General features: G+C 46.7%; 1 long non-coding RNA gene and 1 other non-coding gene across 2 annotated transcripts; one reads left to right on the top strand and one right to left on the bottom strand.

Moving 5' to 3' along the window:
* Positions 1-33,113: 33,113 nt before the first annotated feature.
* LOC141147648 (uncharacterized) lies at positions 33,114-38,540 on the top strand. Its single transcript, XR_012245078.1, has 3 exons — positions 33,114-33,554; positions 35,602-35,757; positions 38,446-38,540. It is a non-coding gene; the product is annotated as an uncharacterized lncRNA (long non-coding RNA).
* A 1,156-nt stretch (positions 38,541-39,696) lies between these two features.
* Positions 39,697-39,768, bottom strand: TRNAE-UUC (transfer RNA glutamic acid (anticodon UUC)). The gene has a single exon. It is a non-coding gene; the product is annotated as a tRNA-Glu (tRNA).
* Positions 39,769-72,089: the final 32,321 nt, after the last annotated feature.

The following is a 72,089-nucleotide window of genomic DNA, read 5'->3' as shown; positions in this document are numbered from 1 at the left end:
CTGATGCTTTCCCACTTCTTCACTGTCCCCGGCTGGCAAGAAGTCTGCTCTGGTACTGGCCTCAGCTTACTCATAATGGTCTCCGGTAGCAAAGTGGATGATCCCTTAGTGGCGACTCTCTACCTCTGACCATGACTGGTTCCCCGGCCGGTGTAACCGTTACTTCTCTTTGGACTATAAGCCTGCAATCCCAACTCTGCGCTACTTCTGGATAGGCTCTCAGACAGCCTAGCAGCCAGATGTCCCGGGATAGGCCTTAGGTTTCTGGCCTAGCAGCCTGGGGCAATACGACACAGTCCACCCAGACAGCCGTCCAGATGGCACAGAACCCCGATTACCTGACTCTACCCAAATAAATAGACTCTCCCAGCAGGCCAAGGGACCCAAGAAAATCCCTGCCTATTGGCTGAGATACCCCATTCATTCATAATCTGTCCTTGCTATGCCCTTGTCTTATCCAATGTCACCAGATACCTGGCCTCCTAGTGACAGAAGAGAGAAGTGCAGCAATTCCAGAATAAGGGGGAAATCAATTGATCTCCTAACAATTGACCAAGGCAACTATTGCCTAGCAACTAAATTTAATAGCAGCCCTGCCTAAACATCAGGGTGTTACAATGAGATTGAAATGTTTGCAATTTGAATTTCTCTTAAGCCCATGGCCATCCAGATTGACACTAAAGCCTCATGCACAATGAGGGGCATCCAGTGTTTGTGTCCATGCACACATAGCCTTTCAGCAGAGTTCAGTGGCAAGGGCTTTTAAAAAAGCACTGCTAGTGTGTCCAGGAGCAGCAGAGATTTAGCAGAAAAAACGCTTAATGCCTTGTAAATGCGTGTAAATACGTATAAACGATAGGCCCATTTTGCCCAATGAAATGAATTAACAGCCAAGCGCTTGACGCCTGTAAATGCCCCTAAACATCTCTAAAAGCGCTAGACACTTTTACAGGCGCCAGGCTTTTTTTTCTGCCATAACACAGCTGCCAGGAGAAAAGCTTCTAGGAGAGTTTGCAAAAAGTCCTGTGTGCATGAGGCCTAACAATTTCAAGAGAACATTCTATGTTTACATTTAACTAACCTACAACCAGCACAGAAGCTAAAGACAAGGCGAGAGAACAAATAAGACATTATCTCCACATAGTTTTTTCAATGACTTCCAGGAGCCAGTATTGATGTTTATGCTGCACTGCATTTATGTAGGCACTGAAGATCACAAACTGCTAGATGTAGCTGGCCCCTGTATAAGCTTAGCTGCAGTGTAGAAAGCATTTCCACACCAGGACCGAATGCAAGGAAAGCAGTAGGAATCCCTATAGATATGCATTCTGTTTCCACAGTTTCCTGTCTGGATTCACATGGGATAGATAGGGCTTAGCTAAACTCATGCAGAGGTTGTCTGCTTCAAGCAGTTTGTAATCTCCAGTGTTTGCATAAGTGCATTTCATAATAAAAAACATAATTTATTGCTCCTGGCAGTGAAGAGTTTGAATTAAATATCTACGCACATCAGATACCATCCTTTTTTTTAAATACTTGTGTGCAGTTGTGGGTAGGTCCACTAGCAACTGAATTGCTGAACACACTACTAGGGGGTCTGCTATACAACAGGGTTGTCCCAGGGCCTAACTCATCTGCCCACAGACAGATCACAGCCCACACCAAACAGACATCTTCTGCCACTTGTATATGAATGGAGGGTTTTAAACGCTCACTCACCATTTTCCTGGCCACTCATGGTAACAACCCGCATGTGGTTTGGAGTCCTCACTTTGCACTGTCCTGTGTATTCAATGTGGTTCCAGGCCAGGACTCTGACAGTCCATCCGAACACCTGGTGCCCATTTAACACGGGGGGGGGGGGGGGCAGGTGACCTGACGCGTGTTCAGTCGGGGATCGCTCTGCTGATCCCCACTCAGCAGGCAGATGACAGGTCCGTGTCTGCTCCGCTGTGCAGAGCAGACACAGTCCTGCTCTCCTCTATGGGAAAATCAAATGGAAACGGACCGCCTGTCTGTTTCCATCTGATGCCATCTGACCAAAATATGGAAAATAGGACCACCATCCATTTGTTTTTTGCAGGCAACATCGGATCGGATGGCGGCGGGTTGTCCGGGTTGTCCGCTGACATCCGCCGCTCCATAGATGAGACTGGAGGGTCCGATCAGGTCCCCCTGAAAAACTAACTTACTACGTACTGGCCTATCTTAGACTCTTTCACACAGGTGTCAGGCATCCTCTTGATTTACACCACTTCAGCCAGAGGGAAAGTCCATGCCTTTTATTTAGGCTGTGAAGATAACACTTTAGTAGAACATTCTTTCTTCACAGGCAAACAAATCGACAACAAATGTAACATCCTGTGTCCATCTTCAATGGTAAAACATAAAGACCTTCTCCCATGGTCAGGGGTGTTCCTCAGTCCTAGACCCAAGTTCAAGGATACCCATCAAGGGGAAAGAGGAAAGTAAACCACTGTTCTATCGTTCCATCATTTGGTTCCTCTTATCATGGTTTAGCCAGCAGTTTCCTGCCTGTGAAACTCTTACCTCATTGCTGCAGTGGTTCCTGTTTGCCTAGTATTACTTGTGTAGCACTACCGCCGAAGGAGCCACTGATAGATTTAGGTCCTCTGTTTTTCCTTGGCCCTAAACGGAGCCCCACCCCTGCTGATTCCACCAGAATACCTTGGCTGGGGAGTCTCCCAGTAGTCACTCAAGAAGGATACACACAGCTAGGAAAAAATAAATGGGTTATATTAGTAGCAATACTGTACAGTCAAATACCCTTTGTGTGTGGCCACCTATGTCCTGCAGGACAGCGATCATAAAAAATAGCCCAAAGACAAGGATATTGCTTCCGAAGTGAGATGTATAAGGATAGCAAGGAAATAGGCTAGCTCACTTGTACGCCCTCAGACAGGAGAGTCTAGGTTTAAGCCTGAAAATCTGTTAGACTTCCTGCACACTAGTATTACTAAATGAATAGACCCAGAGTATGATAACAATCTGACGATTGAGGCTTCTGCCGGCCTCGTCGGGGCCCATTTGTTGGTACACGATGTATGATGCTGTCCCTTTAAGATGTTTAGCTAAATGGACAATTTCCTTTAAGATTGAAAGTTACTGGCATAGGTCCCTTTTGGAGATGAAGATGTTGGCACTGTTTGCTTTAAGATATGATTTTGTTGGCCAGGGTCACTTTAACCACTGCAGCCCTGGAAGGTTTACCCCCCTTAATGACCAGGCAATTTTTTGCGATACGGCACTGCGTTACTTTAATTGACAATTGTACCCAAATAAAATATTTTTTACTTTCTGCTATAAAACATATCCAATAAAAAATTGAAAAAATCTAATTTCTTCATCAATTTAGGTCAATATGTATTCAGCTACATATTTTTGGTAAAAAAAATCCCAATAAACATATATTGATTGGTTTGCGCAAAAGTTATAATGTCTACAAGTGATGGGTTATTTTTATGGAATTTTTATTTATTTATTTTTTTTACTAGTAATGGCAACGATCAGCCATTTTAATGGGACTGCGACATTGCGGCGGACAAATTGGACACCTAACTGACACTTTTTTGGGGACCAGTGGCACTAATACAGTGATCAGTGCTAAAAATATGCACTGTTACTGTACTAACGAGACTGGCAGGAAAGGGTTTAACATCAGGGGCGATCAAAAGTGTGCCTAGGGGGTGCTTGCTAACTGTGTGGGGGATGCTCTGACTGGGTGAAGACAGAGATCGGTGTTCCTGCTTAGCAGGAACACAAGATCTCCATCTTCTCCCCTGTCAGGAAGCAAAGGTTCAGCAGTTCAGCAACATGCGGGCAGTGGCCACGATAGCAAATGGCAGTTTGCAGCAAAGATAAACTTAAAGCAAAAAAGACTTAATATAACTGGTAGCTATGATGTGTGGGTCAGTGACACGGTCGTTCTGCAACAACTCAGTGAAGAGACGGTCATCCGGGAGTGGGGGCCCCCTTTAACTGACGATGCGGCCGTGGTGTCTCCACGCAGCGTTCGGCTTAACAGTCTCCTTCTCAGCTTTCCCAGCTGTACTGTACCCTCTGGAACAATCCGGCTTGGTCCGGAACAGCACAGCTTAGCACAAACTGTCACACACTCCTTCCCTCTGCAAAATTTCTCTCCAACTTCCCCTGCATCTTCCTGGGCTTTCTCTTTTTACAATATATCTTCCAGCCCCTTGGCAACTGCTCATGGGCTCTGTAGTTCAACTTTAGCTTTACTTTGAGGAAAGTTATGCTTTCAGACTACAACTCCCAGAAGTCTCTGAACACCTGTATAAAGGCTATGGCAAGTCAAAGTACTGAATGCTGCCATCTTGTGGATATATAAAGTTCTGCATTCTCAGTAGCAATACATAGTGTTACACTTGTATTCAGTGTCTGACTTCCCGTGCGCTGACCCCGGTTTTGTCTACATTTTTTGCTTGTCTGCTGCCCACCCTGACCTCCGCTCATTTCTCAGATCCTCATCTGCCTCCTGCTGTCTGTACTTTGCATATGTGCGTGGTCCCTGTATCGTCAGCTGGACATACCTGGGGGCCACGACCTGGTTCCAGCTTGCTGTATGTCCCCACATCCGCAAAGCCACCAGAAACCTCACATAGCCACCAGAGACCCCAAATAGCCAACAGAGACCCCACATAGCCAACAGAGACCCCGCATAGCCACAGTAAATCCCACATCCGCATAGCCACCAGAAACCCCACATAGCCACCAGAGACCCCACATAGCCACCAGAGATCCAGCATAGCCACAGGAAACCCCACATCCATATAGCCACCAGAAACCCCACATAGCCACCAGAGACCCCACATAGCCACCAGAGACCCCGCACAGCCTCCAGAGACCCCACATAGCCACCAGAGACCCCACATCCACATAGTCACCAGAAAACCCACATAGCCACCAGAGACCCCACATAGCCAACAGAGACCCCCCACAGCCACCAAAGACCCCGCATAGCCACCAGAAACTCCACATAGCCACCAGAGATCCTACATAGCCACCAGAGACCGCACATAGCCACCAGAGACCCCACATAGCCACCAGAGACCCAGCACAGCCACAGGAAACCCCACATCTGCATAGCCACCAGAAACCCCACATAGCCACCAGAGACCCCACAAAGCCACCAGAGACCCAGCATAGCCACAGGAAACCCCACATCCATATAGCCACCAGAAACCCCACATAGCCACCAGAGACCCCGCATAGCCACCAGAGACCCCGCATAGTCACAGGAAATCCACATCCACATAGCCACCAGAAAACCCATATAGCCAACAGAGACCCCACACAGCCACCAAAGACCCCGCCTAGCCACCAGAAACTCTACATAGCCACCAGAGATCCTAGATAGCCATCAGAGACCACACACAGTCACCAGAGACCCCACATAGCAACCAGAGACCCCACATAGCCACCGGGGACCCCGACTAGCCACTTGAGAAGGAAGGGGTGGTTCAAATTTAGATAGGGGGGTGCCTGGTTTTAGTCTTGCCTAGGGCAGCACAAAACCAAAACACACCACTGGCTCCACCCCATATATTTATGTAATCCTGCCCAGTGGGGGAGTCAATGACCTCACTTTCTGGATAATTGTCAACCCCTGCCTACACAGTTATTGTGCAGACTGCATATAAGTTGAATGTAAACAGAATGACATTTACTCTGACCAGGAGCTATGGTGATGCCTCTCAATGCACAGAGAAAGAAAATCAGAGGTAGGGGGGGTTATATCTACAAGATTGCTAGTTATCCCTAATCATGTATTAAAAAGGTATTTTAAGGCCAATTATCTTCTAAATACACAAGGATCCATTACCTGAAGGAAGGCACAGATCTCTAGGCTACACTTACACAACTTATTTCTACATTTCTTTTGTAACCAATTGTTGGCGGTGATATAAGGCTCAATACATAATCTTCTCTGCTGCTGATGTCAACTAGCCACAAATAGTTTGTGGAGAAGAAAGGTTTTACATTATCAGAGATATTGTTTCATAATGCAGTAGAGACTATAACCAGGGGAATATCATATTCAACTCTCCTCTCCTCATCCCCGATGGAACAAGACAGGTCCTCAGCACATCCTGAGTCATATAAGCCTTATGTAATGACTGCTTCAATTACAGGCCCCATCCTCATAAAGGAGGATTAATCCCAAGGCTAGTTTGGATATGGAAACACTATAAGCTTATGTTTATTCATCTTCTCTCTCACCGGAGCGTACTGCTAAATCCGTATTGGAAAATGTGTCTAATCTATGATGGAAATTGCTTATTGGTTATTTAACAAAAGAGACATAGTCATTTTTTTTCTTTAAAAAGCGCAACTCCGGGCAGATATTAACACACACATTAATGCAACTCTATAGACATTGATATATATTTAAATTTTCAATATGTAACGCATCCCCTAAGTAGCTGCTATTTTAATGGGCTCTCTGAACTAGTTTCCTTCTCAGGTTATGGTGGGGACGGAAAATATTCAGACCCCCTTACATTTTTCACTCTTTGTTATATTGCAGCCATTTGCTAAAATCATTTAAGTTCATTTTTTTCCTCATTAATGTACACACAGCACCCCATATTTTTGCAGATTTATTAAAAAAGAAAAACCTAAATATCACATGGTCCTAAGTATTCAGACCCTTTGCTCAGTATTTAGTAGAATCACCCTTTTGATCTAATACAGCCATGAGTCTTTTTGGGAAAGTTGCAACAAGTTTTTCACACCTGGATTTTGGGGATCCTCTGCCATTCCTCCTTGCAGATCCTCTCCAGTTCTGTCAGGTTGGATGGTAAACGTTGGTGGACAGTCATTTTTAGGTCTCTCCAGAGATGCTCAATTGGGTTTAAGTCAGGGCTCTGGCTGGGCCATTCAAGAACAGTCACGGAGTTGTTGTGAAGCCACTCCTTCGTTATTTTAACTGTGTGCTTAGGGTCATTGTCTTGTTGGAGGGTAAACCTTCGGCCCAGTCTGAGGTCCTGAGCACTCTGGAGAAGGTTTTCGTCCAGGAAATCCCTGTACTTGGCCGCATTCATCTTTCCCTCGATTGCAACCAGTCGTCCTGTCCCTGCAGCTGAAAAACACCCCCACAGCATGATGCTGCCACCACCATGCTTCACTGTTGGGACTGTATTGGACAGGTGATGAGCAGTGCCTGGTTTTCTCCACACATACCACTTAGAATTAAGGCCAAAAAGTTCTATCTTGGTCTCATCAGACCAAAGAATCTTATTTCTCACCATCTTGGAGTCTTTCAGGTGTTTTTTTAGCAAACTCCATGGGGGCTTTCATGTGTCTTGCACTGAGAAGAGGCTTCCGTCGGGCCACTCTGCCATAAAGCCCCGACTGGTAGAGGGCTGCAGTGATGGTTGACTTTCTACAACTTTCTCCCATCTCCCGACTGCATCTCTGGAGCTCAGCCACAGGGAATTTTGGGTTCTTCTTTACCTCTCTCACCAAGGCTCTTCTCCCCCGATAGCTCAGTTTGGCCAGATGGCCAGCTCTAGGAAGGGTTCTGGTCATCCCAAACGTCTTCCATTTAAGGATTATGGAGGCCACTAGGCTCTTAGTGCAGCAGAAATTTTTTTTGTAACCTTGGCCAGATCTGTGCCTTGCCACAATTCTGTCTCTGAGCTCTTCAGGCAGTTCCTTTGACCTCATGATTCTCATTTGCTCTGACATGCACTGTGGGCTGTAAGGTCTTATATAGACAGGTGTTCGGCTTTCCTAATCAAGTCCAATCAGTATAATCAAACACAGCTGGACTCAAATGAAGGTGTAGAACCATCTCAAGGATGATCAAAAGAAAAGGACAGCACCTGAGTTAAATATGAGTGTCACAGCAAAGGGTCTGAATACTTAGGACCATGTGATATTTCAGTTTTTCTTTTTTAATAAATCTGCAAAAATGTCAACAATTCTGTGTTTTTCTGTCAATATGGGGTGCTATGTGTACATTAATGAGAAAAAAAATGAACTTAAATGATTTTAGCAAATGGCTGCAATATAACAAAGAGTAAAAAAATTAAGGGGGTCTGAATACTTTCCATCCCCACTATAGTTGGGCTACAGCCCTTACCACTCTGACACTCCCCCACTCAATAGAAATTACAACACCAGATTAGATGAACACTGTGTGTATTAGAAATTATAAATCCAACCCACACCGGGCAGCTTCTGTGGCCGCCCCGATGCGGAAGGAGTGTGGAGCAAATTGCAGGCAATCAAACCCCGCCGTTCGAAAGGGACTTCCGCAAAAACTGCCACGAACTGGAACCTGGATAAGTAAGACCCATCCTCATGCAAAAAGAACGGCCCACCCTTATTCGGACAAACTCCCAGGAAAGCCCTCACCCCACTCACCGGGCAAACTCTTGAACCAGACAGGGGAAACAGCTCAACCCGCATCTCTTGTCCCCTCTGATCCGTTTTAGACTTACGCAACCATAATGCCACGTACACACGACCGGACTTTACGGCATACTTTGCCCGGCGGACTTTTCGACGGACTTTACGACGGACTTTCCGAATGAACTGACTTGCCTACACACGATCAACCAAAGTCCGACGGATTTGTACTTGATGACGTACGACCAGACTAAAACAAGGAAGTTCATAGCCAGTAGCCAATAGCTGCCCTAGGTTTTTGTCCGTCGGACTAGCATACAGACGAGCAGACTTTTCGACCGGACTCGAGTCCGTCGGATAGATTTGAAACATGTTTCAAATCTAAGTCTGCCAAACTTTTGATAAAACAAAGTTCGCTGGAGCCCACACACGATCGAATTGTCCGACGAAATCCGGTACGCTGGACCAAGTATGCCGTAAAGTCCGATCGTGTGTACGCGGCATAACACCACCCTGTCTTCCGCAGCTCCCACATCCTGGAACCTAAAACCCCCTGCTACCCGTTTAGATGGGCTCACCAGCTCACTCACCTGAAATGCCCCAAAAAATGCATACCTTGGAGTAAGCCGCCCAAGTCGACAAACTTACCGTCCTCCTGATCCATCCCACGGCGACTGCAAGGCAATCTCCCAAAGCCATCCCGGGCAAGAAACCCCTTCCTTCTCTGCAGACGGAGCCAGTTCCCTGAACCTGTCCCACTGAAACCGAGACAGGGAGTCAGCTAGCGTGTTATCAATGCCCGGGATATGTACAGCATACAGAAAAATATTCAACTGTAAACAACGCAGCACTAAGTGATGCAACAACCGTATCACCCGCTGTGATGACGCGGAGATCCGACTGATGACTTGAACCACCCCCATGTTGTCACAGTTCAGCCTAATCTTCAAATTCCTGCATGCTTTTTTTTTTTTTCTCCCCTATGATGCTGGCCATGATGGCGAACGCCTGCAGCCAATTTACGAATGTCCTTGAAATTAAACGGTACCTCCTCTTCTCCTCATCCTCCTTCTTTGAGTCATTGGGCTTAACCCTATTCAAGTTAAATTTTTCGAAGGGGAGCACTGAGAAGATTTCCACTTACTCACCCTTAACGATCTTGTCCTGTACCTCTTGTTTCAAGTGAGCCCCCAATGGCCCTTCGAAACAAACGTACACTTTACATTTTGCGGCATCTGCAATTCTTACCACGTCAGTTCTGACGGAAGCCCCTGGCACCCCACTCTTGTCCCCCCCCTGCCGTACTCGCCGTCACCACTCCTGGCGAACCCGCCGGGCTGTCCGCCAGAGCCGCAGGGGTCCCTCCGTCCCCAGCCTTTTCTTTACTCTTTACTCATGCCAACCCATGGCGCTACCTGTGCCTTCTCTTTACTCCCGCCAACCTATGGCCCTAACTGTGACGGCACTCCTTGCCCGTCTGAAAAGCGTTGTACCAGGTCCTGTAACCCCTTCACTAGATCCTGCAGCTGCCCAGCTGAACCAGAGGCGGCGGGCGGACCACCCGACACCCGCGGGCCAGTCCCCTCCCCCCCATAGCCCTCTGTACAGCTACCCCCAACACCATGGACCCCCACCCCCCACGCCTAACAACTGGCACAGAGCATCAGATACATCTACATTTGCTAAGGAGGCACACTTTTACGCAGCTGATCGGGCAAGTCCCCCGCAGCCGTTGCACATGCAACTCCAGGTGGCGTACGATCCCGCTGTTCTTCTTCCTCAGATCCTGAGACTTCTCCTACAGATCGAATCTCCGGGGTAGGTGTCATAGGTGTCATCAGCCCCGCGGCGAAGCAGGCCTGGAGGCCGTGGATTCTCTCATATTTGTAAAGTGCCGCCTCGAGCCTGTCCCAGCCCCATCTGTGGTGCTGCTCCCTCCGGCGCACATGGCTCCCCTGGTAGGCCTCACCAGCTGTCCTCCGCCCTCACGTGTCCCCCTGCCGCTCAGTTGTGCCCCCGAACCGCGTTAGTGGGCGGCCCGACAGGTGTACCGCTGCTCCTCCCCGCCGGATCTCCCCCCTGGATGGGATAGGTGAAGTGGGGGGGGATCGTGCCCTCTACAGTCTCCCGACGTACGGGCGAGGAACGAGCGCCATTGCGGCCCGTAGCCCCACTCTCGAGCTCCGCCAGTGACGAGGATTCCATCCAGACCTCCTGCCCCAATCGAAGCCGGTGTTCGTTTCGCTGGCGGGGCCGACGGGTCCACTAGTGGGCTCCTGGGATGGCGCTGAGCCCATCAGCGCTCAGGAGGCCGCGACCTCCGCGCACGTGGGGAAGCCTCACCTCCGGTGGACGACCCCTACGCCTGGTCCTGGATTAATGTGGCCACTTGGCTCTGTAGCCAGTCCGACCCCTGAGTAGCTACCGCTGCCCTCAGGTGTGCTAGGATGAGGTCCACGTCCGCCATGACAGGTGAGCAGCGTGAAAAAACTGCCTCCTTCTGTCTCACCCGACTGAACTGCTCCCGGAAGTCCCCGCCTCCCCTTTTATATAGCTCCTCCCCTTCACAAACATTTCCACATCCTGCCACCTCCCATGCACTGCTCATCTACCTTAACCCCTTGTTGCCTCATTTTCCACCTTGTCATGCCCGGCCCTCCACTACTTGTTTCTACTACTTTTGTTCTTTTCCGTTCTGGGCCTCACTTCGTGATTGTAACATTCTATCACTGAAGGCACTCCTCAGACTGAGTGGAGTGGGTGGGAGGAGTTGTCCAAAGCTGAATGTACCTTAGACAACATTCTCCTCTCTAACACTTTTGTTAACCACTTCCGGACCGCCGCATGCTGATATATGTCCTAACTTTGAAGAGGGATATCTCTGTTATGGCAGCAACTAGCTATCCTCTTCTTCGGCTGACGGTCCCGTTTCGGATAATAGTGGTCTCTGCGGCGGATTCGCCGCAAGATCACTTTTATCAACAGCGGTAGAGGGCCCCTCCCACCGCACTCCGGTGCCCTCCGCCGCTTACCAGAGCCTTCGGCAGCGGTGGGCGATCGGGTCCTGCTGCTGGCTGGGTATGGAGACGAGTGAGGGGAAGATGGCCCCCACCTGTATCCATACCATTGCAGGGCGGAAGCGACATCAAAACGTCACTTCCACCCATAGCTCTTAAAGGGCCATTTTTATTTTTTTATTGCATTTTATTGTAAATATGAGATCTTTTTGACCCCAGAGCTCATATTTAAGAGGTCCTGTCATGCTTTTTTTACATTCCTTGTAATAGGAATAAAAGTGATACATTTTTTTTTTAAAAGAACAGTGTAAAAATAAAAAATAAAAGGTAAAATAAATAGGTAAAATAAAAAATAAAAGGTAATTTTTTTTTTTAAACGCGCCCCATCCCACCGAGCTCGCGTGCAGAAACGAACACATACGTGAGTAGCGCCCGCATATGAAAATGGTGTTCAAACCACACGTGCGAGGTATCACCACGATCAGTAGAGTGAGAGCAATAATTCTAGCCCTAGACCTGCTCTGCAACTCAAAACATGCAACCTGTAGATTTTTTAAACGTCGCCTATGGAGATTTTTTAAGGGTAAAAGTCTGTCGTCATTCCACGAGCGGGCGCAATTTTGAAGCGTGACATTTTGGGTATCAATTTACTCTGCGTAACATTATCTTTTACAATATAAAAAAAAATTGGGCTAACTTTACTGTTTTTTTATTTTTTAATTCAAAAAAAGTGTATTTTTTCCAAAAAACGCGCGCTTGTAAGACCTCTGCGCAAATACGGTGTGACAGAAAGTTTTGCAACGACCTCCATTTTATTCTCTAGGGTGTTAGAAAAAAAAATGTATAATGTTTGGGGGTTCTAAGTAATTTTCTAGCAAAAAATTTTTTTAACTTGTAAACAACAAATCTCAGAAAGAGGCTCGGTCCTTAAGTGCTTACTCCAACTCCAATCCAACAACATGACTAGACTTGGGAATCTTCTTTTTGAGTCTGTTGATGTTGGCCCTCTAAGTCTGCTTCCCCAGCATGCAACCGCTTACAGGAGAGCACTGGCCACCACAGACTCATAAAACATTGTCAGCATCGTCTGACAGATGTTAAAAGACCACAGGCTCCTCAAAAATCCCTTCCTAGAGAACTTCAGTTTTCTTGCTCCAGTCCAGTTTATTATCTACAGTATGTGCACCTCCAAATACTCTACTATATCTGCTCCTTCCTCCTTCTTAAATCCACAACCAGCTCCTTTTTCTTCGTCACGCTACTACCCCCGCAGGAGCCGCTGGTATTTACCCGGGTCTTCCCCACTTTTTCTCCGCAGCCAGGTACAAGGTAGATTCACACAGCCAGGTGCACACACACTTCCGCTCGTTGTCTTCAATGATCAGTCTAGGAGGAGTTTTGTTTTGTTGTTTTATTTTTGGAGAATTTGGATAGGAAATGAACGGTATCATTAGCAGTAATCAACATGGATTCATGAAGAATCGTTCTTGCCAAACCAATCTATTAACCTTCTATGAGGAGGTGAGTTGCCATCTAGATAAAAGAAGGCCCGTAGACGTGGTGTATCTGGATTTTGCAAAAGCATTTGACACAGTTCCCCATAAACGTTTACTGTACAAAATAAGCTCCGTTGGCATGGACCATATGGTGAGTACATGGATTGAAAACTGGCTACAAGGGCGAGTTCAGAGGGTGGTGATAAATGGGGAGTACTCGGAATAGTCAGGGGTGGGTAGTGGGGTCCCACAGGGTTCTGTGCTGGGACCAATCCTATTTAATTTATTCATAAACGACCTGGAGAATGGGATAAACAGTTCAATCTCTGTATTTGCGGACGATACTAAGCTAAGCAGGGCAATGATTTCTCCACAGGATGTGGAAACCTTGCAAGAAGATCTGAACAAATTAATGGGGTGGGCAACTACCTGGCAAATGAGGTTTAACCACTTGCCGCCCGCCATATAGCAAAATGACAGCGGCAAAGTGGTTTCAATATCCTGACCGGACGTCATATGACGTGATCAGGATATTAAGCCGCTGCGCGCCCCCGGGGGCGCGCATCGCGGCAATCGTTGTTGTGGTGTGTCAATCTGACACACCGCAACTCCGATCTAGGTAAAGAGTCTCTGACAGAGACTCTTTACCATGTGATCAGCCGTGTCCAATCACGGCTGATCATGATGTAACTAGGAAGAGCCGGTGATCGGCTTTTCCTCACTCGCGTCTGACAGACGCGAGTAGAGGAGAGCCGATTGGCTGCTCTCCTGACAGGGGGGGGTCTGTGCTGATTGTTTATCAGCACAGCCCCCCCTCGGATCCCACCCAGGACCACCAGGGAAGCCGCCCAGGGCCACCAGGGAAGCCACCCACACTGGACCACCAGGTATGCCCCCTAGACCCCCAGGGAAATACCAATCTGTGCCCAGGCGGCTGCCAATCAATGCCCAGGCAGCTGCCAATCAGTGCCCACTCCAATGCCTACCACTGCCAGTGCCACCAGGGATGCCTATCAGTGCCTCATATCAGTGCCACGTATCATTGCCGCCTATCAGTGCCGCCTATCTATGCCCATCTGTGCCGCCTATCATTGCCACTCATAAGAACCCATCTTTGCAGCCTTTCAGTGCCCATCAGTGTCGCCTATCAGTGCCCATCAGTGCCCACCAGTGCCACCCATGAGTGCCCATCAGTGCCACCTATCAATGCCCATCAGTGCTGCATATCAGTGCCACCCATCCGTGCCGCCTACCAGTGCCCATCAGTGCCCATCGTCAGTGCTCGCTCATTGGTGCCACCTCATCGGTGCCGCCTTATCAGTGCCTGTCAGTGCCGCCTTATCAGTGCCCATCAGTGAAAGAGAAAACTTGCTTATTTACCAATTTTATTTAACAGAAACAAAAGCAAAACTTTTATTTTTTTCAAAATTTGTTTAGCAAAAAATAAAAACCGCAGAGGTGATCAAATACCACCAAAAGAAAGCTCAATTTGTGGGAACAAAATGATAAAAATTTAGTTTGGGTACAGTGCAGCATGACCGCGCAATTGTCATTCAAACTGCGACAGCGCTGAAAGCTGAAAATTGGTCTGGGCAGGAAGGTGTATAAGTGCCCTGTATTGAAGTGGTTAATGTAGAAAAAAATTAGAGTAATGCAATTGGGTGGCAAAAATATGAATGCAATCTATACACTGGGGGGAGAACCTCTGGGGGAATCTAGGATAGAAAAGGACCGGGGGGTCTTAGTAGATGATAGGCTAACAAAGCAAACAAAATATTGGCATGCATTAAATAAAGGGATTAACTCCAGAGATAAAACGATAATTCTCCCGCTCTACAAGACTCTGGTCCGGCTGCACCTGGAGTATGCTGTGCAGTTCTGGGCACCAGAAGTTGTGACTATAGTCGTGATCTCAGGAATTTTCCTCACTTTGGAAAGATTTACCTTACTTCCTGTTGCAGGTATGGGACAGGAAGTGAAAGGAAAAAACTGACAGGAATTATAACCCTCCTGAACCCTATTAAAAATGGAAAAAAAAAAAAAAAAAAAAGGGTATGCCTTCAGTTCTACATAAGGTTAAAAAGCCTTTCCGCTTGAACGACGTGTGTTTTTATAACTGTACTTTGTACCACGAGTGGGAAAAACCTGATGTAACATCGTGACTTAAATGTTTCCTGAATCACCATAACAAATACGTTGTAGAGATCCCATTAATCTTAACCTAATTCATCATTTTTATCAGCTGGCCCCCGGTCGGGGCGACTCCTGGCCTTGCGTCTCCAGGTTGTTATAAAGGCCTAGATAACATTCACCTCACATTAGGCTTCATATATATGTCAGCTAAAACGCACCCACGAGCGCCGTAGCTAGCAACCGTAATCCAGATGAAAACAAGAACACAATTCAAGTTACGCTGATTTGTTGTGATTTTTTTTTTTTGTTTTGTTATTGTTTTTGCTAGGTGACTGAAATGCGATTGCCTAAGAACATGTCGGATTTCACAATATGAACATTTATAGGAGTTCTGTCACTGTTCTGGTTCAGCTCCCTCAGGTAGGTGAACAATATGGCCCTTTGATGAGAGAACACAGCAAACTCCTGTCATTGGAGTGGGCAGGAGATTTATTTCGCTACCACACGCTAAGCAGACAAAGATTACCACACAATGGCTGTTGTGATTTGTGGTTGGCAGGTTGTGAAAATATTGGAAATGGCAGAAATGTTAGGTCAGCGGAGTGCAGGAACAGCCCGAGGTGAAGGAAAATGGAGGCACCTGCCTCGGCAGTTACACTGAAGATAGATAGTCGTGTGCCTTTAACTAAGCGGCAAGGCTCATTGGCACTGCAAATGTTTAAAATCGTGTGAGTCAGTACAGAGGAATGTAAAAGTATTTAGGGCTTTCAAAGTTAAGGCACTGCTGCAAACTCGGCGAGTTCTCCTCGGCAGTGGCGGCCAGTCCACAAGGGGTACAGGTGCACTGCCCCCCAGCTCACACCATCTGTGTGGCCACACACTGTACGGGGCACTGGACCAATAGGTTTCTACCAGGTCTGTTACCCACTCACAGGCACGTGACCACATTCCGAGGCCCCAATTGGCCAGTTTTATATTGTCCTCTAGGTGCGAGCCCTCCCACACTGCGATGCCAGTGAATTGGCATCGGCTTCCAAAGAAGACCAGGTGAAGATGGAAGCTGTGGAAAGAAGACCAGGTGAAGATGGAAGCTGTGGCATCAGACAGTCCAGGGGATCTCCGATGTAGGGTGAGTGCGGACCTGGAGGGGGCCGCCCGCACCCCCGCCCCCCAAAATCCTCCAGCACCAGCCGCCACTGCTCTTCGGTCACCATTGGAAGCACAGCAGATACCGGCCAATAGAAGCCTGCCAGCGCTCTATTTTCTGTATAGAAACAAAAGGGTGGCCGCAGATCAATGGCGTTGCTTGTGGTAAATCTTTGGGGAGGCAGTAAAAACATGTAGGTAGTTGGCGCTCTTATGCAGCAGCACTGCAGTCAGGAGGAACATTCTTGGGTCACTGGGGAATCTATCCCATTGGATGCCATCTTGGGTCAGGCAGAGCATTTTTAAGGCCCTTGCTCATAGATTTAGGGGTATTTGCTAATAGGTAGAGTAGGGACAGGTACCCCGCCTAGTAGAGACAGAACTAGAGGCAGGGAAAGGTTCCTGACGAGGAGGGAAAGCTTAGGGCTCGCAACTTCCCTAGACATCTGCCAGTTTGGGCACAAGACAGGCTGGCCACATTCTTCCCCTCTCTATAGATGCTGTCAGTTCGGCTGCTTTTGGAACCGTGAAGTGATCAGGGTTGGGTTGCCTTCCCACAGGTTAGTTGCCATGTTTATTACTTTTAGGCAAAAAAAACAAGACTTTAGCATTACTTTAAATCTTTCCTTTACCCTGACCTGGAAAATCTTCAGTAGCCGCCAGGTGGGCTGGTAGTTCCTGAGGTCAGTGGAACTAGGATTAATGCCTACAGTAGAGTGATGCCCCGTACACACGGTCGGACTTTGTTCGGACATTCCGACAACAAAATCCTAGGATTTTTTCCGACGGATGTTGGCTCAAACTTGTCTTGCATACACACGGTCACACAAAGTTGTCGGAAAATCCGATCGTTCTGAACGCGGTGACGTAAAACACGTACGTCGGGACTATAAACGGGGCAGTGGCTAATAGCTTTCATCTCTTTATTTATTCTGAGCATGCGTGGCACTTTGTCCGTCCGATTTGTGTACACACGATCGGAATTTCCGACAACGGATTTTGTTGTCGGAAAATTTTATAGCCTGCTCTCAAACTTTGTGTGTCGGAAAATCCGAAGGAAAATGTGTGATGGAGCCTACACACGGTCGGAATTTCCGACAACGAGGTCCTATCACACATTTTCCGTCGGAAAATCCAACCGTGTGTACGGGGCGTTAGAGATACTCATGTATGCAACCTACAACATTGACTGGGGTGCTGACATTCCAGGACAGGTAAGTGTCCTAATATTAAAAGTCATCAGCTACAGTATGTGTAGCTGCTGGCTTTTTATTTTTTGCTGGGGGGGGGACTCCGCTTTAAGAGGCTTTTGTCTATCTATCAGTGTTCAGGAAGAAAGACAGTTCTGGAAGCGTGTACAGTGCCTTGAAAAAGTATTCACACCCCTTGAAATTTTCCACATTTTGTCATGTTAAAACCAAAGTACGTGAATGTATGTTATTGGGATTTTTTTTTTGATAGACCAACACAAAGTGGCAGATAATTGTGAAGTGATAGAAAAATAATAAATAGTTTTAAATTTTTGTTTACAAATAAATATCTAAAAGTGTGGCGTGCATTTGTATTCAGTTCCCTTTACTCTGATACCCCTAACTAAAATTTAGTTGAACCAATTGCCTTCAGAAGTCACATAATTAGTAAATAGAGTGTTCCTGTGTTTAATTTAATCTCAGTATAAATACAGCTGTTCTGTGAAGCCCTCAGAGGTTTGTTAGAGAACCTTAGTGAACAAACAGCATCATGAAGGCCAAGGAATACATCAGACAGGTCAGGGATACAGTGGTGGAGAAGTTTAAAGCAGGGTTAGGTTATAAAAAAATATCCCAAGCTTTGAACATCTCACATAGCTCTGTTCAATCCATCATTCAAAAATGGAAAGAGTATGACACAACTACAAGCCTACCAAGACATGGCTGTCCACCTAAACTGACAGGCCAGGCAAGGAGAGCATTAATCAGAGAAGCAGCCAAGAGGCCCATGGTAACTCTGGAGGAGCTGCAGAGATCCACAGCTCAGGTGGGAGAATCTGTCCACAGGACAACTATTAGTCGTGCTCTCCACATATCTGGCCAGAGTGACCAGAAGAAAACCATTGTGAAGAAAGCCATAAGAAGTCCCGTTTGCAGTTTGCGAGAAGCCATGTGGGGACACAGCAAACATGTGGAAGAAGGTGCTCTGGTCAGATGAGACCAAAATTTAACTTTTTGGCCTAAAAGATAACGCTATGTGTGGCAGGAAAATGACCACTGTACATCACCCTCAACACCATCCTCACCGTGAAACATGGTGGTGGCAGCATCATGTTGTGGGGATGCTTTTCTTCAGGCAGGGACAGGGAAGCTGGTCAGAGTTGATGGGAATGTGGATGGAGCCAAATACAGGGCAATCTTAGAAGAAAACCTGTAAGAATCTGCAAAAGACTTGAGACTGGGGTGGAGTTTCCCTTCCAGCAGGACAACGACCCTAAACATACAGCCAGAGCTACAATGGAATGGTTTAGATCAGGCATGTCCAAAGTCCGGCCCGCGGGCCAATGGCGGCCCGCGGTCCGGTTTCGGACGGCCCGCCTGGTAATTTTGACATATATATCTTTTGTGGCCCCCAACGAATCCCCGAGCGCCGGGGGCCATAAAAGATAGATATGCTGGCTGCCTTGGAGGGGGCGGGACAAGCGCCGTACAGGATACAGGAGAATTTCCTGTTTACACGGCGTCCTGTGTAAAAGGAAGTCCCGTCTCCTGCGCTGCCATTGGACAATTGTTTTGTCCATCATAGGAGGCGGGACTTTCAATTAAAGAGGCCGCCGTGTAAACAGGAATTTCTCCTGTATATCTGTTGGCGCTCGTCCCGCCCCCTCCCTGTCTCCTCCAAGGCTGCAGATGGACATGAATCAGGCTGCACTGACAGCAATGGTGAGTCTGCATTCATGTCAATGTGGTGGGGGCTGCCGTATTTATGTCAATGTGGTGGGGGCTGCATTCATGTCAATGTGGGGGCTGCATTCATGTGAATGTGGTGGGGGCTGCATTCATGTCAATACGGTGGGGGCTGCATTCATGTCAATACGGTGGGGGCTGCATTCATGTCAATACGGTGGGGGCTGCATTCATGTCAATACGGTGGGGGCTGCATTCATGTGAATGTGGTGGGGGCTGCATTCATGTCAATACGGTGGGGGCTGCATTCATGTCAATACGGTGGGGGCTGCATTCATGTCAATACGGTGGGGGCTGCATTCATGTGAATGTGGTGGGGGCTGCATTCATGTCAATACGGTGGGGGCTGCATTCATGTCAATACGGTGGGGGCTGCATTCATGTCAATACGGTGGGGGCTGCATTCATGTCAATACGGTGGGGGCTGCATTCATGTCAATACGGTGGGGGCTGCATTCATGTCAATACGGTGGGGGCTGCATTCATGTCAATACGGTGGGGGCTGCATTCATGTCAATACGGTGGGGGCTGCATTCATGTCAATACGGTGGGGGCTGCATTCATGTCAATGTGGTGGGGGCTGCATTCATGTCAATACGGTGGGGGCTGCATTCATGTCAATACGGTGGGGGCTGCATTCATGTCAATACGGTGGGGGCTGCATTCATGTCAATACGGTGGGGGCTGCATTCATGTCAATACGGTGGGGGCTGCATTCATGTCAATACGGTGGGGGCTGCATTCATGTCAATACGGTGGGGGCTGCATTCATGTCAATACGGTGGGGGCTGCATTCATGTCAATACGGTGGGGGCTGCATTCATGTGAATGTGGTGGGGGCTGCATTCATGTGAATGTGGTGGGGGCTGCATTCATGTCAATACGGTGGGGGCTGCATTCATGTCAATAAGGTGGGGGCTGCATTCATGTCAATACGGTGGGGGCTGCATTCATGTTAATGTGGTGGGGGCTGCATTCATGTTAATGTGGTGGGGGCTGCATTCATGTCAATACGGTGGGGGCTGCATTCATGTCAATACGGTGGGGGCTGCATTCATGTCAATACGGTGGGGGCTGCATTCATGTCAATACGGTGGGGGCTGCATTCATGTCAATACAGTGGGGGCCACATTCATGGCAATGGAGTGGGGGCCGCAGATGGGCACTGATTAGGCTGCATTGATGGGCACTGACCCTTATTTTGCTTCACAGTTCTTTATTTAAAATATAAGATTTTTTTTCCTGAAACTTCATTTTTAAAGTGAAGGTGCATGTTATAAGCAGATTAAATCCGGTATATCCAAATAACACGCCCAAGCTCATCTATTCACCACACACAGCACAAAGGCAAGAGAATTCTTGTTGGGCCGTGTATTAGTGCTCGGATGGACACACTTAGACCAAATTTTAATGGTTTAAGAATGTCAGGCAAAATGGTCGGCCCTCAAGCATGTTCTATTCATCAAATCTGGCCCTCTTGGAAAAAAGATTGGACACCCCTGGTTTAGATCAAAGCATATTCGTGTGTTAGAATGGCCCAGTCAAAGTCCAGACCTATATCCAATTGAGAATCTGTGGCAAGACTTGAAAATTGCTGTTCACAGACGCTCTCCATCCAATCTGACAGAGCTTGAGCTATTCTGCAAAGAAGAATGGGCAAAAATATCACTCTCTAGATGTGCAGAGCTGGTAGAGACATCCCCAAAAAGACTTGCAGATGTAATTGCAGTGAAAGGAGGTTCTACAAAGTATTGACTCAGGGGGGCTGAATACAAATGCATGCCACAATTTTCACATATTGATTTGTAAAACCTTTTGAAAACCATTTATCATTTTCCTTCCACTTCACAATTATGTTCCACTTTGTGTTGTTCTATCACATAAAATCCCAATAAAATACATTTACGTTTTTGGTTGTAACATGACAAAATGTGGAAAATTTCAAGGGGTATGAATACTTTTTCAAGGCACTGTACATAGGTAGGAAGTTGTCCCTGGTTTTGCTGCTATCAAATTGGGCATCCCATAATTCCTATCCCCCATTATTACCCCTAATAAAACATAAAAACCAAGCTCAGAGACTGTTCCTCATGTCTGGAGAAAGTGTGGAGAATACTTGTTGCCTGTCTGTGCAGGAGGGGGGAACCCAGTTACCAGCGGCTCCTTCCTGGGTGAGCGCTACAGGAACATCACCCGGCCTGGAGCGGCCGACCACTCCCAGTAGAACTACTATGAGCAGGTGGCAAGCGGTTAAATTCGATTTTTTTTTTTTTTTGCGCCCAGGGTTCAGCTCCAAGTTTCCTGTTATTGAACCACTTCCAATCAGTAGTGTATTTAGGTTTTGTGCTGCCCTAGGCCTGACTAAACTCGCGCACCCCCTAATTTAAATATGACCCACCCCCTTCCTGTCAACACCACACCCCTTGCTGTATAAGACCCACCCTGAAATTTTCGAGTGGGTACACTAGTTCTGAGGGCCTGGGGGGGGGCGCAATGCATTCCCTTATCTTGCATAGATTTCCTCTCACTTCCTGTTTGGCTATGGGGCAGGAAGTGAAGGGAAATCTCTGCAATGGGACAGGGATGGTAAAAAATAAACTGACAGGGGCTATAACCCTCCCTTATGCTTTCAAAAATGAAAAAGAAAGTGTTGCCTATAGCACTACTTTAAGCACAAATTTCTGATAATTTTATGGAGAGGACCAAGAAGATATAACCATGCTAATGGTGCAGCAGAAAACATAAAGTACAGTGAGGAAGGTTTGTGGTCTAGGATGAGAGGACAGTCAGAATTACAAGTGGCGCCCCCCCCCCCCCCCCCCCCCCCCCAGTTGCGGAATGCCAGCCGCTCGCATACCGGAAGCAGTGAAGCTTTGTGGGGGAGCTAGACTAACTTGCCTCTCAGCCCAGTCCGCCCTATAAGACTGGTGCTACACTAACAGTGTAGCACAAGCTGGCAGGGACTCTTTCTGTGCTGCCCCCCTGCAAAGTGCTGCCCTAGGCCTGGGCCTTGTTGGCCTAGGCTGGGATACAGCATTGCTTCCAATAGTAACTATTAGTTTTGGCAATGCAACAGCAAGAAAAAACTAGCAGTTGTAACCAATGTATATGCCTGAGGAGTGTTCCCTGGTTTAAAGGTCTTGTGCCGTCACTGTGGGGAAAAGAACATAAAATGGAGAATAGGCTTTCAATACCCTAGAGGGCATGGCAGATCTCATTGGCCATACTAAGGTTGGGCGGCCCATGGAATGACTGAGTTTCAGGAGGACACAGCATACAAAAAAGCCTGTGATTCCCACTTTAAAGTACATTTACCACTTTACTGTATAAAATTGAATGTACCATACCACAGTGTGTTATAATAAATGTAATTTCTTTCATGAAATACTGTTTTTACAGTTTTTTAATATGTTTTTACATTTGGTCCTGCTGATCCACTGCAGCCACTTTCAGGGGTTGATTTACGAAAGCAAAATAGACTGCGTACTTTACAAGTGCAGTTGCTCCAGTGCTTAGTAAATGAGGTGAAGCTGTACTTTGCAAAGTACACATTCACACACAAGGAATAAAAAAAAAAAAAAAAAAGCATTTTTTGCTTGCAAATGATTGGATGATGGAAATCAGCAGAGCTTCACTATATTTACTAAGCTCTGAAGCAACTGCCCTTGCAAAGTGCACAGTCTTGACTGCACATCATCTCCCTGGACCAGGGAGCAGGAGCGGCCGGTCCATAAGGGGCGCAGGGGCGCCGCTCCCCTAGTTTGCATGCGGGGTGCCGGACTCATAGGTTTCATGATTAGAGCCTGAGGCTCTAATTGGCTTGAAAAATGTTGGGCTCGGGGCGCAGATACCACCCACTTGTGACACTAGCGAGTCAATATTCGCTATTGTCTTCCGGCTTCTCCTCCCGGCCAATCAGGACAGGAGGCGGATCGGGTTGGCAGCGAGGAGAAGCCGAGGGAGGTGCCGCAACCATGGAGGGGTGAGTACAGACTGGGGGGTTGTTTTGCCACCTCCCCAAAAAAGTTTAGCACCAGCCGCCACTGTTCCATAGACTGACAATAATGGACCATGCATGCCCAATGGGGTGGATTTACTAAAAGCAAATAGACTGCGCACTTTGCAAGTGCAGTTGCTCCAGAGCTTAGTAAATGAAGGGAAGCTTTTCTTCGCAAAGAATGCCCAATCAAATGTAAGGAAAATAATTTAAAAAAACTGAAATTTTGCTTGCACATGATCGGATGATGGGGGTCAGCAGAGCTTCCCCTCATTTACTAAGCTCGGGAGCAACTGCACTTGCCAAGTGCACAGCCTATTTGTCTTTAGAAAATGAACGTGTGTCAGCACTTCCACTTAGAGACTCCATCAAGGGCATATAGAACAAGTTGACAACGCAGGAGCACAACTGGGAGACAATTGTCACCCCATGACAGGAGGAGCCTGAACAATGACCTTTATGGCAGGATCACTAGGTACTCTTTTAATAAAGCTTATATGTGATTTTTGTGATTAAGTTTGCAACTATTTTAACCACTTCAGTTCGAGAAGATTTACCCCCCTTCCTGACCAGGCCATTTTTTGCGATATGGCACTGCATAATTTTAACTGACAATTGCGCGGTTGTGCGACGCTGTACCCTAATAAAATGTTTGTCCTTTTTTTTCCCCTACAAATAGAGCTTTCTTTTGGGGGTATTTGATCACCTCTGTTGTTTTTATTTTTTGCGCTATAAACAAAAAAAGACCGACCATCTTGAAAAAAAAAAAAACTATTTTTTTTACTTTCTGCTATAAAACATATCCAATAAAAAATGTAAAAAATCGAATTTCTTCATCAATTTAGGCCAATATTTATTCTGTTACATGTTTTTGGTTAAAAAAAAAAAAAAAATCCCAATAAGCGTCTATTGATTAGTCTGCGCAAAAGTTAAAGCGTCTAAAAACTATCGAATATTTTTATTTATTTTTTAGCTTTTACTAGTAATGGTGGCAATCAGCGACTTATAGCGGCGGACAAATCGGACAACTAACTGACACTTTCAACACTTTTTGGGAACCAGTGACAAAAATGCAGTGATCAGTGCTAAAAAATATGCAATGTCACTGTACTAATGACACTGGCAGGGAAGGGGGTAACATCAGGGGCGATCAAAGGGTTAAATGTGTTCCTAGGGAGTGCTTACTAACTGTGGGGGAGGTGCTCTGACTGGGGGAAAGTAAAGATCCGTGTTCCTGCTTAGCAGAAACACAGGATCAGTACATTCCCCTCTCACAGAACGACAGTCTGCATAGCTCTCAACTGTCCCTGATTTCGAAGGACTGTCCCTCATTCGGAACAAAGTCCCTCTGTCCCTCTTTCCTCCTCATTTGTCCCTCATTTTGGTCTGATCTATATAGTTGTATATAAAATGCACTGCTTATCTATCAGAAAGTGTTTCCCAGTGCTAAACCTTTCATCTAATTTCTAAATGACTGCATTTGCAAATTCCAAAAACCAATATAAAAGAATAGTAGTTGTAAAAAAAGCACTTGTGGGTTTAGCCGACCATTTTTTTTGTACAATTCGCCTTTAAGAGGGAGTGGCAGGGGATGTGTCCTACGCCTCCATACTTTTGCTAAGTTATCCCTTGTTCCCATTTCAGAAAGTTGGGAGGTATGAGTCTGCCTTGTTTACATTGGCAGACCGCTGTTCTGCCTGTCTCCTGAACGAACGCTGATTGGCTCCCGCTGTGTCCAATCACAGTGGGAGCTGGCTGCCGGCAGGATGCGTGCGCGCACCCCAGCCTCGGAAGTGTCAGATCACGTACGTATATATGTGCGTTGGGGCAGTCCGCAAGCGGTTAAAGAGGATCTGAATTCAAGATTCGCTATCCTATAGGTAACATTGAGAAATGTTAAATGTTCCTAAGCATTACCATGCAAGATTTATCTTCAGCCTTAAAGTGGTTGTAAACCCTCACAATATACACAGTGAAGTGAATAGCCTCAGATGATACGCAAAGATGAAACGAATCCTCCTACTTAAGTTTTACTTGTTTATCTGCAATCTTCTCCTTTGTAATCAAAGTGCTGATCTTAGATTAAATCCTTCTGCATTTTTCAGTATCACAGGGGAGGGGGTGGAGAGCTGCAGTTACAGCTCTTGTATACACCATGTGAGAGCTGACTGAAGGAAAGGAACACCCCTCCCCTCTTCACATACAGCAGAACTGTGTTCTGAATAGACAAGCTGTGTGCTGAGCTCTCCTCCCCGTCACAAATTTTATCTCACATGTCGGGAATACTTATCAGAAATGACTCATGCTGATAAGAGAGTAATGAAGCACCAAAGAAAAACTAAACTTATGGGCCAATTTACTAAAGGCAATTAGACTGTGCACTTCGCAAAGTTGCCTGCTGCAAGTGCAGTTGCTCCAGAGCTTAGTAAATGAGGTGAACCTTCATTTTGCAAAAAAATACCCAATCGAGTGCAAGGAAAATGAAAAACACTGCATTTTTGCTTGCGCATGATTGGATGATGGAAGTCAGCAGAGCTTCTGCTCATTTACTAAACTCCTGAGCAACTGCACTTTGAAAAGTGCACAGTCTGTGTAACTTTAGTAAATCCACCCCTAAGATCTTTGGAGATGGACAAGTAAACACTACAGATACTGTATATGTGCTTTGTTCAGATTTCATGACTGAGGTGTACAACCACTTTAAAGTGGAAAAGGGGTTTAATTATTCTTCAAAATGCCCCCTCCCCTCCTACCCATCCTGCCTAGCCTGTATTACAAAATACACTCTTGTGATCCAGCAGCATCATCTCTCCTGTGTTAGTAAGAGGCTGCTGTAGGGATGAGGAGGGAGCGCCGACAATGCCCGTGGGTGACAACACAGCTCCCAGAATTCCCACACCCCTACCCCAGGTCAGAGCTGTAGGATCATGTGACCGAACCAAAGCAGATTAAAAACAGGTAAGTACACAGATTTTTTTAATACGGGTTAGGCAGGATAGGTACGGTAGGAGGAGAGAATAGTTATTATACATATGTTTTTCTTCCACTTTAAACTCCTCCTGAAAAACAGCATTGGATTTCCAGCAGAGGCGGCTCTCCAATTAGGCAAATTAGGCGATCGCCTCAGGCCTCGCCATCATAGGGGCCTCGCCATCACCGAATTTGCCTGATATGTGCCGCCGGCAAATGACAGGAGCGGGTCCGAGGAGACCTCCTTCACCCTCCTGCTCGAGCCGCCGCGAAAAGACTGGAGGGCATTCCCTCTCTCTCTCTGCTTCCTGCCCATCCCCCCTCCTTCCTCCTGTCAGAGTTGAGCAGAGCAGCAGAAAAAGGGTCTGTGTGGAGAGAGAAGCTGCTGCGGGGTCTTCTCCCCCCCCCCCTCTCCTCCTCTCAGCACTGTACTTTGTTTCTTCCCCCTCCTTCTTATTGGACAAGGGGGAAAAAAAACACTAAAATGAAACAGAGGAGGATTGTGGGAAATGTAGTCTCGAGTGGTGGACATTGCAAAACTAAGGGAAGAAACTGCAGGCCCCAGCATGCCCAGCTGAAGAGGAGGGAGAGAGATCCAGAATCCCGGGGGAATTTTGGGGAAGTGCACCCAGAACTCCATCAGAGAGAGAGAATCCCACTGCACTGCACCATCAGAGAGAGAGAATCCCACTGCACTGCACCACCACAGAGAAATCCACACTGCCTATCACCATCACTTCTGAAGAAAGGCATGAAGTTATTTCCAGAATACAGATCTGGGCACCACCCAGTGGAGTCGCCACAGGCAACCCAGAATGAGCCAACTCCTGATCAGAGGAACCATTGTTGCTGTATCCTCAGGTCAGGTAAGAGGGCCAGTCGGCCATTATCTTCTGCCATCTATAGGAACTGCCCACCCTGGTATTCTTTGGCCCTAATACTGCCCGCAGGCCCTATTCACAGCTGCAAGAGATGAAGATTTAGGACTTAGTGCTAGTTCACACTGCAGCGATGTTCAACATCGGATGTGATTTGTACCACACTGCAGTGCAGATCACATGCGACTTCTATGCGATTTCAGCCATACATATTGTATGGCTGGATTTGTATCGCATTTGGAAAAAACTCGCACAGGACCTCTTTTCTGATCTGCAGCAGAATCGGAACGCGTGGGTGTTCACATCAATGTGATCTGATTCCTGTCCGAATTTGCAGTTTACACTGCGATATGCAAACTGATTTGGGGGTGTCATTAACTTTGTATTGACCCTCCAAGCAGTTCACATAGGGCAGTGTGAACTGCCACCGGGAGACATACGATGCGGGAACCCGCAGCGGATTCGCTGTAGTGTGAACCAACACTTAGGCTCGGTTCACACTGGTGCGATGCGAGAACCCTGTGAATCCACTGCCGGTTCCTGCATCGCACCTGACTCGGTTCACACTGCCTTATGCGAACCGCTGAAAGTGTCAATGCAAAGTTAATGACACCCCCAGATCGGTTCACATATTGCTGTGTAAACTGTCAATTTAGACATGAATCATGCGATCCGATTCTGGTGTGGACCAAAAAAAGGGTCCTGCATGACCTTGGTCCAAATGCGATGCAAATTCAGCAATACTATCTGTATGGCAAAAAATCACATAGCACAGACTTCACATGTGATTTGCACTGCAGTGTGGTGCGAATCACATGTGAATCGAGCCTAAAGACTGCCCTATAACTGTAGTGGCCCTAGGGCTATGGCCAGCACTACCATATGGTGGCTTAAGCAGCCACCTCAGGGCACCAGGATAGGGGGGCAGTAAAATCCTAATCCCCAGCCCCTATAGCAGCTCGGAGTGTGTGTACTATAGTAAAGCTGACTGTCGCCTTTCATCTGGAAGTGTTACAATTGGCTGGGAAGCCGCCTATCACTTCCACCACTGACACAATGTGCAACCCCCTTCACCATGTTTACCGGGCACCACTGTCCCACCTGCGGGCCCGGTGCTGTCATGATGGGTGGCACTGGGAAGGGCGGCCGTAGCTCAGCAGACCTTCATCCACTCAGCCACCCTCCTGTACACAGACCGTGAAGTGTCATGTATGACGTCAGGGGCAGGCTGGGCCGGGGGGGGCAGAGTGCCCCCTAGGCCACTCTATGTTGAAAACAGCTGGCAGCTGCTGCCCGCTGCCTTTTTTTTTTTCTTCTGTAGGAAATTGGGCCGGCGGCCCATCCGGCTGCTGTTGCATTCCGGGAGTTGTAGTCCGCGCTCAAGCTCCCAAGCAGGGCAGAGGAAACTACAACTCTGGTGAGTCTGCATTGATGGGCACTGATGAGGCTGCATTGATGGGCACTGATGAGGCGGCACTGGTGAGGCTGCATTGAAAAAGCAGGTGGGCATGGATGAGCTGATTTGGTGGTTCAATGGGCCACTTGACTGGACAGGCTTCCAGCCCTCCCCTGTATGACGTCACTTCCTGGACCAGGGATAAGTAAACGAAAATCCTTGCACTGGCCCTGCACAGTTTGTTGTTGCCATTTAAAGGAAAACAATTAGGAAACTGCTATTCCTTTAAACATGTTTAGATTACAGTTGTGTTGCTAAATATTGTTTTACCTATTCTCGTATTGATTTTTTTTGCTATTGATATAGAGCTGCTTTTATAGATATATTTGTTTACCTTTATTACCTGAGGGTAGTTCTACTCTGCTTTGTGAACTGGATTTTTTATCATTTATGCAAGTTCCTAATTCTAGACAAATAGTGTCTACCACTAAACACGTGTGTAATTGTTTATTGCCTATATCCTACAGTAAGGTGAAAGGTACTATACGCTATGTGTGTCTGTAGTGATTCAATCAACCAGGTGTGTCAGAGGGGCTGAAGGTGTTCTTGGAGTTGAGGCGCAGAACAGGGAACCCAAAATTACCAAGCGGCTCCTTCAGGGGTAGTGCAACACACATTACCCCAGTTTTGATTGACAGGGGACCTTAACACCGCTGTGCTCAGGCAGCATTAAGAGCCCTGACTCACTTAAGTGTGCCGAACATCTGATCTGCAGCCCTTTATTTTAGAGATGACAGGACATCTTAATGCCTCTGTATGCAGGCAACGTTAAAAGCCCTGTTACACTCACTTCTCGCGTAACCTAAGACTCCTGATGTTCTGCCTACCAGCCAATGAGGAGTGATGTTGCGTCTGCGCACGTCACTTTTCCCATCCACCGCACGAGCATCTCAATCTGGGAAGGCCTGCTGCATAGTTCAAGGGCATCAGTGGGACCTCATGTCGAAGTTTTGCCTAAGGCCTCACAAAGCCTAGAGCCGCCTCTGATAGGGGGATATATATAGGTGAGGGGTGAAGAGGGGTATATAGTATATGGGGGAAGAGGGAAGTATATAGATAGTATATGGAGGGGGAAGGGAGTATATAGATAGTATATAGGTGGGGTATACAGATAGTTTATAGGTGGGGGATATATATATATATATACTGACTCTTGAAGGCCTGCAGGAAGAGGCGGTGTGGGATCTGCTCCATCTTGGTCCCCCGGGGGTGGTCCGGTGTTGGAAGGGCTGTCATGTTTCTTATGTGCCATGGAGGGGGTCACACAATCACTCCTTGTAGACCTGCCTACTGCGCGCTCTACCCGCCCCCCTCATTGGCCGTCCTCTTTCTCCTCCGCGACGCTCATTGGCCGACAACCTGCTCCTCCGCGCCGCTCATTGGCCGCCACGCTGCTACTCATTAGCCCACCCACCTGTCCGTCACCCGTGGGCATGCTCTAAGCTTCATCATAGCAACTGCGGGAAGAGGAGGAGCGCGAGGCATGCCGGGAGAAAGGGGCGGAGCCGAGTAAAGAGCGCAAATCTGACTGACTCCTCACAGGAATCCCCGGATATAGAGGTGTGACGTATGTACTCTGTATATACTATATATCCACTGTCCTATATATATCTCTATATACTATATCACCCATATATACCCTGATATAGAGATGTGATCTGTGTAATCTCTGTATATACTATAAATCCACTGTCATATATATATATATATATATATATATATATATATATACATACTCTGCCAATACCCTGCCATACCCTGCCAATACTCTGCAATGCCCTGACAATACTCTGCAATACTCTGCAATACTCTGCCAATACCCTGCCATACCCTGCCAATACTCTGCAATGCCCTGACAATACTCTGCAATGCCCTGACAATACTCTGCAATACTCTGCAATGCCCTGCCAATACTCTGCAATGCCCTGCCAATACCCTGCCAATACCCTGCCAATACTCTGCCAATACTCTGCAATGCCCTGCCAATACTCTGCAATGCCCTGCCAATACTCTGCCATACCCTGCCAATACTCTGCAATACCCTGCCAATACTCTGCAATGCCCTGCCAATACCCTGCCAATACTCTGCCATACCCTGCCAATACTCTGCCATACCCTGCCAATACTCTGCCAATACCCTGCCAATACCTTGCCAATACCCTGCCAATACCCTGCCATACCCTGCCAATACTCTGCCATACCCTGCCATACCCTGCCAATACTCTGCAATACCCTGCCAATACTCTGCCAATACCCTGCCAATACCCTGCCATACCCTGCCAATACTCTGCAATACCCTGCCAATACTTGCCAATACTCTGCAATACCCTGCCAATACTCTGCCATACCCTGCCAATACTCTGCCATGCCCTGCCAATACTCTGCCATGCTCTGCCAATACTCTGCAATACCCTGCCAATACTCGCCAATACTCTGCAATACCCTGCCAATACTCTGCCATACCCTGCCAATACTCTGCCATACCCTGCCAATACTCGCCAATACTCTGCAATACCCTGCCAATACTCTGCAATGCCCTGCCAATATTCTGCCAATACTCTGCAATGCCCTGCCAATACTCTGCCAATACTCTGCAATACTCTGCCAATACTCTGCAATACTCTGCAATACCCTGCCAATATATTATTACAGTGGGGGAGATTTTTTTTTGTTGATCCGAGGAACGATCCGAACTGTGAGTTTTTTGATCCGTTGCACCCCTAATCTCTATATACTATATCCCCCGTATATACCCAGATATAGAGATGTGACCTGTGTACTCTCTGTATATGTACACTCCAATGTCCCCATTACAGTCTATGACTGGGCCCAGGAGCTGACACTCCAATGTCCCCACTATAGTCTATGACTGAGCCCAAGAGCTGACACTCTGATGTCCCCACTATAGTCTATGGCTGAGCCCAGGAGCTGACACTCCAATGTCCCCACTATAGTCTATGACTGAGCCCAAGAGCTGACACTCTGATGTCCCCACTATAGTCTATGGCTGAGCCCAGGAGCTGACACTCCAATGTCCCCACTATAGTCTATGACTGAGCCCAGGACCTGACACTCTGATGTCCCTACTATAGTTTATGGCTGAGCCCAGGAGCTGACACTGTAATGTCCCCACTATAGTCTATGACTGAGCCCAGGAGCTGACACTCTAATGTCCCCACTATAGTCTATGACTGGGCCCAGGAGCTGACACTCCAATGTCCCCACTATAGTCTATGACTGAGCCCAGGAGCTCACACTATAATGTCCCCACTATAGTCTATGACTGAGCCCAGGAGCTGACACTCTAATGTCCCCCTATATTCTATGAATGAGACCAGGAGCTGACACTCTAATGTCCTCACTATAGTCTATGACTGAGCCCAGGAGCTGACACTCTAATGTCCCCACTATAATCTATGACTGAGCCCAGGAGCTGACACTCTAATGTCCCCAGTGCAGTCTATGACTGAGCCTCTAATCTTTATCTGTTTGAACCTTTGCCAGGAAATGCGGAGTTGTCGGAGTGTGGGGAGTCGTGCCGCGCTCCAGTGAGATTTTGGCAGACCTTCGGAGAAAGGTGGCTGAAGTCTATCAGTCTGGACAGGGTTACACCACCATCTCCAAGGCCCTGGACCTCAATCGGACTACGGTCAGAGCCATTCTCACTATAGTCTATTACTGAGCCCAGGAGCTGACACTCCAATGTCCCTACTATAGTTTATGGCTGAGCCCAGGAGCTGACACTCTAATGTCCCCACTATAGTCTATGACTGAGCCCAGGAGCTGACACTCTAATGTCCCCACTATAGTCTATGACTGAGCCCAGGAGCTGACACTCTAATGTCCCCACTATAGTCTATGACTGAGCCCAGGAGCTGACACTCTAATGTCCCCAGTGCAGTCTATGACTGAGCCTCTAATCTTTATCTGTTTGAACCTTTGCCAGGAAATGCGGAGTTGTCGGAGTGTGGGGAGTCGTGCCGCGCTCTAGTGAGATTTCGGCAGACATTCGGAGAAAGGTGGCTGAAGTCTATCAGTCTGGACAGGGTTACACCACCATCTCCAAGGCCCTGGACCTCAATCGGACTACGGTCAGAGCCATTCTCACTATAGTCTATTACTGAGCCCAGGAGCTGACACTCCAATGTCCCTACTATAGTTTATGGCTGAGCCCAGGAGCTGACACTCTAATGTCCCCACTATAGTCTATGACTGAGCCCAGGAGCTGACACTCTAATGTCCCCACTATAGTCTATTACTGGGCCCAGGAGCTGACACTCCAATGTCCCCACTATAGTCTATGATTGAGCCCAGGAGCTGACACTCTAATGTCCCCACTATAGTCTATGACTGAGCCCAGGAGCTGACACTCTAAAGTCCCCACTATATTCTATGAATGAGACCAGGAGCTGACACTCTAATGTCCTCACTATAGTCTATGACTGAGCCCAGGAGCTGACACTCTAATGTCCCCACTATAGTCTATGACTGAGCCCAGGAGCTGACACTCTAATGTCCCCACTATAGTCTATGACTGAGCCCAGGAGCTGACACTCTAATGTCCCCAGTGCAGTCTATGACTGAGCCTCTAATCTTTATCTGTTTGAACCTTTGCCAGGAAATGCGGAGTTGTCGGAGTGTGGGGAGTCGTGCCGTGCTCTAGTGAGATTTCGGCAGACCTTCGGAGAAAGGTGGCTGAAGTCTATCAGTCTGGACAGGGTTACACCACCATCTCCAAGGCCCTGGACCTCAATCGGACTATGGTCAGAGCCATTCTCACCAAGTGGAAGAAGTTTGGAACGGTGGTGAATCTACCTAGGAGTGGTCGTCCTGCGAAAATCTCCCCCCAGGCCAGAAGGATCATCATCAGTGAAGTCAAGAAGAACCCTTCTGCCTCGTCCCGGGAACTGCAGGCCTCTCTGGCCTCGGCTCAGGTGAATGTTCATGACTCAACCATTAGAAAGACTCTGTGCAAAAACGGGAGAGTGGTGAGCCGGAAACCTCTCTTCCCTAAAAGGAACATGGCGGCTTGTCAGGAGTGCAGCGGAAATCTCCAGAATATCTCTACTCATCTCTGGAAGGGCGTTCTGTGCCACTAAGAATCAAAAGTCCACTGTGTTCAGAAAAGGTATATGATGTTCCAGAGTTCGTGTGGGACTAATACTGTTCTATGGAATCAGAATAAAGAATTCACTCACCACCAGTGTAAGGAGGTACTACCATGACCACCAGTGTACGGAGGTACTACCATGACCACCAGTGTACGGAGGTACTACCATGACCACCAGTGTACGGAGGTACTACCATGACCACCAGTGTACGGAGGTACTGCCATGACCACCAGTGTACGGAGGTACTACCATGACCACCAGTGTACGGAGGTACTGCCATGACCACCAGTGTACGGAGGTACTACCATGACCACCAGTGTACGGAGGTACTACCATGACCACCAGTGTACGGAGGTACTACCGTGACCACCAGTGTACGGAGGTACTACCATGACCACCAGTGTACGGAGGTACTACCATGACCACCAGTGTAAAGAGGTACTGCCATGGCCACCAGTGTACGGAGGTACTACCATGACCACCAGTGTACGGAGGTACTACCATTACCACCAGTGTAAAGAGGTACTGCCATGGCCACCAGTGTATGGAGGTACTACCATGACCACCAGTGTATGGAGGTACTGCCATGACCACCAGTGTACGGAGGTACTACCATGACCCCCAGTGTATGGAGGTACTACCATGACCACCAGTGTACGGAGGTACTGCCATGACCACCAGTGTAAAGAGGTACTGCCATGACCTCCTGTGTAAAGAGGTACTACCATGACCACCAGTGTACGGAGGTACTGCCATGACCACCAGTGTAAAGAGGTACTGCCATGACCACCAGTGTAAAGAGGTACTGCCATGACCACCAGTGTAAAGAGGTTCTACCATGACCAGCAGTGTACAGAGGTACTGCCATGACCACCAGTGTAAAGAGGTACTGCCATGACCACCAGTGTAAGGAGGTACTGCCATGACCACCAGTGTAAGGAGGGGATGTGTCTCTGGGGGTGTGTCTCTGTGGTTGTGTCACTGGGGTGTATCCCTGGGGGTGTGTCTATGGGGTGTATCCCTGGGGGTGTGTCTCTGGGGTGTATCCCTGGGGGTGTATCCCTGGGGGTGTGTCACTGGGGTGTATCCTTGGGGGTGTGTCTCTGGGGTGTATCCCTGGGGGTGTGTCACTGGGGTGTATTTTTTGGGGGGTGTCTCTGGGTTGTGTTTCTGGAGTGTATCTTTGGGGGGGGTATCTCTGGAGTGTATTTTTGGGGGGTGTCTCTGGGTTGTGTTTCTGGAGTGTATCTTTGGGAGTGTGTCTCTGGGTTGTGTCTCTGGGTTGTGTCTCTGGGGTGTATCCCGGGGGTGTGTCTCTGGAGGGGTGTATCCCTGGGGGTGTGTCTCTGGGGGGTGTATCCCTGGGGGTGTGTCTCTGAGGGGTGTGTCCCTGGCGGTGTGTCTCGGAGGTGTGTCTCTGGGGGTGTGTCTCTGGGGGGTGTATCCCTGGGGGTGTGTCTCGGAGGTGTGTCTCTGGGGGTGTGTCTCTGGGGGGGTGTATCCCTGGGGGGGTGTCTCGGAGGTGTGTCTCTGGGGGGTGTGTCTCTGGGGGGTGTCTCTGGGGGATGTGTCCCTGGGGGTGTGTCTCGGAGGTGTGTCTCTGGGGGGGTGTCTCTGGGGGGGTGTCTCTGGGGGTGTGTCTTGGATGTGTGTCTCTGGGCGGGTGTCTCTTGGGGGTGTGTCTCTGGGGGGGTGTGTCCCTGGGGGTGTGTCTCGGAGGTGTGTCTCGGGGGGGTGTCTCTGGGGGTGTGTCTTGGGGGGGTGTCTCCGGGGTGTGCCTCTGGGGGGTTGTCTCGGAGGTGTGTCTCTGGGGGTGTGTCTCGGAGGTGTTTCTCTGGGGGTGTGTCTCGGGGGTGTGTCTTTGGCGGTGTGTCTCGGGGGTATGTCTCTGGTGGGGTGTCTCGGGGGTGTGTCTCTGGGGGGGTGTCTCTGGGACATTGACACACCTGGAAATGGTTTCACATCCATATAAAATGTATATTTATTGTGAATAATAATGATATATAGGGAATAATATCGATTTACTTCCTGATGTGGTTTTGTATTTCCCCCCCTTTCATGCAGTGTCTCCGCCCCCCCAGAAGGTGAAGGACTTCCTCTCCTGGAGGTTCAGCTCTCTGATTCTGCAGATTTGTGACCACCAGAAGCAGATGGAATCCATTGTGTACTTTTTTGGTCAGCGTCACCTGAGGCTGTCTGATTCATCATGGAGCCTGACAAGTATGGATGGGGGGGATACCAGGGGACATCGCTGAATCTCTGAGGGGGGGGATACCAGGGGACATCGCTGAATCTCTGGGGGGGGGTGATACGAGGGGACATTGCAGAATCTCTGGGGGGGGGGGAATACCAGGGGACATCACTGAATCTCGGGGTTAATAGTACGTCCGCTGACACCAATGCTGGGGGTTATTGGTGCGTCCGCTGACAGCAATTCCGGTTTTAATAGTGCATCCGCTGACACCAATGCTGGGGGTTAATAGTACATCCGCTGACACCAATGCTGGGGGTTAATAGTGCGTCCGCTGACACTAATGCTGGGGGTTAATAGTGCATCCGCTGACACCAATGCCGGGGTTAATATTGCGTCCGCTGACAGCAATGCCGGGGTTAATAGTGCGTCCGCTGACACCAATGCTGGGGGTTAATAGTGCGTCTGCTGACACCAATGCTGGGGGTTAATAGTGCGTCTGCTGACACCAATGCTGGGGGTTAATAGTGCGTCCGCTGACACCAATGCAGGGGTTAATAGTGCGTCCGCTGACAGCAATGCGGGGGTTAATAGTGCGTCCGCTGACACCAATGCCGGGGTAAATAGTGCGACCGCTGACACCAATGCTGGGGGTTAATAGTGCGTCCGCTGACACCAATGCAGGGGTTAATAGTGCGTCCGCTGACAGCAATGCCAGGGTTAATAGTGCGTCCGCTGACACCAATGCTGGGGGTTAATAATGCGTCCGCTGACACCAATGCTGGGAGTTAATAGTGCGTCCGCTGACACCAATGCCGGGGTTAATAGTGCGTCCGCTGACACCAATGTTGGGGGTTAATAGTGTGTCCGCTGACACCAAATCTGGGGGTTAATAGTGCGTCCGCTGACACCAATGCTGGGAGTTAATAGTGCGTCCGCTGACACCAATGCCGGGGTTAATAGTGCGTCCACTGACACCAATGCCGGGGTTAATAGTGCGTTCGCTGACACCAATGCTGAGAGTTAATATTGCGTCCGCTGACACCAATGCCGGGGTTAATAGTGCGTCCGCTGACACCAATGCCGGGGTTAATAGTGCGTCCGCTGACACCAGTGCTGAGGGTTAATAGAGCGTCCGCTGACACCAATGCCGGTCCCAGTAACTCCTCTGACATACACCTGGATGACAAACCCCCAACAAGCATAGCGCCCCCCATTGATTTCAGTGCGTTGCCCTATGCCCCACAAGCCTGACAAAGTATCTCATGACGCGTTCTGCTTTGTTTTATTTCCCGCGCATTTTGCCACATTTCTTGTATTGGGGTCTCACGTTTTGGGGGGAAATTTACAATAAATGGCACTACAAGCGTGAGGCAGATATTTTTGCGTGTTCCGGGATTGCGTGGAAACGTGCATTTCTGTGCGCATTACCAGAACGCGCAGATGTGACCAAAGATGGTGGAAAGTTGTCACCGCGGCACGCCAAGTTCCACCATATTTCCATTTATATTCCTTTGTTCCCTGTTCTAATTTTTCCTTTTTCCCAAGTATGGGGCATGAGTGATTGTCCATACAGAGCAGGAGATCTATGGGGGGGAGGGTGGTCAGTAGATCAATAGAGCATATGACTGGAAGCAGGGGGCCAAGACAAGGGGGGGCATGACCCAGGCATTATGCTCGGGGGCAGGGCACAGGTGACAGGCTCCCTCTCCTAGCACCTCCCCCACAACATTACGTCATACTCCTTCGCCCCGCCCCTACCTATTCTGCTCCACCCACTCCTCAGTCTGAATTCTCCTACACCGAGAGATTAGATGAGTCTCCTCCCACATAAAGTCCCTGGCTCCACCACAGGCTGATAGGTTCATGGAGCCTTCACTAACATGGCAGACCGCCCACAAGTCCTGGTCCATTGAGCAGCAGTCATTGGTTGCTAGAGATGCCGGCATGCCTAGCAACCAATGACTTCACGTGCCTGCTGTGTGCCCTGCAGCACATTTCTCCTGCCAGCTCCCACCTTCTGCCTGCCAGGCTATAGGGAGTTCTCCTACAGGTACACTGAGCTCTGTGATGGAGGCAACTATTCTATGGGGGCAGTTTGATGGGGCAATTAATCTATGGGGACACTGTAATGGGGCAACTGATCTATATATGTACTCTGATGGGGCAAGTGCTTTGTGGGGGTACACGGATGGGGCCAACTGATTTATGGGGGAATCCGAAATACAAAAATGTACTATACTTCAGCTTAGCAGTCCTCATATATGGTGGCTGCATTCGTTTTCTTTTCCCTTTGTCTTTGATCCTGCCAGTAACTTCCTGTCCTAGGGTGACAACACTCACTGTACTGAATCTATGGAAACGTTGTCACCGTAGGACAGAAAGTGTGTTTGGACTACAGAATACTCCCCCCTGTCTATAACATAGTGAGGTGATGTTTTGTAGTCCACATAGAGAACTGGGACTGAAAACAGTCCAGAGACAACAAGAGCAGAAAGTTCTGAGCTCTGTATATTTCCGGCAGGATGAAAAGTGACATTTTTTCACTTGTAGAAGGGATAGAAGAATACGGTATATTCTATATCTTCATGCAGACTTGTAAAGTTGCTGAGAGGTCCACTTTAAGGTCTGCCTGGAGTCCTGCTATGAAGCCTTGATTGCTGAGCTCTTCTTGTCCAGGATAGAGACTCTTATGTCTTCCCTTCTTCTTGTCACAGGAAGAATACCTCAGCTCCTTGTTAAGTGAATATCAAGAGAAAGATGAAGTGGAGCAACAAAGAGCGCTGTGTGCCAAAGCCTGTGGAAGATCCTCCAAGGGTAAGTACTAGCAGATAACAGCCCCTGCTTCACCACAGCGACACACTTTATTTTCTATCAAATCTAGAATGGAAATCACCTTGCCTTAAGTGTGGACCCCCGAGCAGAGGAAATATTTTGGGACTTACTGGGCATGGACACGTCGTGGCCTCCCCTTTCCAACCCTCTAACCACCCTATTGGTCTGTGTAGCTTCCTGTCATACATGTACTGCATTATGACCACTAGATGGAACTGAGGATCATCCTTATTTTCTTATTCCTGCTGGGGGGATGTCAACGTCAGGATGGGGGGTGTCGGTGTAATATTCCTGGGGGAACGTCAGTGTCAGGATGGGGGGTGTCGGTGTAATATTCCTGGGGGGACGTCAGTGTCAGGGTGGGGGGTGTCGGTGTAATATTCCTGCTGGGGGGACGTCAGTGTCAGGATGGGGGGGTGTCGGTGTAATATTCCTGCTGGGGGTATGGGTGTAATATTCATGTTGGGGGGGTATGGGTGTAATATTTCTGCTGGGGGGGTATGTGTGTAATATTCCTGCTGGGAGGGTGTCTGTGTAATATTCATGTTGGGTGGGTATGGGTGTAATATTCATGTTGGGGCTTGTCGGTGTAATATTCCTGATGGGGGAGTATGGGTGTAATATTCATGTTGGGGGGGTATGGGTGTATTATTCATGTTGGGGGGACGTTTGTGCAGGAAGTTCTTGTCGTATGATGGACACGGCGAGGATTTGGTCACACCTAGGTGTTCTGGATTCCCGAATCGGTGCAAAACGCAGCACACGCTTGCGATCCCTTTACTTTCAATATCATCCCAATCGAGGCGTGATTTTGCCGCGATTGTTGCCTGACGGCCTATGGGAAATAGGCGTCCCGCAATTTTTTTTTGTGATTTGTCAGGTGACAATATTGTCCCATGATTGGGGTGCCATTGAAAATAACTGGATCACAATCTGGAATCGAAGTAATTCCGCCCGCTATCCGGAAGGCCTAGGTGTGATCGCAGCCTAAGCGTCTTCTATCAGTTGCTGGGTTCACCTTCTATAGATTCTGGGGGAACATTTTCTTCCTCAAACATTCCACACATTTGCTTCATTCTTCATTCCACCCTTGTATAGCGCTTTTCTCTCTGAGGACTCCAAGTATTGGAGAAGGCGTTGGCCGGGAATCGAACCCGGGTCAGCTGCTTGAAAGGCAGCTATGCTCACCACTGCACCACCAACGCAAGGTAGCATGTCTTTGTAGTGTGGGAGGAAACCGGAGTACCCGGAGGAAACCCACGCAAGCACAGGGAGAACATGCAAACTCCATGCAGATAGTGTCCTGGTCAGGATTTGAACCATGGCCCCCAGTGCTGCAAGGCTAACCCCTAAGCCTCTGTGCTGCCTGTATGCGGCCTCTGTTCTCTAAGGCCCGCCCCCGCTGAACGGAGTTCATCAATTATGTCCACTCAAAGAGCCTCCAGAAGAAATCCAAACTTATCCTAAACTGCAATCTATGTATATAACAATCCAAAACACACCCAAAGAATACCGGCCTCCAACCTCCCCTCAGCCGGTCCAACACACGCCCAAGGGGGGGGGTATGGAAGAGGGAGAGAGGGAGGAAAGGAGGGGGGGAGGGAAGGTTAGGGGTAAGGAAGGGGTGTGGGGGTTCCCCCCAACCCTCACCCCCTTCTTTCTCCAACCTTCCCCCCCCCTTTTCCTCCCTCTCTCTTCCATACTCCCCCTTGTTCTTCAGGTGATTATGTTTTGGCGACATATTGTCGAACCTTAAAGCTTCTGCAGAAGCTACAGAAAGGTAAATAGAGGGCTGATGGGAAGACCCTCCGGTTACTGGAGTGGCAGCTCGCACCAGTGTAGGGACCTGTGTTGGTACAGCCGTACCTGGTCCCAGGGAGGCTTCCTCAGACTTTTTGTTGAGTCTTCTTCTAGGAACAGCCAATAGTCTTGTTTGTCCAGCTGCATTGATAGTTGTTGATTCAGAAGTTCCAAAAACGAAAATGGAGGGCTGATGGGAAAACCCTCTGGTTACTGAAGTGGCAGCCACCAGTGTAGGGACCTGTGTTGGTACAGCCATACCTGGTCCCTCGGGAGGGTTCCTTAGAATTTTTGTTGAGTCTTCTTCTAGGAACAGTCAATCATCTTGTTTGTCCATTTACATTCATAGTTGGTGATTCAGAAGCTCCAAAAAGGGAAATAGAGGGCTGATGGGAAGGCCCTCTAAATACTGGAGTGGCAGCCGCCACCAGTGTAGGGACCTGTGTTGGTACAGCCATACCTGGTCCCTCGGGAGGGTTCCTTCGAATTTTTGTTGAGTCTTCTTCTAGGAACAGTCAATCATCTTGTTTGTCCATTTACATTCATAGTTGGTGATTCAGAAGCTCCAAAAAGGGAAATAGAGGGCTGATGGGAAGGCCCTCTGAATACTGGAGTGGCAGCCGCCACCAGTGTAGGGACCTGTGTTGGTAAAGCCGTATCTGGTCCCTGGGAGGGTTCCTCAGACTTTTAGTTGAGTCTGTGATTCAGAAGCTGCTGATGAACGTCACATTCTGCCAAAGTCTCAGTGGTAACGCCACAATCTGCCGGTGTCTTAGTGGGAAAGTTACATTCTGCCCGAGTCTCAACAGAGTCGTTGCATGCTGGAGGAGTCTCGATGTGAATGACACGTGGTTGATTTAACATTTTTTCCACCCTTTTGGTTATTTTCTTTCCCAACAGAGCTGCACCGTGCTCATTAAAGTGCAGTCCATCCCTGCTGTAGAGCAAGTGACCAATTGAAAAGTCAGTCCAGGTCTCCATGAAGCCAAACCCCTCCTTCCTGCACCAATTCTTCAGCCACTTGCTAAGCTCCCTAAGCTCCTGTTGCCTCCTTGGAGTGGCTCGAGGTACAGGCAGTATTTCTGAAAATGCTGCCTTGGAGGTCCTTTTCTTCAATATAGCCCCTAAGTCCCTGAAATCATTTTGTAGGGTGCTCCATTTTCTTCTAATGTTGTCATTGGTTCCAATATGTACCATGACAACTGGATCCTCTCCAGCCCCATCCAACAATGCATCCATCCGATCTGCAATGTCCCGAACTCGTGCGACTGGGAAACAATATACTGTTCGTTGATCGCGGTCATTCTGACAGATTGCCCTCTCTGTCCCTCTAATAACAGAGTCCCCTACCACCAGGATCTGCCTATCCTTTTCTTTAAGCTTGCCCTCATCTTCATGGGAGGAGATATTCAAATGGCTGCCCTGGTATTTTGGTGGGTTCTCAACATGAACCTCACATTGTGCTGTAGTCTCAACATGAATGTGACATTCAGGTGGTGTCTCAATGTGAATGTCACATGCTGGTGGAGTATCTGTGTGAATGTCACATGCTGGTGGAGTATCTGTGTGAACGTCACATGCTGGTGGAGTCTCCGTGTGAACTACACATGCTGGTGGAGGCTCCGTGTGAACGTCACAAGCTGGTGGTGTCTCCGTGTGAACGTCACATGCTGGTGGCGTCTCCGTGTGAACGTCACATGCTAGTGGAATCTCCATGTGAACATCCCATGCTGGTGAAGTCTTCGTGTGAACGTCACATGCTGATGGTGTCTTCGTGTGAACGTCACATGCTGGTGGCGTCACCGTGTGAACGTCACATGCTGGTGGTGGATTTAACATTTTTTCCACCCTTTTGGTTATTTTCTTTCCCAACAGAGCTGCACCCTGCTCATTTAAGTGCAGTCCATCCCTGCTGTAGAGCAAGTGACCCATTGAAAAGTCAGTCCAGGTCTCCATGAAGCCAAACCCCTCCTTCCTGCACCAGTTCTTGAGCCACTTGCTAAGCTCCCTAAGCTCCTGTTGCCTCCTTGGTGTGGCTCGAGGTACAGGCAGTATTTCTGAAAATGCTGCCTTGGAGGTCCTTTTCTTCAATATGGCCCCTAAGTCCCTGAAATCATTTTGTAGGGTGCTCCATTTTCTTCTAATGTTGTCATTGGTTCCAATATGTACCATGACAACTGGATCCTCCCCAGCCCCATCCAACAATCCGTCCATCCGATCTGCAATGTCCCGAACTCGTGCGACTGGGAAACAATATACTGTTCGTTGATCACGGTCATTCTGACAGATTGCCCTCTCTGTCCCTCTAATAACAGAGTCCCCTACCACCAGGATCTGCCTATCCTTTTCTTTAGGCTTGCCCTCATCTTCATGGGAGGAGATATTCAAATGGCTTCCCTGGTATTTTGATGGGTTCTCAACATGAACCTCACATTGTGCTGTAGTCTCAACATGAATGTGACATTCAGGTGGTGTCTCAATGTGAATGTCACATGCTGGTGGAGTATCCGTGTGAATGTCACATGCTGGTGAAGTATCTGTGTGAACGTCACATGCTGGTGGAGTCTCCGTGTGAACTACACATGCTGGTGGAGGCTCCGTGTGAACGTCACAAGCTGGTGGTGTCTCCGTGTGAACGTCACATGCTGGTGGTGTCTCCGTGTGAACGTCACATGCTAGTGGAATCTCCATGTGAACATCCCATGCTGGTGAAGTCTCCGTGTTAACGTCACATGCTGGTGGTGTCTTCGTGTGAACGTCACATGCTGGTGGCATCTCCGTGTGAACGTCACATGCTGGTGGTGAATTTAACATTTTTTCCACCCTTTTGGTTATTTTCTTTCCCAACAGAGCTGCACCCTGCTCATTTAAGTGCAGTCCATCCCTGCTGTAGAGCAAGTGACCAATTGAAAAGTCAGTCCAGGTCTCCATGAAGCCAAACCCCTCCTTCCTGCACCAATTCTTCAGCCACTTGCTAAGCTCCCTAAGCTCCTGTTGCCTCCTTGGTGTGGCTCGAGGTACAGGCAGTATTTCTGAAAATGCTGCCTTGGAGGTCCTTTTCTTCAATATAGCCCCTAAGTCCCTGAAATCATTTTGTAGGGTGCTCCATTTTCTTCTAATGTTGTCATTGGTTCCAATATGTACCATGACAACTGGATCCTCCCCAGCCCCATCCAACAATCCGTCCATCCGATCTGCAATGTCCCGAACTCGTGCGACTGGGAAACAATATACTGTTCGTTGATCGCGGTCATTCTGACAGATTGCCCTCTCTGTCCCTCTAATAACAGAGTCCCCTACCACCAGGATCTGCCTATCCTTTTCTTTATGCTTGCCCACATCTTCATGGGAGGAGATATTCAAATGGCTGCCCTGGTATTTTGGTGGGTTCTCAACATGAACCTCACATTGTGCTGTAGTCTCAACATGAATGTGACATTCAGGTGGTGTCTCAATGTGAATGTCACATGCTGGTGGAGTATCCATGTGAATGCCACATGCTGGTGGAGTATCCTTGTGAACGTCACATGCTGGTGGAGTCTCCGTGTGAACTACACATGCTGGTGGAGGCTCCGTGTGAACATCACATGCTGGTGGTGTCTCCGTTTGAACGTTACATGCTGGTGGTGTCTCCGTGTGAACGTCACATGCTGGTGGTGTCTCCGTTTGAACATCACATGTTGGTGGAGTATCCTTGTGAACGTCACATGCTGGTGGAGTCTCCGTGTGAACTACACATGCTGGTGGAGGCTCCATGTAAACGTCACATGCTGGTGGTGTCTCCGTCTGAATGTCACATGCTGGTGGTGTCTCCGTGTGAACGTCACATGCTGGTGGTGTCTCAATGTGAATGTCACATGCTGGTGGAGTATCCGTGTGAATGTCACATGCTGGTGGAGTATCCTTGTGAACGTCACATGCTGGTGGAGTCTCCGTGTGAACTACACATGCTGGTGGAGGCTCCGTGTGAACGTCACATGCTGGTGGTGTCTCCGTTTGAACGTCACATGCTGGTGGTGTCTCCGTTTGAACGTCACATGCTGGTGGTGTCTCCGTGTGAACGTCACATGCTGGTGGAGTCTGCATGTGAACATCCCATGCTGGTGAAGTCTCTGTGTTAACGTCACATGCTGGTGGTGTCTCCATGTGAACGTCACATGCTGGTGGGGACTCCTTGTGAACGTTACATGCTGGTGGGGACTCCTTGTGAACGTCACATGCTGGTGGAGTCTCAATGTAGCTTTCATATTCTGTCTCGCTCACTGGGGTAGTCCTGCCTTGTGAGCTGTGTCTGCAGTAAATACCGCGTACATCTGCAATAAAAAAGAATCAGATTTAGCACCTTCACCTACAATATATATATATATATATATATATATATATATATATATATATATATATATATATATATACAACATAAAATTATGGAGAGAAAAGTTCAAAATTCCAGTGCAAGGGACAATAAATAATCCCAACATGACAGGGACACAGGGATGACTAATGGCCTTCATATAAAAATTTTGGTTGCCTGGCAGTTATGCCGACCCACTAAAATGAAAAAGGGGTCTGATTCTTCACTTTCGGGTGCGGTGGAGTAATCTGCAGTGCTTCTGTTTCTTATTATTAAACACCCGTGATGATGAATGCGGACATATTTAATAAATAGCATCCCCCAGGACACCTACAGTGTCCCATCTGATAACAAATAGAGATCATACACCCATCAGCATGACCAACATACACATAAGAAGGGCCTAAAGATCAAACCTACCATGCGTATCCTCAAAACTCACCGTAACTGTCAGAACAAAGACATAGCAGCCACCTCCTGCTCCATGGCCGGCTCTGTGGCTGGGGCCACCAGTCCCGTCTGGCCTGGTGGCCGCTATGTCTTTGTTCTGACAGATACGGTGAGTTTTAAGGATACGCTTGGTAGGTTTGATCTTCAAGCCCTTCTTATGTGTATGTTGGTCTTGGTGATGGGTGCATGATCTCTATTTGTTATCAGATGGGACACTGTAGGTGGCCTGGGTACCTCTTCTTACATCAGTTTTGGACCCTTTAGTAGTGTGCATTAGCTTGATTACATTCTATATACATGGTGAGTTTTATGTTCATGTTGTGTGCTTCTCTGTATAGTGCTGACCCTCATGGATATTCATTAGGGGTGCAACGGATCAAAAAACTCACGGTTCAGATCGTTCCTCGGATCAGGAGTCACAGTTCGGATCAACAAAAAAAATCTCCCCCACTGTAATATCCACAATCTCCCCCACTAATATATTAGCAGGGTATGGCAGGGTATTGCAGGGTATTGCAGGGTATTGGCAGGGTATTGGCGGGTATATTGGCAGAGTATTGGCAGGGTATTGGCACAGTATTGGCAGGGTATGGCAGAGTATTGGCAGGGTATGGAAGAGTATTGGCAGGGTATGAAAGAGTATTGGCAGGGTATGAAAGAGTATTGGCAGGGTATGGAAGAGTATTGGCAGGGTATGGCAGAGTATTGGCAGGGTATGGCAGGGTATGGCAGAGTATTGGCAGGGTATGGAAGAGTATTGGCAGGGCATTGCAGAGTATTGTCAGGGCATTGCAGAGTATTGTCAGGGCATTGCAGAGTATTGGCAGGAGTCACGGTTCGGATCAACAAAAAAAAAATCTCCCCCACTGTAATATCCACAATCTCCCCCACTGTAATATATTAGCAGGGTATGGCAGAGTATTGCAGGGTATTGGCGGGTATATTGGCAGAGTATTGGCAGGGTATTGGCAGGGTATTGGCAGGGTATGGCAGAGTATTGGCAGGGTATGGCAGAGTATTGGCAGGGTATGGCAGAGTATTGGCAGGGTATGGCAGAGTATTGGCAGGGTATGGAAGAGTATTGTCAGGGCATAGCAGAGTATTGTCAGGGCATAGCAGAGTATTGTCAGGGTATTGCAGAGTATTGTCAGGGCATTGCAGAGTATTGTCAGGGCATTGCAGAGTATTTGCAGGGCATTGCAGAGTATTGTCAGGGCATTGCAGAGTATTGGCAGGAGTCACGGTTCGGATCAACAAAAAAAAATCTCCCCCACTGTAATATCCACAATCTCCCCCACTGTAATATATTAGCAGGGTATGGCAGAGTATTGCAGGGTATTGGCGGGTATATTGGCAGAGTATTGGCAGAGTATTGGCAGGGTATGGCAGAGTATTGGCAGGGTATGGCAGAGTATTGTCAGGGTATGGAAGAGTATTGTCAGGGCATAGCAGAGTATTGTCAGGGTATTGCAGAGTATTGTCAGGGCATTGCAGAGTATTGTCAGGGCATTGCAGAGTATTGTCAGGGCATTGCAGAGTATTGTCAGGGTATTGCAGAGTATTGTCAGGGCATTGCAGAGTATTGTCAGGGCATTGGCAGGGCATTGCAGAGTATTGGCAGGGCATTGCAGAGTATTGGCAGGGCATTGCAGAGTATTGGCAGGAGTCACGGTTCGGATCAACAAAAAAAAATCTCCCCCACTGTAATATCCACAATCTCCCCCACTGTAATATATTAGCAGGGTATGGCAGAGTATTGCAGGGTATTGGCGGGTATATTGGCAGAGTATTGGCAGAGTATTGGCAGGGTATGGCAGAGTATTGGCAGGGTATGGCAGAGTATTGTCAGGGTATGGAAGAGTATTGTCAGGGCATAGCAGAGTATTGTCAGGGTATTGCAGAGTATTGTCAGGGCATTGCAGAGTATTGTCAGGGCATTGCAGAGTATTGTCAGGGCATTGCAGAGTATTGTCAGGGTATTGCAGAGTATTGTCAGGGCATTGCAGAGTATTGTCAGGGCATTGCAGAGTATTGTCAGGGCATTGGCAGGGCATTGCAGAGTATTGGCAGGGCATTGCAGAGTATTGGCAGGGCATTGCAGAGTATTGGCAGGAGTCACGGTTCGGATCAACAAAAAAAAATCTCCCCCACTGTAATATCCACAATCTCCCCCACTGTAATATATTAGCAGGGTATGGCAGAGTATTGCCGGGTATTGCAGGGTATTGCCGGGTATATTGGCAGAGTATTGGCAGGGTATTGGCAGGGTATTGGCAGAGTATTGGCAGGGTATGGCAGAGTATTGGCAGGGTATGGAAGAGTATTGGCAGGGTATGGCAGAGTATTGTCAGGGTATGGAAGAGTATTGTCAGGGCATAGCAGAGTATTGTCAGGGCATTGCAGAGTATTGTCAGGGTATTGCAGAGTATTGTCAGGGCATTGCAGAGTATTGTCAGGGCATTGCAGAGTATTGTCAGGGCATTGGCAGGGCATTGCAGAGTATTGGCAGGGCATTGCAGAGTATTGGCAGGGCATTGCAGAGTATTGGCAGGAGTCACGGTTCGGATCAACAAAAAAAAATCTCCCCCACTGTAATATCCACAATCTCCCCCACTGTAATATATTAGCAGGGTATGGCAGAGTATTGCCGGATATTGCCGGGTATATTGGCAGAGTATTGGCAGGGTATTGGCAGGGTATTGGCAGAGTATTGGCAGGGTATGGCAGAGTATTGGCAGGGTATGGAAGAGTATTGGCAGGGTATGGAAGAGTATTGGCAGGGTATTGGCAGGGTATGGCAGAGTATTGGCAGGGTATGGCAGAGTATTGGCAGGGTATGGCAGAGTATTGGCAGGGCATTGCAGAGTATTGTCAGGGCATTGCAGAGTATTGTCAGGGCATTGCAGAGTATTGCCAGGGCATTGCAGAGTATTGCCAGGGCATTGCAGAGTATTGTCAGGGCATTGCAGAGTATTGGCACTGCTGCCATCCGAACTCTCCCCTCCACTGTACAGATCAGTACACAGAGGGGAGAGAGGAACCGGCGTCATGACATAACGCCGGTTTGTTACAAGTGATCGCTCCGTCATTTGACGGAGCAATCACGTGGTAAACGGCCGCCGGGTGTACCAAGATGGCCGCCGCTCCGGAGCTAGGCTGAAGCCGCGGCCTTTCCTATGGCCGAGGCCACAGAGCGCTCTGCGGATCGCGGGTGTCCCGATCCGCGGAGGTTGATCCGTACGGATCACAGATCAATGACGATCCGTTGCACCCCTAATATTCATTGAACATATTTATGTTGTTATATCTTTTTGATACACATTTACTTTGATAACAGAAATGTTAATTTACGGTTATGCATAATTACTAAAAATTCTTTATGCAAATTTTTGGAATTATTGTTTATTTTTTATTTTGATTGTATTTGTCTTTTTGTAGCTACATATTGCTTTATAAGCTCCTGAAGAAGCTGAAACGTGAAACATGTCAAGCAACAAGCATCACGCTGGTTACAGTAACTACTTTATGTGTATATTGTACATGTGCACTGAATTGTCTTTATGAAATGTGGACAACATTCATTGTCCCCCTGTTTCTTTTAAAACTTTGGACTCCAATAACGATGTTTTTATAAAAAAATATATTTTTGTGTGTTTTTTGCACCATTAAAGAAGATCCTGTTCCTTTAAAGCCTGTTATAGAGCACAGTGCTTGTGCTGTGTATGAAATAGCTGGCTGATCCTACCAGTTTCTACCCTCCCCCCTCTGCGCTGACTCCCATGTATCAGGGCTGCAGAGTCCTGACACCGGAGTCCTGACAGAGGCTTCTTACCACGTGATCATCGTGTGAACCTGGAAGTGTCGGGAAACGGCATTCTTCAGTTCGCGCTGACAGGGAGACCCAATCGGCAGCTCTCTCTGTCAGAGGGGGGGTCTGTGCTGATGATCAGCACATTGATTATCAGTGCAGCCCCCATGAGAGGTGCCCAACAACTGCCAGCAGTGTCCCCTCAAAGTCTCTCAGTCCCCACCACAGTGCCCATCAGTGCTGCCTATAAGTGCCCATCAGTGCTGCATATCAGTGCTAACTCATCAGTGCACATCAGTGAAGGAGAAAACAACATTTTATGACAAAATAAGAAAAAAGTTTTTTTGTTCAAAAATTGGGTCTTTTTTAGACCCCGAGGTGATGAAATACCAGCAAAAGAAAGCTCTATTTGTGGGAAGAAAATGATAAAAATGTAGTTTGGGTACAGTGTTGTATGACCGTGTAATTGTCATTCAAAGTGGGACAGCGCTGAAAGCTGAAAATTGTCCTGGGAAGGAAGTGGGGGAAGTGCCGGTATTGAAGTGGTGAATTTTCAACTGCCATAATGCTGCACATGTGATCCAATCAGTGCCAATCAGTGCCCATCACTTCCTGTTGTCTCCTTCCGTTTGTATCCCAGAGATCTCCTGTATCGGTTCTTTATATTTATCATTATATAGAGAGATTTCAGAATAAATGGCCTTTTTTATAAAACTTTACATATTAACTAAATTATATATCACTCCTTTTTAAGGTCATTAATCGATTAATCTAAACAATAATCAGCCAACTAATCGATTATGAATATAATCGTTAGTTGCAGCCCTAGTGTGTGTGTATATTATATATATGTGTGTGGGGGGGGGTGACATGCATTGTGATATATGTATGTGTGTGTATATTATATATATCACAATGCATGTCACCCCCTCCCCCCCACATATATATATATATAATATACACACATACATATATCACAATGCATGTCACCCCCCCCCCCCCACACACACACACAGTGATATTTATATATATATAAATAACCAATAGCGAAGCTTGGTGGGAATTTCAGGTGCTGGAAGATCCAGACTCCCAGTATAACAAATACATTTCCTTCTTTGTTGGTGTTCAGAAGATTCCGTATCTGATAAACATTCTTTATCCAAATCATCCCCATTATTATATTATCAAATAATGAGCAAAACTGCAGAGAATACAAAACTCCTTCCTTCTCCCTCCGATCTCTATCACAGTCTGATTGTGTATGTGACGTTTCTATGGTAATATTTCCATCCCATAATAATATCATTCATTCCTTCCTGTCTAAAGACTTCCACCAAATGTCACCTCTGCACCCCACAAAGAGAACATTTCTTTATTTTATTTTTTATTTGGATTTCTTGTCCACTGCAGCAAAAAAAGCTTTTTATTAATGGGGGAGGGGAGGGGGAGGAGTCATACTGATCAGTTATCTCCCCCAAAACACAATGATTGCACATTCATAACTAATATCTCATCAATATCACCCCAATAATATATATATATATATATATATATATATATATATATATATATATATAGATCACTCCAATAATCATAATAATATATATATCACCCCAATAATTTATTGGGGGATCACAATATCCGACTCTTCCAGCCTTGTGAATGAAGTCTTTAGACAGGAAGGAATGGATGATATTATTATGGGATGGAGGTATTACCATAGAAACGTCACATACACAATCCTTCCCATAGGAGGTCCAGTGCAGTCATGTCAGTTATTGTCATGGCGACGCAGCCCCAGCCAGCTGCCTCATTTGCATATAAGGAGTAATTATTATTGGGGTGATCTATATATATATATTATTGGAGTGATCTATATATATATATATATATATATATATATATATATATAATATAAATGATTGGGGTGATATATATATATATATATATATATATATATATATATATATATATATATATATATATATATATATATATTATTATTGGAGTGATCTATATATATATAAATCGCCCCAATATTAATGATATATATATATATATATATCAGTGGGGGGGGGGGGTAAATATGTTATGAACGATGATGAGTTGTTTAATTTATTGATCAATTTTGGATTGGAGGATTGGATATTATAGCGCCCCGTACCCCATTATTTCTATGATTTATATTGCTGGGGGGGATGGTACAATTACCATCATATATCAGTAATTGGGAGGGGAGGGGGTCACCTATTTCTGGTATATAGTATATATCCATTACCCGACCATTCCTCACCATACACACCTCTGATTGTCAATAGAACTATCTATCACCCCTCCATATAATAAATGTCACTTTATTACACCCCCCATAAGAAAGCTACATCTGTCTGTATAATCACTGGGGGGGAGGGGGGAGGGGGGTGTAATGATCACTGGGGGGAGGAGGGGTGTAATGATCACTGGGGGGGAGGGGGGTATTTAGAAGTAAAAAACAAAATAGTTTTATTTCCAATATTTCATCATAGAATCCATTCAATCAATAATCGTTTATCATCGTCATGGTGATGGGAATAATTGGTGTCGGTCCAGCACAGCATTTATAGGGAGATTTATGAAGCACCCCGTGATGTGTGGGGTACCGTACCCCGGATTTCTATGGGGGACCTAATAAAGGGGGTCCGACCCGCTACTAGCAAGTGGGAAATAATAAAGTGGCTGGTGAGTGTACAGTATATATACAGTATCTGACAAAAGTAAGTACACCCCTCAGTCACATGTGTGTAAATCTTTTCTTCTATCTTTTCATGTGACAACACTGAAGAAATGAAACTTTGCTACAATGTAAAGTAGTGAGTGTACAGCTTGTATAACAGTGTAAATTTGCTATCCCCTCAAAATAACTCAACACACAGCCATTAATGTCTAAACCGCTGGCAACAAAAGTCAGTACACCCCTAAGTGAAAATTGGGCCCAAAGCGTCAATATTTTGTGTGGCCACCATTATTTTCCAGCACTGCCTTAACCCTCTTGGGCATGGAGGTCACCAGAGCTTCACAGGTTGTCACTGGAGTCCTCTTCCCCTCCTCCATGATGACATCACAGAGCTGGTGGATGTTAGAGACCTTGCGCTCCTCCACCTTCCGTTTGGGGATTTCCCACAGATTATCAATAGGGTTTAGGTCTGGAGACATGCTTGGCCAGTCCATCACCTTTACCCTAATGGCTATGTGTTGAGTTATATTGAGGGGGCACCTAATTTAACACACCTGCTCGTAATTCACACCTGAGACCTTGTAACACTAACGAGTCACATGACACCGGGGAGGGAAAATGGCTAATTGGGCCCAATTTGGAGATTTTCACTTAGGGGTGTACTGACTTTTGTTGCCAGCGGTTTAGACATTAATGGCTGTGTGTTGAGTTATTTTGAGGGGACAGCAAATTTACACTGTTATACAAGCTGTACACTCGTTACTTTACATTGTAGAAAAGTGTAGTTTCTTCAGTGTTGTCACATGAAAAGGAAGAAGAAAAGATTTACACAAATGTCACTGAGAGGTGTACTTACTTTTGTCAGATAGTAAGTGCAGAGGGTATGACAGTGACATTTTAGAGGCGGACCCAATTTTTGGCCGCTAAAACACATTGGTCGAAAATGGTGTTTTTTTTACATTCGGCCGAAAGAAAAAATGTGCCAATAATGGCACCGAAAACAGGGTGGTCCGCCCTGGAGGGCACACATGGCGGGGGTGTCATCCCCAGTCAGAGCCCTCCCCTCCCTCCTTGTCACGCAGAGCAGCGATCTCTCTCTGTGTCACTGAGCTATATCGTTCGACAGCCCCCTGTGATACACGGCACACTGATCCAGTGGCGGGAAATTGAAGCAGTGTGACGTCGATCATAGGAGGCGGGGCTTTGTTACTGCGGCCCGAGGAATTCCAACCCAGCCCCGGGACACAGCGGGAGATCGGCGCTCTGTGTGATCCGGACACTGATAGGCTTCATGTACACGGGACATTTTTACAACCTCTCCTGAATGATTTAACTTGACAGATAGTAACCCGCGTTTACGTTTAGAAGCGTTAGGCAAAAATGAAAATTTTTTTTTTTAAATATTAAAAAAAAGCCTGTAAACGACACGTGAGCTACCACGTTTAGTGTCTGAAAAGTCGGAAACTTCGGCGTCTAAAATTATTTTTTTTGTCTTCAAAGAAAAGCCTCTAAATGCAACTGCCTAAAAACGTCATTAAACAAACCTGTGTACACATAAGAGAACATTGGAGGAGTTCAGGGGCAGCTGAAAAAAAGCATCCAACTACCTCTGAACAATCCTTTACCAACAGCAGTCAGTGATAACAAGTAGAAGAAACCCTGATCAAGTCCTCATAACTAAGTGTATGTTGTATCAGTGGCGTCACTAGGGTTGGTATCACCTGGTGCAGTAAAACATGGTGTCACCCCCCCCTCCTGTCTAGGCTGTCCAGCACCATGCAGGCAGAGCACGGTCACGGGGCGCACCCCAAACCAGCCCCTGTAAATGATAGTATAGGGTGGTATAGTGGCAGGTTGGGGTGGTATTGGGCAGGTTGGGGTGGTATTGGGCAGGTTGGGTGGCACAGGGCAGGTTGGGGTGGTACAGGTCAGGTTGGGGTGGTACAGGTCAGGTTGGGGTGGTATAGGGCAGGCTGGGGTGGCACAGGGCAGGTTGGGACAGGGCAGGCTGGGGTGCACAGGGCAGGTTAAGGTGGTATAGGGCATGTTGGGCTAGTACAGGGCAGGTTGGGTTGGCACAGGGCAGGTTGGGGTGGTACAGGGCAAGTTAGGATGATATAGGGCAGGTTGGAGTGGCACAGGGCGGCCTGGGGTGGTATAGGGCAGGCTGGGGTGGTACAGGGCAAGCTGGGGTGGTACAGGCAGGCCGGGGTGGTACAGGGCAGGCCGGGGTGGTACAGGGCAAGCCAGGGTGGTACAGGGCAGGCCGGGGTGGTACAGGGCAGGCTGGGGTGGTATAAGGCAGGTTATAACTCTATGTAGTGACACTGTGCAGTGTGCTGAGTAACTTACATAGGTTTTACGCTATGGAGACTGTTTTTGTTTCCTATGTATCCTTATCCTATCTTGAATGAGCTTGATGGGAACGATCTATGCCTATAATACCAACCACAGTCCGGCCATCCATGTGAGCAGGCACAACCCTGCACAAGCGCTAGTGACTCTCTTTTTAACTAAAGGAGTCATTGGTATCTGGTAAGCAGATATCTACTACTTCGAGGTGTTTTCCTTTTCTTAATTTTCCCTTGGTGATGGAAAACTTTGTGTTTACAGCAACAGGATTGGGATAATATTGAAAGATATCACTTCAACTACTTCAATCACTTTTTTATGTGGACAATTAATCACTATATATATATTTTTTCACTATTGTGGGCACTTCAATGTGTAATCTAATTATTATTTGTCAATACTATGATTTTCATTTTTTTGGTAATGCAGGAGATATATTTATTTAGAGCACTTGAATAGTATGGTATCTAGCGCCCCCTAGCTTTCTTACATTTCCATTTTTTTGGTAATGCAGGAGATATATTTATTTGGAGCACTTGAATAATATGGTATCTAGCGCCCCCTATCTTTCTTACATTCCTTTTTTTGATTATCTATTTTTTTGATTATTCAAAAATTGGGGAGCAGCTTACACTGATTGTTTATATTTCCACTAATTTTCTTTATTGTTGGGAATGTTTTTTTACTAGATGTACCACCAGTATATGTAATTCATATATATTATCTGCTATCGACACCACTGGCGCGAAGGTTTTTATTATTTTCAACTTACATAGCATGCCTCATGCCTGCAGATGAAGACTCAGGCGGGGCTGCTGTGTCCTCGCCTCTATGTGCTTCAGCTGCGGGATCAGACATAGTGAAGGAGTCTGTGGGAGGAGTGGAGGAGGCAGCCACACCCCCAGCTCCGCCCACCAACTTCGGCTCACTTGGGGATATTAGACTGAGTGAGGAGTGTTACAGGCAGCCTACCCCGCACGGCTGGATGCAGTGCTCGCACCGCTCCGCTACAATACAGTAATACAAAGCAATACAGTACAATGTTTAGGGGCGGCCCCGGTGTCACCCCTCTGGCGGGTGTCACCTGGTGCGGGCCGCCCCCCCCCCCCCGCACCCCCCGCACCCCCATAGCAACGCCACTGTGTTGTATGATCCATCACTCAGGAGGAATCCAACGTGTGACACCGCTCCGTAGAGCAGTGTGTGCAGCAGGAAATACCTTCCCCCTGCCTGTCTGCCTCCTGTATATTGGCACATAAGGAAGAGAGCGATGCACACAGGAAGTGAAGGTGAAAGTGCTGGTATAGGAGGAAGTGGTGATGTGACCACGTGTTCTCCTCAGAACACACCGCTACTGAACACGTGTGCCTCTCTATGTCCATTACAACATACAACTACCATATCGGAACTCTGACACCTCACAAAAGGATATGTATACCACAAACAATAAATACAAATAGAATGCAAAAATATAGAACCTTTTAATTACTTAAAGTGGTTCTAAGGCCCCTTTCACACTTGTGAGACTTGTCCTGCGACTCGGGACTTCAAAGTCGCATGACAAGTCATACCCCTCGAGTTCCAATGAGCACCATTCATATCGGTGCAACTTCAAAGTAGTCCCTGCACTACTTTGATCTGACATGAGGTCCATAGACACAGGCATTGCTTCAAGTCGCGTCAAAATCGCAACAAAGTCGCTGTAAAAATCGCAGCAAAATCGTGCGACTTTCTGTGAAAGGAGCCTAAAGCCTCAAGGTTTTTTACCTTAGTGCATTCTATGCATTAAAGTGATACTAAAGTAGGGCGGCACAGTGGTGTAGTGGGCAGCACAGTGGTGTAGTGGGGCGGCACAGTGGTGTAGTGGGCAAGACAGTGGTGTAGTGGGCCGCACAGTGGTGTAGTGGGCCGCACAGTTGTGTAGTGGGTGGCACAGTGGTGTAGTGGTTAGCACTCTCGCCTAGCAGTAAAAAGGGTTGCTGGTTCAAATCCCAACCACGACACTACCTGCATGGAGTTTGCATGTTCTCCCTGTGCCTGCGTGGGTTTCCTCCCACATTCCAAAGACATGCTGGTAGGCAGAGGCGTTGCTAGGGGGTGGCTATTGAGGCTATAGCCCCGAATCTGGGGCCCATAGCCCAGAGTCTCTAGGGCAGGGGTTGGCACCCGGTCCGCCACCGCTGAATGCGGGCACCTGGCCCGTGGAAATTTTCGCGGCTGTCCCCTTCATTGGACAGTGGTGAGCGCCCAGTATCACAGGGCTGGATGGGGGCGGGAACCGCAGGAGTTGACTTTTTCATTAAACAGCAGGTGATTGGTTGCTGAACAGTCCTAGCAACCAATCACCAGCCTGTTAATGTGAAAAGTTAACTTCTGTAGTTCCCGCTCCCATCCAGCTCTGTGATGCCGATCTCAGATGCTCTGCTTGCTGTACACCTGTGTAAGGTAAGAGTTCTACTTACACAGTGTGTGTGGTGGGGTGCAGGGGACAGAGGGCACTGCAGTGAGGGGGTGCACTGCTCGGCACTGGTGAGGCTGCATTGCTGGGCACTGGAGGCTGCATAGATGGGCACAGCTGAGCTCTGCATTGTTTATGTAGCCAACTCCTGAGCCCTGGGGCTCTCTGGGGACCCTGATGTAAGGGGGGCTCTGGTTACCCTGATGTAAGGGGGGTGGGATCTCTGGGGACCCTGATGTAAGTAGGAAGGCTCTCTAGGGACCCTGATGTAAGGGGGGTGGGCTCTCTGAGGACCCTGATGTAATGAGGAGGGCTCTGGAGGCCCTAATGTAAGTAGGGAGGCTCTCTAGGGGGGTTCTGGGGACCCCGATGTAAGAGGGGGTGGGCTCTCTGGGGACCCTGATGCAATGAGGGGGGCTCTGGGGACCCTGATGTAATGAGGGGGGCTCTGGGGACCCTCATGTAAGTAGGGAGGCTCTCTAGAGACCCTGATGTAAGGGGGGCTCTGGGGACACTGATGTAAGGGGGGTGGGCTCTCTGAGAACCCTGATGTAAGCAGGAATCCACACTCAGAGATATATATACTGTACACCCACACGTATATTATATACATGTGTATGACTTTCTTTACTTCACTACTATGGGCTCTAGCCCCAGATTTTTTGTAGACCTAGCAACGCCTCTGTTTCAGGTTATGAGTAATATGAGAACTGACAGACATACATACCAAGGCATGCTCATTGTGCTCCATGTATTGTGTGGAATGTAGTTTTTTTTCACTCCTTTCCAGTGGGGAGAGCTAAAAACGTTATAGTAAATATCGATATTTACAGTCGGGCTGTAGGTAAAAGTGTGCCCCATTAGGATTTGGTTTTAATGGCTACTGCATACTTTAGAAGCCACACAATGCAGCGAATGGGAATGCAATACATATCTTGCTCATATGGTAGTTACAAACTATAAATTGAGACAACATTTTTACATGGTATTATAATGGTTTTGTACATTACTATTTGTCAGTACTAAAACATTTAAAAGAAAATGTTATTTTTACCGTTAGGTAACTCTAATATTACATTAAATTATTTTGTATGCTCATATCAAGGCAGCAATGGAAGCCTTAGGTTCATATTTTATTTTTATTTTTACTCACCTCAAGCTGAAAAAAGTTTACAGGGCTGAGTACTGTAGCTCAAGCAGAAATGTAACACACAAGGGAACAAGTCTAAGCAGTGAATGATTCCCTCCCTGAAGTTGGTCCCACACCAGATTTCAATTATGCCCCGTACACACGGTCGGACTTTGTTCGGACATTCCGACAACAAAATCCTAGGATTTTTTCCAATGGATGTTGGCTCAAACTTGTCTTGCATACACACGGTCACACAAAGTTGTCGGAAAATCCGATCATTCTGAACACGGTGACGTAAAACACGTACGTCGGGACCATAAACGGGGCAGTGGCCAATAGCTTTCATCTCTTTATTTATTCTGAGCATGCGTGGCACTTTGTCCGTCGGATTTGTGTACACACGATCGGAATTTCCGACAACGGATTTTGTTGTCGGAAAATTTTATATCCTGCTCTCAAACTTTGTGTGTCGGAAAATCCAATGGAAAATGTGTGATGGAGCCCACACACGGTCGGAATTTCCGACAACAAGGTCCTATCACACATTTTCCATCGGAAAATCTGACCATGTGTACGGGGCATTAGAGTAGTGTGAAAGAACTTCTGCTGTGCTCTTTGCTGAAACTATGAGAATTACTTATCTAATCATTGATTGTGGGCAGGTGGCAAGTAAATTGTGTTTGCGTCCCTGCCTTGCTGACCCTCAGCCTAAAGTACTCCTCCCTCATCTGCAGAGCAGCGCAGGGAAATTATATTTATTTATTTATGGTACTTATATAGCACTGTCAATTTACGCAGACGCTTTACATATAAATTGTACATTCACATCAGTCCCTACCCTCAAGGAGCTTACACTCTAAGGTCCCTAACTCACATTCATACATACTAGGGATAATTTAGACAGGATCCAATTAACCTCCCAGCATGTCTTTGGAGTGTGGGAGGAAACCGGAGTACCTGGAGGAAACCCATGCAGGCACAGGGAGAACAAGCAAACTCCAGGCAGGTAATGTTGTGATTGGGATTTGAACCAGCAAACCTTCTTACTGCTAGGTGAAAGTTCTACCCACTACACCACTGTGCCGCCCCACAGCATGAGTGTACTGCGATTATCCCTGCCAGCCCACATATCCTGTCCATTGGAAGCACTTGTGTTTGACATCATGTGCATAGCTCCCAACTGTCCCTGATTTCGAGGGACCGTCCCTGATTTGGAGCAATGTCCCTCTGTCCCTCATTCCTCCTCATTTGTCCCTCATTTTGGTCTGATCTATATAGATGTATATAAAATGCATTTTTTATCTTTCAGAAAGTGTTTCTCAGTGCTAAACCTTTCATCCAAATTCTAAATTGCTGCCTTTGTACATTTTAAAAGCCAATATAAAGGAATAGTAGTGGTAAATAAAAGCCCTTGTGGACTTAATTAATCTTTTTGTTTGTTAATTCTCCTTTCAAGGGGGTGAGGCAGGGGGCGTGTCCTATGCCTACATACATTTGCTAGTAGGTGTCCCTCATTCCCATCTCAAAATGTTGGGAGATATGCATGTGGAATAACCAAAAGAGGTGGGCCAGCAGGGATCAGTGTGCCAGTACGGGTAGATTTCTTATAGCAGCTTCCCTGCACTGCTCTGCTTGTGGAGAAAAGTGCTATATACCAGACCACTGCCACATGACCCCCCATACTATGCCCTCCTGACCTCCCTGTACTCTGCCCTGCTCATCCCTCTGTACTGTGCCCTCCTGACCTTCCTATTCTCTGCCCTCCTGACCCCCTGTACTCTGCCTTCCTGACCTCTCCCCATACTCTGCCCTGTTGACCCCCCTGTATTCTGCTCAAATGCCCCCCCCCCCATACTTTGCCCTCCTGATCCCCTGTACTATGCGCTGCTCACCCCACTGTACTGTACATATCTGTCCCACCCTGTACTGCGCCCTCCTGACCCCTTGTACTCTGCGCTGCTCACCCCCTGTACTATGCCCTTCTGTTCCACCTGTACTTTGCCCTGCCGACCCTCGTGTACTGTGCCCTCCTGCACTCTATCTTGCTGACCCCCCCTGTAAGGTGCCCTACTGACGTCCCTGTATTGTGTCCTCCTTACCCCCTCTGTACTCTGTGCTTTACTGACTCCCCGGTACTCTGCCCTGCTGACTCTTCTGTACTGTGCCCTCCTGACACTCCTATACTGTGCCCACCTGAAATACCTGTACTGTGCCCTCCTGACCTACCTGTACTGTGCCCTCCTGACCCCCTGTACTCTGCACTGCACACTCCCCTGTACAGTGCCCTCCTGGCCCTTCTGACACCTCTGTACCCTGCCCTGATGATCCCCTTTACTGTGTCATCCTGCCTCCCATTATTGAGCCATCCTTACCCCCCTGTACTATGCCCTTCTGACACCCCTAAACTCTGCCCTGCTAACCCCTCCTGTATTGTACCCTCCTGACCATCTTATACTCTGCCCTCATGATTCCCATGCTCTGCTCCCTTGATCTCTCTGTACTGTGCCCTCTTGACCCCCCTGTACTGTGCCCTCCTGAACTGTCCTGATGCCTTTTTCTTTTCCTTTCTGACCCCCCTGTCCTCTGCTCTACTGACCCTCTGTCCTCTACCCTGCCGACCCCTATCCTTTACCCTACTGATCCCTGTACCCCCTGTAATGTGCTAAATGCCACTGTACACTGCCCTACGTACTCATTACCCCTGTACCACTGACCCCTGTAACAGATTGGTCCCTGTCGTGTAACCAATCTTATATAGCGCCATTTGCAATATTAAACATAAACTTTACCCCTATTTAAAAAAAAAAAAAATACAACAATGACACCTTTATAGATATTTAGTAATGGCAATCCTTTGCCACTACTTGCAGACTTTTTATGCTTTGAATATCTTATTTTCCTTTTCACAGTTGCCATTTTTAGCAGATGGAGCCATCTTCCTTTACTTCCTGGAACCCTGGGTCTGCCTCCTGGAACATGCGACAGTGTATATCATCTGAGGGGGACGGTACTACTGATGTAGCCTTCCCAGGTTGCATATGTGAGACCCTGGTTACATCACCAGTGCCTCACTCAACCAGTTTATTTACAGTAAATAAAAGCAAAAAAATGTTTTACTAAGGTCGGCCATAGACAGATCAAAATGAATCCAGTTTAGCAGGAACCAGCCTAATATAGATTGGCCTTTGGGCAGGCTTGTTGTGAAGTTGATCTATCGATCAACTTCAGTATGACCAGCCTGTTTGGTTTTATTTATGCAATCACTGTCGGCAGGGATAGCTGCTGGCAGTGATCATTGTATTCTGATGGCTGGGAAACTTCCCACTATTAGAATATATCAGCCTAGCTGGATAGATTTCCCCATCCCCCAGAGAAGCCTATCCCACCTCCACCTAACAACTATACTTTTATTTTCTCCATCAGCTCATCCCCCACAGTTATTAACTCTTGTATCTCTTGACCCTCCCTTTTAGATTGTAAGCTCTAACGAGCAGGGCCCTCTGATTCCTCCTGTGTTGAATTGTATTGTAACTGCCCTCATTTTGTAAAGTGCTGCGCCAACTGTTGGCAATATATAAATACTGTATAATAATAATAATCAATTCCAGAGAAACTCAAAGACAAATGTTGTCATTGAATTTACTTGAAGATGTGACACAATCATTACACACGCAATGCAACAATTTACTCAAAAATGGACCTCTACTTTCATTATCACCAATATAGCTGTATTTCCTTATGGATTTGTCTTGATGATAGCGCTGTATAGTAAAATTGTTGTGAAAGAAGAAAGAAACACTTGCATTTCTCACACGTGTAAGTACTAACAAGTAAAATGTTGCAATGATTGCATAAATTTGGTGCAAGGCTTCTGACTACATCTACACCGCCAGACGTGTGTCACAAATGCCCTGTTGTATTGCCCCCCCATAGAGTAGCACCCATTAGAAATAACACTGTATTAATAGTATTCCTTCTTGAAAAGTTATTTTGCCGTTTTTGCAGCCATGTTAACATACACTATATTACCAAAAGTATTGGGACGCCTGCCTTTACATGAACTTTAATCGCATCCCAGTCTTAGTCCGTAGGTTCAATATTGAGTTGTCCCACCCTTTGCAGCTATAACAGCTTCAACTCTTCTGGGAAGGCTGTCCACAAGGTTTAGGAGTGTGTCTATGAGAATGTTTGACCATTCTTCCAGAAGCGCATTTGTGAGGTCAGGCACTGATGTGTATGAGAAGGCCTGGCTCACAGTCTCCGCTCTAATTCATCCCAAAGGTGTTCTGTCGGGTTGAGGTCAGGACTCTGTGTAGGCCAGTCAAGTTCCTCCACCCCAAACTCACTCATCCATGTCTTTATGGACCTTGCTTTGTGCACTGGTCCAAATCATTTGGTGGAGGGGGATTATGGTGTGGGGATGTTTTTCTGGGGTTGGGCTTTGCCCCTTATCTCCTGTGAAAAGAACTTAAGGCTTAATGTACACGGGACATTTTGAGACCTCTCCTGAACGACAGATAGTAACCAACGTTTAAAAACAACCGATTTGCCGCGTTTAAATGCCGCGTTTGCGCTTAGAAGCGTTTTTTTTTTTTAAATAGTCAAAATTGTATCTCCATTAAAAACACCTCTAAATGAAACACGGCTAAATGTGAGTTACTGCATTTACATGCGTTTACAAGCTGTTACAGGCATTTGGCGTTTCAAATGCCTCTGAACATCCGTCCTGAAGGCATTTTTTTTGCTTTCCAAAAAAATGCTTCTAAACTCAACTGCCTGGAAACGACTATAAACGCCCCTGTGTACATGTACTGATAAGATAACATAGAGGAGAGTTCAGGGGCAGCTGAAAAAAATGCCCAACTGCTCCTAAATGTCCGTTTACCAGCAGCTGTGTACATGAAGGCGTCCGCATACCAAGACATTTGGACAATTTCATGCTTCCAACTTTGTGGGAACAGTTTGGGGATGGCCCCTTCCTGTTCCAACATGACTGCGCACCAGTGCACAAAGCAAGGTCCATAAAGACATGGATGAGCGAGTTTGGGGTGGAGGAACTTGACTGGCGGGCACAGAGTCCTGACCTCAACCTGATAGAACACCTTTGGGATGAATTAGAGCGGAGACTGTGAGCCAGGCCTTCTTGTCCACATCAGGGCCTAACCTCACAAATGCGCTTCTGGAAGAATGGTCAAACATTCCCACAGACACACTCCTAAACCTTGTGGACAGACTTCCCAGAAGAGTTGAAGTTGTTATAGCTGCAAAGGGTGGGCCAACTCAATATTGAACCCTACGGACTAAGACTGGGATGCCATTAAACTTCATGTTCGTGTACTTTTGGTAATTTAGTGTATGTCTGCATGCTGAAGCCTTGAAATGCATTTCATTTATATGTCCGCCATACTGCTCTTCAAACAATACTTGCAGCGGCAAAAATATGAATTCATTGGACACGGTGTAACAGGCCTGCTTCTACACAGCCGCACTTGATTTCTAGCTAGCAAACATTTGATAAGATGAGTTGAACTATACAGTATTAACATCATGTGTTCCTGACTGCTGAAATACCATTTGATTGCTTCCCCAAGAAGTAGCCAGTTCAGAGAAACCGAGAAGACATGCCAGAAAACAGGCCTGAAACTCATGATGTTCCCTTCATACATTATTTTTTCCAAGCTGCCTGCATGAGAGCCAGGAAAATTCTGCTTAAAGTGGTGTTCCGGCCGAAATTATACTTTTTGAATAAAAATACCCCTATTATACACAAGCTTAATGTATTCTAGTAAAGTTAGTCTGTAAACTAAGGTCTGTTTTGTTAGTTTATAGCAGTAGTTTGTTATTTTATAAACTTCCAGCAGGCCGTGGCCATCTTAAGTCTGGGCATCTGAAGCCAGACTGTATTTCTTCCTGGATCTCATCCTTGCAGATCTCGCACATGCTCAGTGCAGCACAATAGGTAATAGGTAATAGGTTTCAGGTCAGGTTTCCATAGCAACGGCAGTATCAGAGGAAGTTGCCGCCCCTTCCCAGAAGGCATTGCAAACAGGAAATGATGCGATGAGCCACGGCCAGGGAGGAGGAAGTGAAAAATAAATACAGCAGATATACAGTAGGTGCTGAGAAAAAAAATAAAAAAATATCCAATTCGTTTACAGTGCACAGTTTAGTGAGGGATGCTGAAGAGTTGTAAAACTGGGTGGAACTCCACTTTAACCAAAGAAGTGGAATCGTCGCTCAAACTTCTGTTGGGGAATAGGTAATAAATGTTGTGAAAACTCAAGACGTTGCTATTATGTAAGAATTATCTCACATTTTTATAGGCACAAATTCGGGAAAGTCGATACAACTTGTCTTTAAAATAAGGTGGGGGGCGCTTTAATAGTCATATAGCATAATGTCTTTTAAATCTATTAAAGGTGAACTTTCGGCAAATATCCAACTAAGCAAATGAAATATATATAAAAGGGAGCTGTTTTACCTGCCAAAGCATTTGTACTTCTCTCCATCCAGTCCTCAGATTTAGACAGCCCTGCCACACAGCAAAGCCTGACAGATAACACCACTTTCTATGTTGCTCTTTTAAAGTTTATGAGAAATACAGGGGTAGATTCACTAAAACTGGAGCACTCAGAATCTGGTGTAGCTGTGCATGGTAGCCAATCAGCTTCTAGCTTCAGCTTGTTCAATTAAGCTTTGACAATAAAACCTGGAAGCTGATTGGTTTCTATGCAGAGCTGAACCAGATTATGCACTCTCCAGTTTTAGTAAATCTCACCCACAGTGTTGTTTTCTCTATGCGAGTGATAAGTGAACTTGCCTGGGTTTGATCCAGAGGGGGGTTGGCCTATCCTGCTTCAAATTCAGAGAGTCTGAACTTAGAGGTGAATTGCAATTGAGGTCTACGGGGCATATTCTGTTAGTAAATTTGTAGACCTACTAGGCAAGCTATTGTTTAAAGGCACTGAGGACTGATTCCTACCTACTCCCCATCCCCAGCCTGCTAAGTGCACAATGAAGAATCAGAAGGAGAATGACCGGATAATCCCTTTGCTCACTCTGCCCTCTCCTCCTATCAGCATGTTCTTTGCCAGCTCACTTGCTTGCAAGACATCTGATCCGTTCCCAATGCGTCCGCTCCATCTCTCTCTTTCTATCTATCTATATACAGTATTTCACAAAAGTGAGTACACCCCTCACATTTTTGTAAATATTTTATTCTATCTTTTCATGTGACAACACTGAAGAAATGACACTTTGCTACAATGTAAAGTAGTGAGTGTACAGCTTGTATAACAGTGTAAATTTGCTGTCCCCTCAAAATAACTCAACACACAGCCATTAATGTCTAAACCGCTGGCAACAAAAGTGAGTACACCCCTAAGTGAAAATGTCCAAATTGGGCCCAATTAGCCATTTTCCCTTCCTGGTGTCATGTGACTCGTTAGTGTTACAAGGTCTAAGGTGTGAATGGGGAGCAGGTGTGTTAAATTTAGTGTTATCGCTCTTACTCTCTCATACTGGTCACTGGAAGTTCAACATGACACCTCATGGCAAAGAACTCTCTGAGGATCTGAAAAAAAGAATTGTTGCTCTACATAAAGATGGCCTAGGCTATGAGAAGATTGCCAAGACCCTGAAATTGAGCTGCAGCACCGTGGCCAAGACCATACAGTGGTTTAACAGGACAGGTTCCGCTCAGAACAGACCTCGCCATGGTTGACCAAAGAAGTTGAGTGCTCAGCACCATATCCAGAGGTTGTCTTTGGGAAATAGACGTATATGAGTGCTGCCAGCATTGCTGCAGAGGTTGAAGAAGTGAGGGGTCAGCTTGTCAGTGCTCAGACCATACGCTGCACACTGCATCAAATTGGTCTGCATGGCTGTCGTCCCAGAAGGAAGGGTAGTGGACTTTTTTTTAGTTTTCAGTAGGGCAGTTGATGTTGTCAGTAGTTTTTTTATTTGTGTTATTTTATCATTTTTTTTTACAATTTTAGTTTTTTTAAGGTACTTTTTACAATATTATTTTTACATTATTATTTTTTTATTTTTTAAAAAATTTTAGGAGCCCCATTGGAGGGCTTTGGTGAAATATCAGGGGTCTAACCCACCAGTACATTGAGTCTCTTAGCTGTATATCTGCAGTGAGAGATCATCTAAGGCACTGCTGCCCCTGACTGCTGGTCTCACCAGATTTGGAGTGAAATTTTGGTGATGTCACTACTATGCTGCTCACAGTTCTCCTTGCTGGAGAAGAAGCTGTACCTGAAGACCTGCAGTGCAGGGATCCCCCTGTTTCAGTTTCATTCATTCTGTAGATCTCTGCTTTCTCCACCTCTCCTGTTGCTTGATGAATATTCCCCCACCAGTTATCAGGGAATCAGCTGCAGAGAGACCATGAATAGTACTGGTGACCAGTGGTGTATTTTGATCTTGTGCTGCCCTAGGCAAGACTAAAATCAGGCATCCCCCATCTAATTTTGCCCAACCCCTTCCTGTTTTACGATCTACCCCTTAATCTGTAAACTCCACCCCTTCCTCTTTAGGCTCCACCTCTTCCTATTAGAGTCCCACCTCTTAAGAGGTGGGGGAGAGAGAGGGGGTGAAAGAGAGTGGGGGTTGAGAGAGAGTGAGGGGGAAAAGAGGTGGGGGTGAGAGAGAGAGCGAGAGGGAGGGGGGGAAGAGGGGGGTTGAGAGAGATGGGGGGTGAGAAAGGGGGGGAGAGGTGGGGAGAGAGAGGGGGGGAAGAGGGAGGTGATAGGGAGAGAGGGGGTTGAAAGAGAGAGGGGGAGTTAGAGAGAGGGGGGCTCCCCTATCACCCCCATACTACACCAGGAGGTTCTCCCACCCCCCCAAAAAAAACTAGACTGTACTTTCGCCTTCCCACAGCCCGCTGGCTCCTTTTTACCAGCTGTGTGTAGCCAGGCTGCCGAGGCACGATCAGAGCCCGGAGCTCCGAATTGCTCTGTCAAATGAGCTACTTCCAGGATCGGAGGCTGCAGCCACCACCACCTCCTTATCCCCGGTCACCGAATGGTCAGTCCCTGGCTGCCCCTGGTGTCAACCCTCTGGCGGGTTTCATCTGGGGCCGGTCCACACCTACCCGTACCCCTGTAGCAACGCCACTGCTTGTAGTGTCCCTTCTGCCTGGGGGTGGCTCCTCTCCCCTGAAAAATGCTGCCCAAGGCAAATGCCTTGTTTGCTTCGCAGTAGATATGCCCCTGCTGGTGACCAGCCCTTTGTTCTCACCTTTCATTTTTTGAATGCAGCTCCCACAGTACAGGTCCTCTTCATAGAAACACTGCCACCTTGTCCATGCATTATGCAGAGACGGCGTTGCTTTGCATGGGCAAGGTGACAGAAACTATCTTTAAGTGCACTGTAGTAAAGGTTGTCAATAATGGTCCTCCTTGTGTGTTTTTCAAAGAATGTTCCAGTTTACAGTCAACAAAAAGCTCATGTTTTGTCCTATAAGCACACACTATTTATTTAGAGCAGCTTAAGGTCACGAGGGGTTAGTTTTTGGTATAGTACCTCCAAACACAAAAACAGAAAAGAAGATCTCGATTCCATGTTGATGGCATTGGCATGAGATCATCAGGTGGAGGTCAGAATTTGGCAAAGGTTTCGTTATAGTGTTCCAGTTGGGCGACAATTAATCACGGCAATATTTTATTATGTTTTCCCTGTCAAAACCTCCATGTCTGCTGATCTGTGGCTGCCAGGCTTGGCGAAAGGATAGGTGATTAATTCATGGGCATTCTGGCAAAGCTTCTCTAAATAGAATGTGGGAGGCGATAATGTCTGACTCTCTCTTTGCCAACTTTATAATTATTGTCTGACATTTCTGGAGGAAAGACTTGAAAATTATATTCTTTACTGACACTGGACAATGACCACCAGGCCACCTTTTCATAAACACGTACATCTCCATGCAGCCCTAGCCAATGGTACAGACAGTGTTTGTGAAAATGAATTCCCAGCCATGAATGGTGTGCCCACAATAACCAGAAAATGGAGAAAAGCGACCATAGAGCAAAAAGATAATATTTTTTTTTACTGTAACATATTTTGGGGTGTTTTACATAGTAGACAGGACCATTCACATCAGTCCCTGTCCCTGATAGAACTCACAGTCTAATGTCCCCACCAAACGCACAAGAAAGGTCCCCCTTTTTTTTTTCATCCCTGTTTTTTTGGAGGGGGCAATACACTTACTAGGATGTTTTTTGGAATATGGCAGGAAACAAGGAAAAAAGGGGGAAAAACATTTAATCACCTCAATACCGGACATTTTCATTTTGCTAAATAAACAATGAAGGACCAAACATTTTGAAAAAAAAAAACACTTTTTTTTTTTTTTCGTTTCTGTTATAAAATTTTGCAAAGAAATAATCTTTCTTCATAAATTAGACAGTCCAAAGTATTTAGTAAGAGGTATGCCGAGTTTTTTGAAGTTGTAATTTTTTGTCCCAATTTTTTTGTTTTTTTCACATTTTTTTTTTTTTTTACATACTCACCAGTGCAGTACAGCCTCATCATATAACTGGTGTGGCAGTGATCAGGGACCCTGACTGGTGACAGTATGTAAAAAAAATATATATTTTTTTCTTTTCGATTTCTTTTCTTTTTTTATTTTTTTTAATTTTTTTTTTTTACGATTTTTTTTTTTAAGACACTGTGACTAGAGCAATATAGTGTTACCATACTAACACTGTACTACTCTAGGGATGTACTCAAGATTTTTTTACACATTATGATTGCTTAAATGGCCATGTCTGTACTATGAGATCACTGTGACCAATAACAGCTAGCAACACAATTGTGCACAACGAATGGCATAAATCAAAGCCATTCATTGTTTACAATTGTCATGAGATCTGCTGTGATTGGTCACAGTGATCACATGGTACCAGCAACGGCCCGGTACACTGATCATTAATCGGCTGTGTCCGTTGGACACAGCCAGTGACAAATCGCACTGCACTTCGGGAAAATTGACCCAAATATTTAATAGCCTGCAAACCATTTTTCTAAGCAAGGGCCTTATGCCCCGTACACACGAGCGGAATTTCCGTCGGAAAAATCTTGGGATGGTTTTTTCAGACGGAATTCCGCTGAAGCTTGGCTTGCATACACGCGGTCACACAAAAGTTCTCTGAAGTTTCGACTGCCAAGAATGCGGTGACGTACAACACTACGACGAGCTGAGAAAATTAAGTTCAATGCTTCCGAGCATGCGTCGAATTGTTTCTGAGCATGCGTGTTTTTTTGCGCGTCGGAATTGCATACAGACGAACGGAATTTCCACCAAGAACTTTTTCCAACGGAAAAATAGAGAACCAGCTCTAAATCTTTTGCTGGCGGAAATTCAGACAGAAAAAGTTGGATGGAGCATACACACGGTCGGAATATCCGACCAAAAGCTCCCATCACACTTTTTTGGAAATTCCGACCGTGTGTATGCAGCATAGAAGATTGGTTGGGTCGAATAAACATTCATAACTCAGGGATTGTCCTTCCTACTTGCAGAGCTTAAACAAGGCAAGCAAAAGCTCAGTCTGGCAGTGGTTACAACCTAGCAACAAAATACATTTCAGTTAATAAGGGACACAACAGCACGAGGCTGGATGGAAGTTTAAGTATGGAGGAGGGAGGAAGTGCTGTTCATTATGCATTATTTAATGATAATGTCACGGGAGAGGTCAATGAACTTTATCTGCCAATAAAAACCCTGCTCAGCGTGGCTTGAAAAATTTCCATCCCTGCTCAAGGGTAAGGTGACATCTCTATGGCTATACACTATGGTACCTACATTTTTCTAACAAGTGGACAACCCCTTTAAAACGTTCCACATCTAACAGAGACAATCACCTCCGTCTACCTCATTATAGAGGCCCAGAACTCTTATGCCGAGTACACACGATCGCACATTCCGACAACAAAATCCATGTTTTATTTCCTGATAGATGTTGGCTCAAACTTGTCTTGCATACACACGGTCACACAAATCTTGTCGGAAATTCCGATCGGCAAGAACGTGGTGACGTACAACACGTACGACAAGCCGAGAAAAGTTAAGTTCAATAGCCAGTGCGGCTCTTCTGCTTGATTCCGAACATGCTTGGAATTTTGTGCATCGGAATTGTGTACACACGATCGGAATTTACGACAACGGATTTTGTTGTTAGAAAATTTGAGATCCAGATCTCAAATTTTCTTTGTCAGAAATTCCGACGGAAAATGGCCGATGGAGCCTACACATGGTCGGAATTTCCGACAAGTTCCCGTCGAACATTTGTTGTCAGAAATTCTGACCGTGTGTACGTGGCATTAGACAGTATTACTCATCTATTTGTTAGGATGAAAACAAAAATAACTCCAGCTCAAGTCAATTCATCATGAAGAATGTAGTTATGATGTATGGCATTAATCAAGCCTTTGGTAAGTATGGTCAAAATTAAACAAAAAGGGGGCAAACGCCTAATGCATTATCAGAAGCACTTTATTAACCACTTGCCGACTGCTGGGCATCCATGGATGTCCTGGCCTTTATGGTGGTATATCTGAATGATGCCTGAAGGTACAGGCATAATTCAGATATCGGCGTTTTCAGCCAGCGATTTCCTACACCATAAGAATGATCATAGCAGCTGGTCAGCCGCTAGATCGTTCTTACGGGCGGCGAGAGGCGACAAACCCCCCTCCAGTGCTTCTACCGACTCACCTCTGCGATCGGTGAGTCGGAGAACGGATCCGCCGGCCCCAGATGTCCACCATAGAGATTTATATGGTTGTCTCTATGATTGTCAGAGGCCGGGCGCGATGTTATGACGTCACGCCCGACCTCTGCATTAAAAAAAACGGCAGCGCCTCGGCTGGGAAGCGGTGATCTTTTTTAAAAAATGTATTTTAGGCTTCCCAGCCTAGAGGTGAGATGTGGGGTCAAATTAGAAAATTTTTAAGTAAAATTAATTTAATTTTTACTTTGTGTGCTCGCACGCAGAAGTAAACGCATACGTAAGTCCCGCCCACATATGAAAACGGTGTTGAAACCACACATGTGAGGTGTCGCCGCGAACGTTAGAGCGAGAGCAATAATTCTAGCCCTAAACCTTCTCTGTAACTCAAAACATGTAACCAGTAAAAAATTTTAAAGCGTCGCCTATGGGGATTTTTAAGTACCGAAGTTTGGCGCCATTCCACGAGCGTGTGCAATTTTAAAACGTGACATGTTAGGTATCTATTTACTCGGCGCAACTTCATCTTTCACATTATGCAAAAAAATTGGGCTAACTTTACTGTTTTGTTTTTATTTTAAAGCATGAAAGTTTTTTTTTCCAAAAAAAAGCGTTTGAAAAATTGCTGCGCAAATACCCTGCGAGATAAAAAGTTGCAATGACCGCCATTGTATTCTCTAGAGTCTCTGCTAAAAAAAACATATATAATGTTTGGGGATTCTATGTAATTTTCTAGCAAAAAAAATATTTTTACATGTAGAAGAGAAATGTCAGAATTGGCCTGGTGGCAAGTGGTTAAAGGATAAAAAAGGTACTAAAATGGGGTAAAAGAGCTGTGGGACTTTAAATGAGGCACATATATATATATATATATATATATATATATATATATATATATATATATATATATATTCCTCCATCCCTATTCAGGTACAAAAGAGGAGGGTATTTGTGACTTTGAATGAAGCAATTTGACGTGATAAGTGTAATTTGATATAAGTTTATTGGTATGTTGGCATATGGCTGGATATAAATACATAGCATAGTCATATAGCACATACACAGGTAATATATATATATATATATATATATATATATATACACACTGTATAGCATAGATCGTCATATTAATATCCATATCCAAGTTAGTGCCGTACGCGGACGACATTCTTTTCTATGTGACTAGCCCAAGAATTTCCCTGCCAAATCTAATGAAAACTTTAAAAGAGTACGGCGAGGTATCAAACTTTAGGATAAATCCATGGAAGTCCGAGACCTTAACTTTCAACATATCAAAAAAGGAAGAATTTATTCTCCAAAAAAACTTTTCATTAGTATGGGGTAAAAAAGAAATGAAGTATCTAGGGGTCAAGATAACCAAAACCAGCGCAAGCTTATATCTAGCAAATGTCCTCCCTTTATTGGATGAGATTAAAACAGAGTTAAAAAGAATAACAGGAAACCTATCCTGGGGGGGGGGGAAGAATTAACATTTTTAAAATGGTCATCCTACCCAAAATCATGTATAAAATGCAGATGTTACCGATCCCACTTCCGGAGGCTTTTTTCAAAACAATACAGAAGCTATTTCTTAGATTTATATTGAGAAGGAAAAAAGCAAGAATAAGTTTGACACAATTAACTAAAGAAAAGATAAGAGGGGGTTGGGGTGCACCAGATGTTAGAAACTATTATAATGCCGTAATATTGTCACGGATAGTA

Source organism: Aquarana catesbeiana, linkage group LG06 (genome assembly GCF_042186555.1).
Source record: "Aquarana catesbeiana isolate 2022-GZ linkage group LG06, ASM4218655v1, whole genome shotgun sequence".
NCBI lineage: Eukaryota > Metazoa > Chordata > Amphibia > Anura > Ranidae > Aquarana > Aquarana catesbeiana.
This window is presented reverse-complemented; position numbering and strand designations above follow the sequence as displayed.